Raw genomic sequence first — 72,089 nt, forward strand, 5'->3', positions numbered from 1 at the left:
TTCCTGGCTCCAGGCTCAGAAATTGCTCCTGGCAGGCACGGGGGACCATATGGGACACCAGGATTCGAACCGATGACCTCCTGCATGAAAGGCAAACACCTTACCTCCATGCTATCTCTCCGGCCCCAATCTTCACACTTTTTGTAAATAACTGAATTATATTGTAAGAAATTTATTTTTAAGTGCCATACTTCAATCCTAGGATCAGAATATCTCAAGCCCTCTTCTTCAAAAAACTGAAAAGTGTGTAAGAAAAAAAAAAAGTCAACACAAATAGCTACTGTAAAAAATCAGTCATAAGATCTTCTATAGGGAAAAGAGTAGGAGCCAGAGAGACATATGCAGCGCTTACTCCTGGCTTTGAGCTCTAGGATCACTCCTCATGTTGGGACTCAAGGACTACATGGGATCAAATCAGGGTCAGCCATGCTTCCCACACCCTGTACTCTCTCTGTAGCCAGAAAGAGCTCTTTAAAATTAAGGTTCTAATTGCAACTCTATCAGAAATTACTTGTATGAGGTCGGTTGAGACTCTAAATACTGTAATATGAAATGGTAACTGGGACAGTGATAAAAGAAACTTTCCCAGGGGCGATGGAGAGATAGTATAGCAGGCAGGGTGCTTGTCTTAAATACAATCAGCCCAAGTGTGGTCGGCGCGGTGGCGCTAAATGTAAGGTGTCTGCCTTGCTAGCCTAGGACGGACCCCGGTTCGATCCCCGGTGTCCCATATGGTCCCCTAAGCCAGGAGCGACTTCTGAGTGCATAGCCAGGAGTAACACCTGAGCGTCACCGGGTGTGGCCCAAAAACCAAAAAAAAAAAAAAACAAAACAAAAAAAAAACCCAATCAGCCCAAGTTCCATCCCTGGCATTCTTTATGATTTCACGAGCCCAGCAGGAGTAATTCCTGAGTACAAAATCAGAAGTAACCTGAGCATTACTGGATGTGGCAAAAAAAAAAAAAAAAGAAAAAAAAAATCACTTTAAGGGGGAAACATATAGAATAGTTGGTAAGGCATTTAACTTTCAGGCACCCAACATGATTTGATACCAAGAAGTGTACCTCCAGGAGTGAGTTCTGAGCACAGAGCCAGGAGTAAACCCTGAACACTGCTCTGAGGCCAAACAATTAAAATCACTTGACTTGTATTGGGCCTTTTATGTGTCATTCTAAGTCCCTTAGTATCTAGACATATCTACCCTCACCAAGTTTTGAAGACCATAGAAGGTTTCATATATGTATGTACATAAACACATGTGTGCATAGTTCAGACAAGCAAGGCCGTTTATATTGATCCTAAGAATTTTTTCTACATGAAAAATATTCATCTAGTTTTTCTCAGCTTTTCTCTAATGTGGTACTTTTTTTTGGGGGGGAGGGGGCATCCCCTGTGACACTCAGGAGTTACTCCTGACTACAGGCTCAGAAATCACTCCTGCCTTGGGGGACCATATGGGACGCCGGGGGATCAAACCGCATTATATCCTTGGTTAGCATATGCAAGGCAAATGCCCTACTGCTTGTGCCACTATTCTGGCCCCGGTGGCAAACTTCTGAACTTGTTTCCTTCTTGTGGCCTTCTTTTCCTACTAATTGCTCCTCCCAATCTTTTGCCTTGAATCACTACTTATGTAAAAATCTTAAATGAATAAAGCAAAAGAGAACTAGGAAACAGAAGGCAACATACAAAGACTGCCACTATCATTATTGTTCTAGACCACATATTTACAAAATATTATAAGTCAATAAATAAAAAATATTGAAAAGGAGAAATATAGTCAGTTCCAAAGATGGTCATGTTTGGGTGGGGATGGTGTTTGGTTTGGGAGCCAGACCTGGCTGTGTTCAGTGTTTATGTATGGCTCTGTGCTCAGGAATCTTTCCTGATGGTGCTTGGGGTATGTGATACCAAGCATTGAACCCAGATCAGCCACATGTAAAGCAAGTGTTGAAAACCCAATATAGCTCTGGCTCATGGTCATATTTTCAAGCATAACATCAATGAATCTGACAAGAATTTTATTTTGCACTACAGACCAAACACAATCCAAAAGAATTCATAGCCACTACTACTATGTAAATTCAAAAAAAAAAAAAAACGATATTTGGGAGAAGAATATTAACTCCATTGTCTTTACTATCCAAATATTTCAGAGGCTCATTTCTCATATTAAGATTTTAGATATTACTTGGGTCAGAGTGATAGCACAGTGGTAGGGCCCTTGCCTTACATGCAGCCAAATAAGGTTCAATCTCTGGTATCCCATATAGTTCCCCAAGAATTATTAGGGGTAATTTATAGTATGGATCCAGGAATAAGTCCTGAGCACCTCTGAATGTGGGCCTAAAACCAAATATATATAAGCTATATTATTTTCTAAATTATTATAAATTATTTAGATATATTATTATCAAAAGTATTTATTATTTTATATATATAATTATTAGATAGTACTTTCAGGATCCCTAAAACCTTTGCTATATGCCTTGTGTAGCTATTGTGAGTCCAAAGTCTTGTCAAAGATCCAAACAGTTGGGGCCGGGCGGTGGCGCTGGAGGTAAGGTGCCTGCCTTGCCTGCGCTAGCCTAGGACGGACCGCGGTTCGATCCCCCGGCGTCCCATATGGTCCCCAAGCCAGGAGCGACTTCTGAGCGCATAGCCAGGAGTAACCCCTGAGCGTCACAGGGTGTGGCCCAAAAATCAAAAAAAAAAAAAAAAAGATCCAAACAGTTAGAATTAAATATATATATATAAAATTCATTTGATCAGCATCATGAATTATATTATTAAGCCAACTCAGAGCATAAATGATGGCAGGTCTATAGTAGAAGTAAAATCACTGAAATGTGCCCCAGAGCTAAGAATGGCCACAAAGGACCCAACTGATTATAAGGTTAGAAAGTACATTTTCAAGTTCCCATCTGGAGGCATGTTTGTTTCTTGCTGTGTAAGTTTGCACCTGAGTATGTCAATGGTCTGTTTTGAAAGAACTAGACTGACTGAAACAAATGCCTCTGTCTTAAGGACTTAAAAAAAAAAAGAAGTCATTGAAAACAATGTAGGGATATAAATGTCTGTGCCCACAGCCAAGATAAAAAATGCAAAGTCTGGGCCACCTTGCCTTTAATTTTCTAACTGCTGTTTTGTAAGGCTGTGTCATGCTTCTCAGTTCAAACACGCTTTGGCTCTTTATTATTCATGGACCTTTTTCTCAGTCAGTGGTGTTGAATAATAAAACAGCCCAGGATCAAATGGGCCAATTCTCCACGCCTGACACCAACTGCTACTGTTCGCTGGGCTCTGCCAAGCGTTGCCTCTGATAATGAGTGGGATTTGGTTAAACAGTAAATTAATGAATAATGAAATATCCAGGTTGATCAGTTAGAGAGCACGCTTGCTTTGCCCTGGGCTAAATGCTTGGGGCAGAAATTACTTTCAAACGGCACTTGCCTGGCTGCTGGTTTGGATAACTATTTTACAGCCTATTGCTTGACAGAATGTTGGGGAGGGAGGAACCAGTAGGGGAGAGGAAAGGAAGAAGGACAGAGTTATTAACAGCACAAAAAAAAAAAAAGAAAGAAAAGGAAGAATAACCTAGTTATCACCTTGTAGGTTTTCTAAACGGCATGTGTAAGAACAAAGTCACAAATATGATTTAGTGAAGTCAGAGCTCCAAAATTTCCAACACATGTTTAATATCAAGGAGAAATGATGAATGGAAACAGTCTTCTGTGTGTGTTCATGCCCATATACGATTAAATGTAGATTCAATGTAAACTTGTGTTTCTGTGTACACATAGAAGTGATGACATGTAGGGAAGTCATCTATGTTCAGTTAACAAACCCTACTCTCTACTCTCCTTTTAAGTTTTCATGTTATATACGTGTAATATCCCTTCTACAATTTTGAGAGTACTAAAACAGGGTAGATTTCCCAGCTGAAAAGGTGACTTTTCCAGTTAACTTTATTGCAACTAAGATTTTGGTTGATAGACAAATATATATGTATATAAGCCTCGGTATATATATATGTGTGTGTGTGTTGTGTGTGCGTATAAACTTTTCAACTTTAATTTTACCCAAGAATTTTTTGTTTTTGTTCATTTTTAGTCTAGAGGCCACACAAGTAGTGCACAAGAGTTTACTGCTGGCAGTGCTCAGGTGACCAGATGTGATGTTGGAGATTGAACTTGGGTTGGCAACATTGCTAGGAAAGGGTACTCACTACCTAGCTGTTCACCCAAGAATTTTCAATTAAGCAGTTTTATATGTGCATATGTAATAGATTTGCTCATTTAAAATCAGAAATATGTTCTTTATAAAAAATAAATTTTGGAGATCAGCGAGAACATAGGGTTAAAAGACACTGACCCTGGTTCAAATCACTGGTACCAAGTCCAATGCCAGGGAACACTTTTGAGCACAAAGTCAGAAATACCCCCCAAGTAACCCTGGGAGTAGCCATAAATTAAAAAAAAAATGAGGTTGTGGGGACAGAGAGATAGTACAAGGGTAATGCACCTGCCTTGCATGTGGCCAACTCGAGTTCAATCTAGAACTACATATGATTCCCAAGCCCCACCAGGAGTGACCCTTGAGTGCAGAGCCACGGGTATGCTCTGAGTGTGACCAACCTAGGAAAGGAAAGGGAAAAATGGAAGAAGAAAGAGAGGAAGGGAGAAAAAGGGAAGGGAAGAGAAAACAAGTTTAAAATTATCAGAAATCCAGAGAGTTCCATGAGGACATGTACTGAGAAAACATTCTTTCAGTGTTGACTTCCAGTTAGAAGTACAATTCTCTGATGAATTATCCTAGCCTGCTTTATTCTTCTAGTATCTGAACTCTTACAAATGGCCTCGAGATTGGTGAATTTCACAACTTCTCACACTGGTATCCAAAATATCTTTTAATAAATTAACACATGGTAGGTGTCTTGTTTTATCTAGTTGTCAAAGCTGATTTTAGTTTGTTCTTCAGTAGAATTGCAAGAAATATCCTCACCAAAGGGGTAAGAGACAGAGAATGGAGTTTAGAGCCTTATTTATCAGCCCTCACAGGTAACTTTGGAGAGAAGTGTACAACTTTTCTGATTGAAATGACAACTAATAGGACTGTGGAGGAGGGGGAATGTTCATGAACTGATGAAGGAGCATCTGGCTTATACTAGAAGCCGTATAGTATCATTAAGGTTCCAGTTAGATATTCTGTGTGATCACTGATTGATAGTTACTGTGTTCAATTCTCGAGGATCAAAATAGCAGTGAGTTCTAGTGATCATAATTCCCTAAGTTTCAACCTGCAAAGTTGTGTCATAAAAGCTTTTCCTCTCACCAAAGGAAAAAATAAAGTGCTCTAATTGTCTCTATTACTTTCAGACAGTGGCTTTAAACACAGATGTTCAATACTGAGAATTAAAGAAGGGTAGGAGGTCACAGGCACTGGGATCAGCTTGATCCCGCTTTGGAGTTTTAGTTCACCATTGTCTTGAATGGCCCTTATCTTTGAAGAAGAAAAGACTATGTACACTGAACACAAGGAGTGAATTACTCAGTGCAGCTAGGCCTCCCTCCCACCCAATCTATAAATAACAAAAGGGAAAGTGTGTGAAACAACCTATAAACAGATTAAACTCGGCAATTGTCTCAAATCTTTGTCATTTCCACTCTTTGGGAACTCTCTGGAGAAAAGAATTCTATCTTCGAAAGCAAGTTCTCTAAAAAACCTAAGAAATAAAATAAAATAGTTTTCCTTTCTTCCATATTCGGGGATTCAAGGCAAAGAAAAACAATCACATGAGTAAAAGTTTCTTTGTTATAAAGTTTGCGGTTTAATTCAGGTATTGAGTAATTTCTACATTTGCGTACTGCTTGCCTATATATGCAAAAATGACCCTAAAAATAACAGATAAGCCCACATAGCCCCCCAAAGGGACTATTTTCCTAGTCCAACATTAATGACAAGATTTCAAACCTGTCCTCACTCACTCCTGTGTGTGTTCACACTCACATTGTCTGCACTGGTTTGACTTGATTTTATATCTTTTTTCTTTTCTTGTCCTTTTGTTTGTTTGTTTGTTTGTTTGTTTTTGGGTCAGACCCTGCAGTGCTCAGGAGTTACTCCTGGCTCTGAGCTCAGAAATTGCTCCTGGCAGGCACTGGGGATCATATGGGATGCCTGGGATCGAACCCAGGTCTATCCTGGGTTGGCTGCATGGAGGCAAACACCCTCCCTCTGGCATCTATCCGTTCTGATTTTATTTTATTTTTCTATGCATTAATAGAGATTTTACCATTGGGTCTATATAATGACCGTTTTCCTCTCCTCACCGACTCTTTCCAAACTTTAAATGGTTTTTTTGTTGTTGTTTTGTTTTGATTTTGGTTTTTTGGGTCACACCCGGCAACAATCAGGGGTTACTCCTGACTCTACACTCAGAAATTGCTCCTGGCAGGCTCGGGGGACCAAATGGGATGCCTGGATTCAAACCACCGTCCTTCTGCATGCAAGGCAAATGCCCTACCTTCATGCTTTCTCTCTGGCCCTAAATGTTTTTATTTTTGATTTCAGGGTCACACCCGGCAATGCTCCGGGGTCATTCCTGGCTTTGCACTCAGGAATTAATCCTGATGGTGTTTAGGGGACCATATGGAATGCTGGGACTCAAATGCTGGCTGGCTACATGTAAAGCAAACCCACTACCCTCTATACATTCCTCCAGCCCCTCAAATAAGTGACATTACCACTAAAAGCTACCAGTATGGGGAGCTATAAAATAATCCTCTTTGCTTGGAAGCTTGATGATTCTAATGGACACTTTGTCCACTTTTTTCATTTCAGTTACTTCCCCACTACTATGGTGCTATTGGGTAACAGGTTCTAGCACTCAGGACCAAAGGATCACAGCAATGGTTAACTCCCTCCATATATGTATATATACATATAATTTGACTAGTCTGAGTTGAGTTGTTTCTATCTATAAAGCTTGTCTTCTCATTATTTATCCCAAAGATGTCTCTGACCCCCACAATTCGTATGCCAACTTCTTTGCTCCACATGTTTGATAAATGTCAGTGCAGGTCAGGGCATTGGGCTGTTTCAAAATTCAAATTTTGACCTTCCAAAATTACTCTACACATATACACCTTAGCCATGGCCTCCACCCTGTTTAATGCATTGGCTAATGACATGTGACAGCTACATCCTTGAAATGTTTGCTAATAATATCTTTGGGAACAGACACATCCAGGACGTTAACTGGTGGTTGAGTCACAGATGACTGCCAGAGCTGCCCCCACCCCCGTGAGGTCTGGGCTGGACATGTCACAGTCGGCTAAGTCCACTGACTTATGCTGCTTTAAAAACAAACTTTAGGGGCCAGAGAGATAGATAGTACAGCAGCGATTAGGGAGCTTGCCTTGCAAGTGGCCACTTGGATTCAATCTACCTCATACTATATTGTCTCCGGACCACCTCCAGTTGTAATTCCTCCAGTTGTAATAGCCGGCTGTTCACCACTCCCTCTCCCCCCAAAACCCAAAACTTTGAAAAGCATTAACGTTTTTATGCTTTAAAAGAAACATAAAGGGGAGGTATCTCCTAAAGGCAGGTGTGAACCTTGTTTGTGTCTGGGCACCCCTTACCTAAATCAGTTCCAGAAGCCTACAGCTCCTTGGAGAGAAAAGGCAAAAAAAAAAAAAAAAAAAAAATTAGAAGGAATGGGAACAGGGGTGGAAGGAGAAAAACCCTGGTGGTGGAAATGGCCCTGATTCATGGTCACTATGTACCTTAAATCAGTGTTTTTCAACCTTTTTGTGCAAAGGCACACTTTTTTCATGAAAAAAAAAATCACAAGGTACACCACCATTAGAAAATGTTAAAAAAAAATTTAACTCTGTGCCTATATTGACTATATATAAAGTAATTCTCTTGAATAGGAATCAAATATAAACACAGAGAAATTATTTTATAATTACTTTATTATGAAATTATCTATTGATTGGTCTATCTGTGAGCCAAAGCCGCATGTTACAGGTGAAATTGGAATTTTTTCCCAGGACACATCAAACTGTGTGTCCTGCATGGTTCAGGGCTGGCAGATTCTGGCTTATGCTGGATTCTAACAGCCCCTGCATGCTTGTAAGAAAAATAAACCCTCTGCTATTGCATGAGAGATTGTGGTCTTGGTGTCTTTGATCGGCGCATCGTTCTCCTGGACTTAACAGTCCAAACTGCATATTGTTTGAAAAACACTGCCTTAAATATGGCTGTGAAAGATTCTTTATTCACTTTGGTCACAATAAAAATTATTTCAAAAAACTAAAACCAGAATCTATATCAGATAATTATTGTTAGCTAGATTTGGGATAATCATTTTACAATACATTTACATCTGGTCATTAGGCTGTAAGCTTTCAACTTACAGGGTACTTGTAGGTGGATGATATCTCAATAAAATAAAAATAAATAAAGTTTGATTTGCCAAAAAAAAAAAGGGGGGGGGATAGGAGGAACCATGAAGATCCAAACTAATGGGTAAAAAATATGAGCCAAGAGGATCCAAAAATATTGCCCCTTGATATTGCAGGCCTGTAACACTAACTTGTTTTCCTTAATCTGTGAATAAATGGCAAGTAACAACCAGTTTGTGGGAGTCAGGGGGGATTTGGGGCGATGTGAGGCGACCAGGTCCCCCAAACCCCACAAGTCAGAGTCCAAAGCCTTGACTCTAGGCGCCACTGGAAGTAGCCCAGGAGCGCCAGGGCGCCCCCGCGGATGCGCGCGCTTTCTGCGCGTGCGTGTGAGCGCGCGCGTGCCTCAGCGCGCATGCGTCCGTGCGCTCACTTCCGCCCGGCCACCCGCGCGAACGTGCCTAGTCAGGGCCTGAGGCGCCCTTGACCGTGCGCTGACTGGGCGCAGCTTGGGGTGGAGGAGCAGTCGCGGGGCGAGGGTGTCTCAGCTCGGTTGCTTGGGTCCCCCTCTTCCTTCCTGAGCTAGTTTGCCTTGGAGTTCTGGCAACTCTGGACAAGATGGGGAGGGATTGGGATTGCGCCAACCTGTGAGCTGAGGTGGAAAGGCCCAGGAGAGACCTAGGCCAAAAAATGTGGAGGCCCCAGAAACGTTTTGCCTGACTCCATCCTGAGGGAAACCATGAGATTATTTATGAGGCCCGATTTTTTTTTAAAAGAGTGGCTGCCAGAGAAGTGAAAAAGGAGTTTACCTCAAGCTATGAAGAAAAAGCTATCGATTCCAGAATGCTCTTTATGACGATATAAATCAACATGAAGCTTGGGGTGGGAATGATCATGCATTGAGTTTGGGGGAGACACCAGGCAGCCAAGTCATGAAGGAAAAATGAGCTTTGCTCTCAACTTTCCACCCTGTCCTATGCCCTCACCCCCTATGCACTTCCCTCCTCACCCCAAGAGCCTGTGACTGTGCCTCAGGAAAGTTGCGGAGCAGTGCACACCCTGCAATGGCACAGTGGGGCTACATCTCACCCTATTTATTTTTCCAAATTTTATTAAGTTTATTGAGTAATTTTGTGTTTTTGTTTTTGTTTTTTGTTTTTGTTTGTTTGTTTGTTTGTTTTTTGTATTTTTGAAACCACTCACACTGCATCCTCTCCCTCTACCCATTCCAGTGAAAAAGTAATTTTGATAGGCTTGGGAACTACTACCTTTCTTTAAAAGATCTAAATTATATCCAACTATTAGATATCCCCCTATGTAAAATGTTGAGGAGTGCTAAGGAATAAATAGAAGTAAATAACCACTTAGAAGATTTATGAGCAAGTTCAGTTTTATAGGACTGTGCTTAGAGAGAGACAGCTCTGGTTTCCTTATAGATTAATAGGAAGTTAAAATTAATAGACTTGTAGTCTGCACCGTTTAATTTCGGAGTTTCCGCATGATAGACAACCGCCCTCCAAGCCCCAGCGTGGAAGGCACTTGATGTCAGAAGCCTGAGTGGCTTAAGGAAAGAATGAACGTGTCCCTTGAGGCCAGCGATCCCCCTTAGCTCTAAATTCAAGTTGCCTGGATTCCTTAAGAAAGGACCCTCCAGGGACCGGAGAGATAGCATGGAGGTAAAGTGTTTGCCTTGCATGCAGAAGGTCGATGGTTCGAATCCAGGCATCCCATATGGTCCCCGGAGCCTGCCAGGAGCAACTTCTGAGCATAGAGCCAGGAGTAACCCTTGAGCGAGGCTGGGTATGACCCAAAAACAAAAAATGAAAAAAAGGACCCTGCAGAACTGTTATTTGAAAGTGATGGGAAATAATGTCCTCTCCCCCCCCCCCTTAAATAAGATATGCCTTCCGAGTGTTATTTTTTTGTTTTGTTTAAGGGTCCTTAAGCTGCTCATATGGGAAGGAGTGTGAGTGAATTTTGTAATGTAAAATATAATTGTGTAATGTAAACCAGCACTGACTGCCTTTCTGCCTATGTAGAGAACTTCCTGGAGGGTTACCTGAGGTCCCTTACTGAACCTGCAGTCCAGCTAGAATCTCCCTGTCACAACCCTAGCCATAACAATGGAATTGAAGAGTTGGGACAAGCAGCCTCGGGCCATTTTGTTAGGCCAGACTGTTTACACCTTTCCAGTTTTTCTCTTCTAGGTCTTTTCTCCTCTTCTATCCACAAAGCCCCTCTGGACCTGGGCTTTTACTTAGTAAAGGTGATTTATTCTCTCTCCTTGTCCATAATGGGGTAAAAGAGAGAATGGTCTAGAATTTACCTAAGGATATTAGATGGCAGATATTTGTCCATAGCAGTAGCTAACCCTTCTGTAGGAAATTTTGCCATAGGATATGAAAATTACTCACCTACCTAATCCCAGTGGTTACCAGTCACTCATTCTTTAAAGCAGGTGAACAGGAAATGCAATGTAAAACAGTTGAGCCAGATAGATATACCTGTTTTCTATCTAAATAAATGGGTGGCACACCTCATGGTTTTCTTTCCTTCTATTACTCACTCTTGAGGGTTTAGGACTTTTGGGGGGCACACCCAGCTGAGCTCAGGAGTTACTTCTGGCACTGCACTCAGGAATTATTCTTGATGGCCTCAGGGGACCACATGGGATGCCAGGAATTAAACCCCAGTCAGCTCAGTGCTGACTATTCAGCTGTGTACAAGGCACACACATAGAATACTATTACTCTGGCCACCTATTGGAGACAAAACAGGTTTTTTTAGTTCTACTCTTCCCCCTTTTTAAAAAATTTTTTTTCAAGAAAATCTCACATAAAGCAGATGCCATTATCCCTCTGTCCAACTGGGAATGATTCACCTGAAAAACAGAAAATTGATAAGGAGTCGTATTATTAACTGAGCACCGACTGTGTGCTAAGCACATATAATTTGAAGTTAGAGAGATCTAACTTGGCCAGTTATCCTTAATTATATATATTTTTGATATTGCTGCTTTTTATACGTAATGTAAATGTTGGAAAGGACCTTAGAAGGCCCTATTAGACATATAAAAAGACCTTGAGATCCAAAGAACAGCCACTTTTTTCAAACTGTTTAACATCTTGGATGACTTTTTCTATCCTCAGGGAAGATACTGAAGCTTTGGAATGAAATGCATATTGAGAAGATTTGTGATCACCACACACATTAGGGCTGGGCTGCAGCCTATTAACACAAATAAGTATAGCTCCACTTCTCCAGGCAGCCTTTGTGCCTAAGGTTAAGAACCAGACTCTTAAAACCCCCCTCTGGCCTCCACTGGGTCAAGAAAGCTTTTCCTCATTTGTTTATGGAGGCCCTTGGTCTATGGATGAGGTCAGCTTTGAGTTCCATCCCGAAGAAATAAGCCCTGTAATTCCTACATTCCAAAATTCAGCGGTGTTCTAGAACTTCACTTGTCCCTGCAGGCATCCCTCCTGAACTATCTCTTCAAGGAATGCCATGCCAAACAGATATCCCAGAAATAATTGGGAGAGGGGACTGTAATCTTTGATTTGGACTCTTTAGTTACTGTAACACAAATACTATTAGTTATCTGGAAGTAAATCTAATGACTTGGGCTTTTATTTATTTTTTTTAGGTAAAATAAACCAAAATATTCAGTTAACATGAATTTTTATTGCAAATCTGGTTAGAAATAGGAGAGAAGCATGTCAGTTTGAAATTTAAAAAAAAAAATAAAACATCTACTGAAAACAAGTGTCTGTATTTCCAAGAAGCAAAATTTATTGTATTTGTGCTATAATGAAAATATTGCCTGTATTTTGATGATGGGAGGTAAAGGGAAAAAAAGAAAAAAATATTCCTGGTTATAATTTTTTTTTTGTTTTTGGGGCCACACCTGGCTGTGCTCAGGGGTTACTCCTGGCTGTCTGCTCAGAAATAGCTCCTGGCAGGCACGGGGGACCATATGGGACACTGGGATTTGAACCAACCACCTTTGGTCCTGGATCGGCTGCTTGCAAGGCAAACACCGCTGTGCTATCTCTCCGGGCCCCCTGGTTATAATTTTTACTGTCTGTAAAATTAAACAGTATTCATACTCAAAAAAACTGAAGATGAAAACACAACAAAAACACAACAATCTTTTTATTTATGTAAATCAGATCAACACTGGACAATAAACCAATTTCTACCCATTACCATAACAGCTTGTCTATAAAGAACAGAAAAATTCATATAGGATTCTACCTAGGGTCAAGCGTGTTTTTTTTTAAACCACCCATTCACAGAGGTATAGATTCACAGATAAATAATCCCAAACTACTTGCTCGCCATATTTACACATTCCCATTAAATTAAGCATAAATAAATATATACAAACTTAACATGGATACCCTCCAGAGCTCTTCTTCTGAAGAGACAATATGTCTTGATTGTGTGGCAAAAAAGAAAATAACTGAATTAGAGACCAACTCAAAAGAAGAGTTGATATGGGTATTTAAAGAATAATATTCATTCTACTTTTTGAAAGGAAACAAAACGAATTCTGATTTTTTAACTCCGATAATTTAACATACATCAGCACAGGAGGAAAAACACTGTTTGGGCTCTTGAAGCAACATCAGATGGTTAGTTCCTTTTACATAATGTATTACACACAGGAGATCAAATGTGATGATGACAAATTCTCTATAAACATTCTAAGGAGAAATGAGTTACCCTTGTAAATTGAGTATTGTAACTCTGTAGATAAGTTCGGGGTTCCAAGTTTTCCATTTGACCAAACATTTTATAGAATGTAAAATAAATGCTGCGAGAAAGTGTTTTCCTTGGCCAAAGAAAATAAAAGAGCCTCTTCAGTTCCTAAAATTGGGGTGGAAAAGGTAAGGAAATGGAGCAAAAGCAACGAAATGCAAGAGGGGGAGAGAAATGCACCATCTCAGTTCGGTGGCAAAATTAAAACTCATTTCATGATGGCATCTTGCACAGAACAGCCTTCCAGCTTCCCTTGATCCCCAGGACCCACAATATACATAAGTGGAGGCGGGATGGACAGAAAATAGTCTCCGAACTTCTAAAACTTCCAAAGGAACTTACAAAACACGTTAAGTGTGAAGACAGCGCCTCCACAATCCTGACTCTTTTCTGCATCTCGCTATTCTGGTTTGAGACTGAGCATTTAGGAGAGGGCAGAGAAAATTGAGAGGGTGAGAGAAAATGTTCAAGGAGTGCAGGAGTGAATGGGACCTGAGCGATAGTGAGTGACAGTATAGCTATAGCGGGTAGGACGCTTGTCTTGCACGCAGCCAATCCCGGGTTCGGGTTCAATACCTGGCATCCCACAAGCCCCTCCCCACCCCCAGCACCACCAGGAGCAATTCCTGAGTACTGAGCCAGGAGTAACTCCTGAACGTCACCGGGTGTGGCCAAAAAACAAAACAAAACAAAAAAATTAAATGAGTTCAGGGATGGAAAAACTGCCACTCACCTGTTTTGTTTAAAAACAAAGCTCAAAAGGGTTTGCTCTAAACGTTTCCCTTGACTTAAAAGGCAAACGATTGCGTTAATCCTACTGTTTATTGATTTATGGGCCCACGGAAACCAAATCTTTTAATAACTCAATTATCAGATAAACGTAGTGGGCCCAGCTCAAAGAAGGGGGATAGGTGGGTGGAGTTGGACATGAAAGGAGAAGCAAAAAAGGAAGGAAGAGAGGGCAATGGACTCTCCAAAAGAAGGGTGCGGGGTGTAGGAGGGCAGCCCCAAGGAGTTGGGGCTGGGAAGGAGCGCACGACTGCGGGTGCAAGAGGAGGAAAGGGGCCTAACACAGCCCAGTGAGACCATTCCTATCCACCCACCACCAACCTTCAGGACTGTGAGTGGGGAAGCAGTTCATGTTCTAAAAAGACAGGAAAGCTTCCCTGCACTTGGTTTTAGGACATTCTCTCTCGGGGGAACAGGCACCTGGGGTGGCTATAGGTTAAAAAGGGCCTGTGATCCCTTCCCGCCCCATTACCTACTGGAGAACTGGGGCTTGCTCGATCGCCTGAGCCCTTAGGGTGAGACCGAGAGCCCCAAAAGGGCCCCCGTGGCCCGCGGACCCTGCAGCGGCTGATTCTATGTCCTCAACACGACTGGGCGCGAGTGGCCCACACGCTCTCAGGGCCTGCACAGTAAGAGCAAGGCGCGTCCATCGCGTCTCTCGCACGTCACACGCGTGGGGCGCGTTGCCCTGCAAGGAAAGGAGACGATGGTTTTCAGTGCGAGCTCTCCCAGCCTTGGGCAAGCAGAAATACATCTAATGCAAGTGGCCAGGCCCACACGGACAAAGAAAGGCGGCAGGCTTCTGTGCTGGGAGAGGTGGAGTGACTACACTCACCATACCTAGCTTGTGGTTCCAATAGGGTTGAACCATGCAAACCCATTTCTCCACCCCCCACTCTTACACACACACACACACACACACACACACACACACACACACACACGCACGCACGCACGCATGCACACACACCCCAAAAGCTGGCAATAGATGGGCAGAGGTGGAACCTCAATTCACTTGTCTTGGGGCCACCCTGGTTACCTACAATTAACCCTAATTCCTGCATAAACGCGTCCACGCAAAGCTCTTGTGTGGGTCTAAACACTACCACCACTACCACCCTACAAACTCCTCCTACCACCCCCACACACACCCGCCGTCCACCCGCCCGTGGGGGCGGCAGAACTGAGTCCCCCGCGGATCCTCATTGTAAACATTGCAGCCAAACATCTGGATCTTTGTCTTCAAGGGACGTTGCAAAAGTGCTAACGTCTACTTTGAAGAGGTTGCCTACGTACGGACACTAAATCTAGAAACCTAGCTCACCCACCTCCACCCCGGGGGATTTCCCACCGCGTTTGGGAGGGCGGGGACAAAAGGTTCCAGATCTTATTTCATGATAATGCTCAGAGGGACCTCGCCAAGAGGAGCTTGCGCTGCCAGAAGTCAGAGTTGTTAAATGCCTGAAACTTTATCCACTGGGAATAGGCCCAGGGTACGCAGACGGGAAATTTCAAAGCCAAAATTCATCTCCTTTCACTTTACATTATTGTACCATCATTTGCCAAAACAAGTGCAAAACTGGGAGGAGGTAAAGTGCCTCATTCATAAAGCATCTTGTAAGAAAGCCATCGTTGCGGAAACACGGAAGCTTGTACCATTCTCCTGCTTTTAGCCATGCCCAAAGCTGTATCTTCCACCATTTAAACAACTCTCCAAACACCCAAAGAAAGGGAATCCAAGGTAAAGACGGGGCAATACTGTTCAAATAAAGGGTTCCAATTGCCTTTACTTTCTCCCCTGAAATTCTTGTCTTTGCGGCTCCTCCTCCCCCCAGAATTTCTTGTCGAGGTAACTGTTAGCAACTCCTTTCAAAGTTGCTTCAATCTCTTAGTGGCCTCTTGTTAAATTATTCCCTTTGAGCTTCTTTAAAGAAGTGCACCTGCAGAATTTTGACACACAGGCTTTGATTTAAAAAGGGATCAGATTTTTTTTTTCTCTGTACCTTATAGATTGTGTAGGAAGCCCAAGTCCTCTTTGAAGAAGCTCATAAACCATGCGGGCAAAGCTTTGGAAAACAGAAGAGAATGAAATGGTACATACCCCATTCGAAGGAATTACATACTAATCAACGTATTTATAGTTTTTTTTTTACTATAGTTCTTAAAATTAGTAGATGACACACATATAACAAACGCAAGGTTTTCTGTATGCAGATGCTGGCAAGGAACTAGTGACATTTCGGAAAGGAACTGATGATGAGTATGAAACAACTTATAGGTCCGGATTTGCCTCAGTCTCAGTCGTAGGAGCCTGTGCTTAAGAGGACACTCACCAAAATCTGCAGCCAGCCCGGGCCTGCACCTCTGCGGACACCCGACCCGCCCTCCTTCGCCCTCCCTAATCAGATCAACGCCCTGGAGTTGAGTGCCCTTAAATTAAGAATACTGGGCCCAGTCCGGACGCAAAGGGGCGATGGCGAGGGGGCTGGAACCTAGCGCCAAAGGCCTAACCACACTCAATTTTCATCCCGGATGGTTTCCCATGACAGCTCGAGGAGGACAAGAGGGCAACGTAGAAAAAAGGTGTTTGGGAGAGGGGTGAAGTGAAGTGGAAGGGCAGGGCTGCGAGTTTCCTAAAAAAAATATTCAAAATTAAAAAGTTCGTGCGTTTCAGTCAACCAGCTCTCAAAAGCACTGACACCAACGTCTCTCCGATTTTCTTCAATAAGTTAGCAATTTTATCGGGTTTCGTCTTACGTTTATTTTTCCAAAGAGTGGGGGGGAAATCATGTTTTTTTTTTTTCTTTTATTATCAGGATTACTAAACTCGAAAGAACGGAATTGGAAAATCCAGACGCTTGTCTCCAAGTGTATCTTGAGATAGACACTGAGAACCGGTTTTGTTGCTCCGTTGTACGCATCAGTTTGGTTTTGTTTCTCTTTGTGTGTGTTTGTGTGTGCGTGTGTGTGCGTGTGTGTTGTTATTTAGCCTTTTTTAAAAAAAAATTGATTGCATGTATAGTCTACCTAGTATAATTCTTCCAAAGCCAATCCAATATTTTAAAGCTAAAATGATATTTGCTTTGTTTTCCATTTGGACTTAAAACTTTTTTTTTCCTTTTTTTTTTTTTTTTAAGGTTTCATTTCCTGTGTTTCTCCTCCTTGTCGCCAGTTTTACTACCTGGGCCTTCCCCAGACGTGTGCCTGTTAGTGGTGGTGTTGTTCAAGAACATCTTGTCCATGCCTTTGAGCGCCTCGGTGAGATAGTTCTGCAGGGCCGTGAGTGCGGCGCAAATGGCCGGGGCGCCGAAGCCATGCGTTATGAGGCTGAAGTGGGTGAGGCAGCTTTGGATGCCTGGCTCCAGGATGGGACTGGGCCGGCTGTTCCCGATCGGCGTCCTGTCCTGGGCCAAGAGATCCGTAAATTCTTTACACAGTTGCCTGTGGACGGGACGGGAGAGAGAGGAACAACAAGGACACAATCACTCGGGGTGTCTTGGCTGCTGGCATCAGTAAAGGAGGCGCGCGCACAAGCCCAGGGGCGCCCGGCCACCGTGGAGCTGAAGAGCGAGGCTAATGCGGGCGATTCCGCTCTGTTTCCTTTCCCAGAACTCTACCTTCCTAAACCGCTGAGACTGGAAGGGAAATGGGGAGGGAGCGACTTCCCCCTTCCATCACAAAGGCTCGCCTTTTACCACACCCACCCACCCACCACCTCTTCTAATCGATTCTCCTGCATTCCAAACCCACCGAGACTCAAAATTCTAAATTAAGCGCCCAGGCCTAACAGATTATCCCATAATCTGTTAGGCCTGGGCGCTTAATTTAGAATATTTGGTCATTTTTTTGCCCCACCCCTGCCTGAGAGCTCTTTTCAAAGCTTCCTTTCCCTTCTCTCTCTCCTGAGCCTGTCCAACCTCTCCCAGATCAGGCTCAAAAAAGCCCTGAAAGATTCAGGCCCCTGGGCCACAAGCCTGTCCTTCACACAGAAGCAGATTGCTTGAGTCCTGCATAGCCCAGGGCAAGCAACTGTTTATTCCAGGAGAGAATGCTGATTCCATTCAAAGCAAAAATCTGTTTACCTGCAGTATTTGGGGGAAGAGGTTTCCCCCCTTTCTTTCAAGTGTAGACTACTGAAAAAAAAAAAGAAGAAGAAGAAGAAGCTTTGTACTACAGGATTGCTGTCAATATAAAGGGATTCCCACATTATTTAAATAAAACCTAAAGGTAGATGGTTAAGACACTGGGGAGGGTAGATTTTTATTTGTTGAAGGCTTTTTATTTCCTCGAGGCACCTACAATTTAGAGAAATCTCCCAGCTTCAGAAATCCAGCATGTCTAACTATGAATTGAACTTATTTGAGAATTTTTTTAATATAGAAGGCAGATAGGAAGGTTTTAGCCCTGAAGGCCCATTGGCTTGGCTCTGCTGGCAGTGGAGTGAGGCAAGGCATCCCAGAGGCCACAGACGTCTATCAGCCTGCCTGCACTTGGCCGGTGGGATGGGCAAAAAGGAAATAAGGAGCTTCGATTGCTGCTTCCCACTTCTGCAATCCACTGATCTATCTATAGGCCAGGCCAATAGGTGAACAATGCAGGTACCTAGAGGCAATGGGTTGGATCCTGGAGCATCCTTTCCCAAAAAGTTATGCAGAGGATTTAGGGCACATTCCTTGGAAAATACCTCCTTCCCTAAACTGCATTTCCAGAAAGCTCTTTGGATTCAAGGCTGATAAGTAGAGAATGTTCACATGGCACCCTCTCTCTTGCCTTCCTCCTGGTTACTCTGTTTCAAATGCACAGGCATAGGCTGACCACCAGGAATAAATTGGTTATATAGTTCTGACCTAAATAAACCAAAGGGTCTCTGAATCACCTATGGGATTCAATTGCACTAAACCCAGCTTCCCCACCCTGCGGTGAATCCAACTCAGAGATTGGGGCTAGGTCTATGAATAAAAATGTTATAAACGCTTCCCTTTTCTCCTCCAGATCATTCTTCTACACATGGTGAAAATAAATGCTGATCTAAGAAAAGTCACAAGGTTTTAAGGAGGAACTTACAAGCATTCTTCAGGGAGAACTGACAGTCATTTTTGAAATACTATTATCTATCTAATTCAAGTTGGTTATATTTCCCTCCCCAAAAAATAAGTTAACTTTTATAGTACACCAAGGTCCCTGCCACCAGACAGTAGGGCAAGAGATGATAGAAGGGTGATTAATTAACAAAGATAGATTTTACTGCTAGTTGTTTTAGCAGAAGAGAAAACCTTAAAAAAAAAAGAAATGGAAGAAGAAGTAGGTGGGTGCCAGGTTTTGATCCTTGGAAGAGATGCTTAAAGTCTTTACTTAAGATTGCCTTCGTTACTGAAGTGCCAAAAAGGAAATTCTGAGCTGAGGAGAACAAATGCTGTGAGTCAAACATTTTAAATCTTCAAAGCCCAAACCAGGGTCTGTAAGCAATTAAGGTTCTGGGACATTAATATTTTTTGACCCTGCGGAAAGGGGCAATCAAATTCCAATCACGTCTCAAAAACATCTGGACAAATTTGAGCAAATGATTTTTCAGCCTTCCATATATTTCTTTAAATTACGCTGTCAAAGGAACAAACCGCGTCCTGGCGCACGAAATAAATGAGCGCCGCTGTTTGGGCAGCGCCTCGGAGAGAAACGTGCGGGCGCACGCAGCGCCGCCCACTGCAGGCCTGAGCCGGCCATAAAACACCAACAATATGACACCCAAGTCAAAGACAGGAGTAAATCAAATAAATAGAAAACTCACTGTAAAAGTTCAAATGAGCTCTAAGACTTAAATTTAGCCAGAGATTTACTATTCTCCCCTCTGGAGTTGTAGTAAATTTTAAGTCCTTGCAAGATGCCAAACAGCAACATTGCAGAGGGAGTGATTAGACGTGGACAGGGATGGGTCCACGTGGATGACAGACACCACGACTGGACGACCCTGAGTGGCTTTGTACATTTGCCTCGGACGGTGATCGAGGCTCAGCAGGCAAAATGGATCGGGAAAGCACCCAGAAACTGTCTCCTCCACTTGGGTTGTGGGGAGAGGAGGTTCTGGAGGAACTGTTAAAAATCTAGATCAGATGAATCAAATAACCTTCCTCCTAAGAAACTTGGAAATCCAAGTGTCTGGTAGAGACAACCCATAGCCTGCAATCAACTGTGTGTATGGGGAAGAGGTAGCTGCAAATGCTACCCTGATATGACTGCCAAGTGAGTGCCACCTGCCAAGGAGTGGCCTGGCAAGACAGGAGTTAGTCATGAGGGAGACACTCACTTGGTGGCCAGCAGCATATTCTTTCGGGAGTGCAGGTCGCTGGGGTCCGTGTGCTGCCGGTTCAAATACTCAGAAACAGCTTTGGCTGGAAACTCAGTTTCGCAAATGTACCCAAAGTCCCGAGCTAAGTGAACGGCTTCTCCTGAAAATATAAAGAAGGTAAAAATCAACACGTAGTCCCTGGTCAATGCTGCTGTTATTTACCAAGAGACCAGCTGTTTTTTTTTTTTTGGGGGGGGGGGGGCAAAAGCAAAGGTGAGACAGATGCCCAATATTTAAAGTGAATATCAACTGTAATTAAAGTTGATGTCTCCAGTGTTCTTCTGTTGCTCCTTCCAATCTCTCTGCTGACCATGCTTCAGGTCAAGTTGAAACTAGACTACAGAACAACTTCTAATCTCCCATGCCCCAGTTATAATGTTTTAAGGAAAAAGTGAGATATCTGCAGTTATCAATGTACAACTGCATTTAAGCAGTGGTCTTTATATTCCTGCTTTTTAAAGAGGTTGTCCCACTAACTTTTACTAAAATGTAAAAGTTTCTATCTTTTACGTGAACTTTTGTATTTTCCTAGTGTAGCATTAGAAAAATAACTTAACAGTAAATTATAAAAACAAATTAAGAGTATGTAAATTCATATTTATTAGAGAATATAAAAATTCTTATATGGAATCAACATTTCTATCCAACAATGAAATGTTTACTCCCCTTGTCAGTTTTCCTGCTATTTAGATTGCAGATTACCTTTAAAGGTACCTGTTATTAGTCTCATACTTAAGAATATTATATTGCCTAACATGATACAACTACATAAAACCTGGACATCTCAGAGGTTCCTCAGTTTATAGAGAAAATCCTATCAACAAATAGCCTGTTTATTGCCTTTCAAGAACCATTTTAGGGGTTTCAAAGGAAGACACCAAATATGAAAAAGACATGTTGGTTTACACCAAACCTCGTTATGTTAGTAGCATGGATTATTTTTAATTATCATTATCATACCAACTGCAAAAGCCCTCATGCCTGGTGCTTATAAAATTCATACAATTATAATCTGCCAACCAACTAGCAACATTTCAGCGGGTTTTCCAGTTACCACTCTTCTCCACCCAAACTGATATGAGATTCCTTTCTTCTAGTTGTATCTTTTTTTCCCCCAAAAATAAGAATTGTGGTATTAACAATCCACCAAAGGGCAAAAAGGTAAATTTTCCAGTAAATGTCCAGTAAATGTAGTCTGGAAATTTGGAGATTGCTGCTACTGGGAGGTAAGTTTAGACAAGACACGTTTTCTTTAAATATGGTGCAATTCAATATATAGCTATACATCTAAGGCACAAACTCCACAAGCTAAAACCATGAGATCTAAGCTGCAACTACTAAACTTTTTATAATGTGCTTGCCAAGGTAGTAGGAGGGGGTTTGTGGGTGGAGGATGGCGTACAATGGGGGAATCACGATGATAGGAGTTGACTCTGGTAGAGGACTGGTGTTGAACAATTACATTAAATATTAAAACTTAATAATATATAACTTTATAAATCATGGCTCTTTAGATAAAACAGTTTTTAAAAAAAATATGGCACAATAGGGGCCTGAGTGATAACACAGCAGGGAGGGCATTTGCCTTACATTTGGCCAACCTAGGTTGATCCCAGGCATCCCATATGTTCCTCTGAGCATTGCCAGGAGTTATTTTGGAGTGCAGAGCCAGGAATAATCCTGTAGAATGCTGCCAGGTATGGCCCAAAAACAAACAAGAAGGCACAAGCAATGTCTATAAATATGCTGATATTTTATTTGCTATTTAAATAGTCCAATTTAAGTCCTCCTACAACCAATTCTCCATGAGTGTCATAATTTTACATCCATAAACATGGAAGAAAAAAAAACAGATTTAAATACTAAAACTTAGGGGAAAAAATTCTATACCCTCCTCCATTAGGACCATTTGGCTAGGAGCCAGAGAATAGAAGGGTTAAGGCTCTTACTTTGTACCTAGCCCCTTGTGGTTTTATCCCAAGCACCACCAAGAGTGATTCCTGAACACTTCAGGGTGTGGCCCAAAGGCCAAAAATAAAACATAAAAAGGACCATCTAGCTCTTTCTCCTATCCCTTTCCTAGATCACAAATTCAACTGCTGATCTGCAGATTCATTTGTTGTAGACTGTATTGATGATTCTCTTTAATACATGCTATAAATATCACCCCTAATCCAAACTATGAGCAAATTAGAGTATGCTTATTATAACCTTTACACTTTAGTTCACAACTGATACATCAGTAAGATATACTCCTCATCCTCTTTTTTTCCCCCAGTCATCACTGACCTTATTAAACTTTATTTTTTCAATAACAGTACATGCCAGGAAACAGCAGAAAATAGAAGCCTTAATGCAACAGCAGCTATAAATAACCATTAGGAATCATGAATTCACTTTCTTATATTGATCATGTGTTTGCTAAAGAGTAAGAGGTAAAAAAAAATCCAGAAAAGAGAAATGTAGAATGGATTTCTGCTTACAGAGTCACTCCTATGAGAGATTTCTTATAAGAGGGTGTGTCAGTGTGTCCTGAATTTAGTATCAGAGATCACACACACACACACACACACACACACACACACACACACACACACACACACACACACACACACAGAGACTTGGAGCATGGACCTGAAAGCTAGTGCAATCTTAGGGATCCTTGCACCAGTCCCCTGGCCTCTCCACAGTTGCCAGATTCCTCTAAGTAAAAAGACCTCTGAACTTCTCTTAGGCAGTCGCTTGACATCCAACTCATAAGGGCACAACAATTGCAACGATTTCCAGTTAATCATGAAACGTGTAAAATGTCAGCCTTCAGCTGACAGTTAAGCTCAGCCACTTCGTGAAATGGCCACACATCTTGCTTACCTTCCACCAGGGAGGTGAGTAACGTGACATTTGCTGCTTTGCGTCTGCCCGCGGGTAAATTCAAACCGATTTTTTCTAGCCTTTCTCTCAAAGATCTCCCCCCATTTTTCGATTTGGCTCTGAAATTGCAAGAATTAACATTCTGATTAACCTCAGAGTGTTCCTGAAACAAAGTTTAGACTTAGCAATCTAAAGCCCAGTGGAGCTTGAAGAGGTTTTAACTTGGGGTTATACATTCCTCCCCCCTTTTGGGAGGTTATTTGCCTATAGTTTGCTGAGGTTTGCTTAATTTCTGCAATACAGAGCATAAAAAATTTGAGTCGTTTTCTTTCTTTCTTTCTTTCTATCTTTTTTTTTTATCTTGTGAGAGTGGAAAAAAGTGAAAAGTGTGCCAGATGGGAAGAATTAGGATATAGGTTGTAGGCTTAGAGAAAGTAGCGCTCACAAGCTTTTATCCCCCTTGTGAAAGGAGACAGTGAAAGCACAATCTTTCTTAAAAATGAGGTAATAACCGGTTGCTTTGGAGAGGAGAAGGCACCAGCTGGAACAGGTGTTGGTTTTTTTTTTTTTTAATGAATGAAGAGGTCAAATATCAAAATAAAATGTAGTTGGGTTGAATGAACAAGGAAGGCTGAAACATGAAACTGAAGATGATCATCATAACAGCTGTAAAACTAACACTTTAAGTTTAGTCATATAAGCACTCTATATTGATTATCACATTTAATTTCAGTGCCAGTTTTATACACACATGTGCTCCATGTCCAGGGGGGTGGCTGAAGGAAACTTTCTCACTCTGGGGTACAAAGGGCTCATTTGAAAATTGAAACTAAGGGCCCGGAGATAGCACAGTGGTGTTTGCCTTGCAAGCAGCCGATCCAGGACCAAAGGTGGTTGGTTTGAATCCCGGTGTCCCACATGGTCCCCCGTGCCTGCCAGGAGCTATTTCTGAGCAGACAGCCAGGAGTAACCCCTGAGCAACGCCGGGTGTGGCCCAAAAATCAGAAAAAAAAAAGAAGAAAGAAAGAAAGAAAGAAAGAAAGAAAGAAAGAAAGAAAGAAAGAAAGAAAGAGAAAGAAAAAGAAAGAAAGAAGAAAGAAGAAAGAAAGGAAGAAAGGAAGGAAGAAAAAGAGAAAGAAAAGGAAGGAAGGAAGGAAGGAAGGAAGGAAGGAAGGAAGGAAGGAAGGAAGGAAGGAAGGAAGGAAGGAAGGAAAGAAGGAAGGAAGGAAGGAAGGAAGGAAGGAAGGAAGGAAGGAAGGAAGGAAGAGAGAGAGAGAGAGAAAGAAAGAAAGAAAGAAGAGAAAGAAAGAAAAAAGAAAGAAAGAGAAAAGAAAGAAAGAAAAGAAAGGAAGGAAGGAAGGAAGGAAGAAAGAAGAAAGAAAGAAAGAAAGAAAGAAAGAAGAAAAGAAAGAGAAAGAAAGAAGAAAGAAAGAAAGAAAGAAAAAGAAAGAAAAGGAAAAAAGGAAAGAAGGAGAGAGAAAGAAAGAAAGAGAGAAAAATAAAGAAAGAAAGAGAAAGGAAGGAAGCAAGGAAGGAAGGAGAGAGAAAGTAGAAAGAAAGAAAGAAAGAAAGAAAGAAGAAGAAAGAAAAGAAAGAAAGAAAGAAAGAAGAAAGAAAGAAAGAGAAGAGAAAGAAAGAAAGAAAGAAAGAAAGAAAGAAAGAAAATGAAAGAAGAAAAAAGAAAGAAAGAAAGAAAGAAAGAAAGAAAGAAAGAAAGAAAGAAAGAAAGAAAGAGAAAATTGAAACTAAGTAGAACAGGGCAAGAGGATTCAAAATAGAAAAAAAATATGTTAAAATCCCTTACAATTTCTGAAAGCTCTCCTCTCTCAGTGTAGATGCTAGGGTCTGAGCAAAAAACTGTAAAAAAAAACCTCCAGTTACTTTTTAACCTGTCTTGCTGTACTTCTCAGTCACTTTTAGGAAACAAGATGCCTTTCACTCCTCAAAGTGGGTACATTGAAAAGTTTATCTTATGCAAAGGTAGCTTAAGATAGAGACACTTTCCTTATTTTCCTCAGGATTATAGAAATTGTCTTCTACTAAAGGGAAAATATCTCAAATCGTACTGAGGGATCACTTTTTTTAAATTGCATCGTTGTCCTTATTAATGCTGCTGTTAAAAAAGGATGTGGAACCTCTAAAACCCAGTGTCTCAAACCATAGAAAAGGACGCGGTGTATTGGTGAGGGCTTCTAAGAGAAGCGTTTCAAAGGACAATTAAAGGGTCAAAGATAGTAGAGCAGGTTGAAGGCTTGCCTTGCACTCAGTCAACCAGGGTTCAATCCCCAGCACCCCAGTGAACCCAGAGCATAACTGACTATGCCTTCCCCCCGCCAAAAACAAAAAACAAAAAACAAAAAAACACCCCATATTTTAATAAAGGCCAGGGAGATAATGCAACAGGGCGGGGACTCTTAGGGGAGCCCTGACTTCCATCCACTCCCCGCAGCTCAGCTCAGAGTCCCCCTTCCCTGCACCACAAGGTGCAGATCCCCCTGCAACGAGGGAGAGAGAGAGAGAGAGAGAGAGAGAGAGAGAGAGAGAGAGAGAGAGAGAGAGAGAGAGAGAGAGAGAGAGAGAGAGAGAGAGAGAGAGAGAGAGAGAGAGAGAGAGAGAGAGAGAGAGAGAGAGAGAGAGAGAGAGAGAGAGAGAGAGAGAGAGAGAGAGAGAGAGAGAGAGAGAGAGCAATAATCCAAATCCAAACAAGCCACGTGCATTCTGCGTGTAGTATGTAGTAGGGTTCTGGGAGCTCCTAAAGGCGACAAAGGGGATGGGAAAAGTCAGCTTTTCCCAGGCTAGGAACCTAGGGGAGCAAGCGGGCACTTGGCTGCCTCCACTTTCCATCATGCCGCCTGCCGGTTGCTAAGCAACCGTGTTCTGATGCGACTGGTTCCTCTCCGCAGGCACCAGCTCCCTTTCCACACCTTTCCCCCAAAGAATGGCCGGAATGGGGGCCTGGAATTTACCTTCTGAGAACACCGCCCAGGAGAGATGCGTTGAGGCATTCGGGGGGCGAGAGCCTTCTCTGAACTTCTCCCACTGTCACTTTGTACTTGGAAGTTGAACTGAGCAGAGACAAGCGGCCTGGGACGGAGCAAAACACCTCTCCCGTGTTGACGGACATACCTCCCAGAAAGCCATCTTTATTCATCATCAGAGAAGTCACAGATTTTGGAGGAACAGGAACTAGAGAAGGAAAAAAATAACATGGCATAAAGGTGACCGGGTTTTGGTCCTAACGACCCAGGGACAGAATTCGACTGGGCCTGTGCAGGGCAGGCCACAGGACAGGTGCCAACTGGAACGCTGGAGGGGGAAGTGTTTGTCCCCTTGAGGCTTCGATGCGTTCAGTGCACTGTGTACAACCATGGAAAAGCCATCACTCCTCTGGAAACTTTCCCCATGTGTACAGACAGATGACTGCCACTTGCCATGGCTCTTGCTCATTCCACTGATCTAGAACACCGTGGCACAGAGTTTGGACTTAGGACTCTGACTCCTGGAAAATCCTAGGGCATCGTTTGTGCTAGGTATAGACATCTCTTGTTATTTCTCTAAATCTTATTTACCTTCTCTGCCTTCAGAGAATTATAATATTCAGTGTTGAGCTCAAATCAGTAACTACCACCATTCATGATAGACAAGGATCCTAACACTCACTGCTAAAGATCTTTAAAGAATCCCCTTTTCTCTTCTGCTATTGGTCCCAAATATGTGGACAGGACCCAACACAGAGGGTGTATACCATAAGACTCTGCCTAAGAACAGCCAGAAATTTATTCAGCTGTACGTTTGGGTCCCCAAAGAACTGCTTATTTCTCTAAAGTGGATTCCTGTCTTCCCTACATCCTACAACAGATTCATTTAGAATTAAATCCGAATGCTCCTCTGTAGTGAAAGCAATTGCACAGTGACATGAATTTTGTTTACAAATTAATGTAAAGCACCGGCTGGTGATTGTTTGGAGCAGTTATGATTTACAACAGGTGCCCTGATCAATCAACCAATCACTCTAATTCATATGAGCGGCGGTCTTGCCTTGCCCCAGTTGTTTCATTTCGGCAAGTAATTGATAACAAACCGCACTCAAGGTATGTTTTATGCAGAAGTTAATAAGAGTTGACAGCTGGTTGCCACTGCTACCCAGGCGTATTCAGTCTCTCCAGCCTGTATTTCTGTTTAATTGTATTTTTGTGTCATCTGCACCTCAAGTAGAGGAGGGGCTTAATAGAACCAGAGGCTGAGAATGAGGAACAGTTGAATGAATGGCCAGCCTAGCAATTGGCTGCAGTCTCAGCTGGACTTCTGCCATGCATATTAGCCTCTTCCATTTGATTATGGAGCCCCCAAACCATTTTTGGGTTGAGTTTTTGGACCACACCGGACAGTGCTAAAGGGTTATCCCTGTCTCTACAATAAGGAATTATTCCTGAACATGCAAGGGGCAATATAGGATGCAGAGGATCAAACCTGGGTCAGCCTCTGACAAGATAAACATCCTACCTGCTGTCCTAGTACCCAAACCTTAAAACCATCATTCCCCATCAGTCATTCACCATCGTCCAGGGATGGAGCATATATTTAGCATGAGAAATGAAACTTTTATTTCTTCTTTTAACAGAGTCTCATTCTACAATCTTGGTGGAAGAATTTCTACCACCAAGAGTCTAGAATCTTTAATATTAATCAGGTTATACACCTCACTTGTATGAAAGAGATTAACCAACAAAGCACTTTTACAGCTTACTGTCTTTACTACATATTACAACCTTCAGGTCTCCCTAGTTATTCAGACTCCTAAAGGCCATGCTGACTTCCAATCTTTTATTTAGTAAAAGTTTAATAGACTATTAATGTACCTTGTGGATAGGGCTTTTGTAACAGTAGTTAGTGAACTGGACAAGTTAAGCATACCCATTTTCTACTGCTTACTAGATATTTTAGGATTTATATGTCATCCTATGGAGTCTAAGACCTTTTCCCAAGGCAGATGAATTAAATCTGTTAATAGAGTGTATGCATGTAGTGGGCTTCATTTTTTCTAACTTCCCTCATCCTGATCCTTTGCTCATCTGTGAAGCTGCAGCCCACTTGACAGTGAACCAATGGAAGTCCAAGTATGGGCATTAAAGTTGTGTAAAATATAAAGTTAGGGGCCCGGAGAGATAGCACAGCGGCATTTGCCTTGCAAGCAGCTGATCTAGGACCTAAGGTGGGTGGTTCGAATCCTGGTGTCCCATATGGTCCCCTGTGCCTGCCAGGAGCTATTTCTGAGCAAACAGCCAGGAGTAACTCCTGAGCACTGCCGGGTGTGGCCCAAAAACCAAATATATATAAAGTTAGAGTCAATTAACAGACAGTGATTAGCTTAGGAAACCCTGCCACTGAGTTTTCTTACAAACCTTCCACATCTATTTTATTCTAACTTATTCTTCACAAGCAGTTGTATTTCCCATATATCAGGTTCAAATTCAAGCACTTTGTGAGTATGGAAACTTCACCAGACAACTTTACATAGTTTTGGTTTGGTTTTGTTGTTCTTTGTTTTTGGGGGGACCATTTGTCAATCCTCCCAGGGTTTTTCCTGGCTCTTCAGGAATCACTCCTGGCAATGCTCAGGGGACCACATGGGATGTCAAGGATTGAACCAGTGTCATACCTGCCTTAAGGGCCCACATTGAATAGTCTTGACAAAAATTTTTCTCTAAAATATAGGGTTTTTTGTACTTTAAATTCAGTATACATGGAAAGAAATTTTATATAAATCTCATCTTTGATACACAGCAACATTTTTATATTTTAATACAATTTAAAAAGAATATTTTAACAGAAAAGAACTCTCTAAGATAGCAATAATAAATTCAATTCCTACTACCTCTTCTGGATAACTTAATGTCTCTTAAGGATTGGAATTTTACCTGCTTTTCACAGTCCCAGAAGTCAAATTGCTTGAAAAGTCAGGCCTTTAGGGACACTTTATAACCTGGCCTCTAATTTCACTATTGTTAATTGCCTGATTTACCTGACGAGTTATTTCCTTTGGGGCATGTATATTGCTCCCTCCCAAGAGCTGTACCTTTCTGCATATACATTATCACCTAAATATCACCTGCTTCTGACAGCAGGCGGCTGGGGGAGGAGGGCAAAGTTTTTTGTTATTCTTCTCCCTTACGAGCAGGCAGACGACCATTTGAGCAGACGCTTCAGGTTATATTTTCATTTTCTAATTTAAACCTGAACCATATTTCCAGTTTTTATTCCATCTCCCTGAGGTTCTTAACCTCTCTCCTACTCTAGCATTAGCATTGATCCCCTAGACTAGACTCTCCACATTTCTTGTTCCAACTTAGCTTTAGGTTCTTAGCACAGTTATCATCTACCTTTCTCCCCATTCTCACACCTGCTTAACTCTGCTGATTAGCTCCATATTTTATTCTCTTTGTCTTTTCCCTTCTGCTTTCCCCCAGCTTATCAATAAACCCAGAAAGCAACAGGGCCCGGTTGATTTGTTAGTAATTATGAGCACACTGTTCCTGCTCACGGAACTCCGAGATGACTAAGATAGGTTTAAAGCGACAGCAGGAAATGGTAAGGAAATGGAGCATAGCAAAACTCAGCGTGAAGCTTTCATTTCTTTACATGTTTACAATTTTCTGTGCATACATTAGAACTGTTTTCCCCCTTTCATTTTCTACTGGATGGCATGCTAGAACTCCCACAAAACTTGCTTGCCTTTCTTTTCCTCTACATTAGACTGGGATAAAGAAATAATCAATATTTCGTTTTATATCTGGGGTTTTATTTAAAAAAAGAAAGGGGAAAAAAGCTGATTGTAGAGAATATGTTCAGTATTCTACTACTAGTATTCAGTATTCTACTACTAGTATTCAGTATTCTACTACTATTCAGTAGTGTATTATATTGAGGCAAGTTTTTAATAGGCAAACTCTTCACTACTCTTCTTTGCTTTTTACAATAAGAGTTTATATGAAACAATAGCTTTGAGATCTTTGTGTTTGACTGGGAACAGACTTTCTTTGAATCTAATCTGCTGATGTGAAGAACAAATCAACTCATCTAATAGATTCAAGAGTATAACTCCTCTGAAAGAATTTATATATGTATAATACACTACGAAGTCACAAGAAATTGAGCAATTCCTAAAGTTATTCCTTATCTATTTTATTTTTATCTATCCAAAAGCTAAATTTTATTTTCTGTGTGTGAACATATATAGCACAGAAACATATATAAGCACTGAAATCCTGGAAAGTAAACCAAAAAAAAGTTGGAGCATAAGATAATAATGAAGCCAACATTCTTGTATTGACATCCATTAGAGGCAAAGCCCAAGAGGCTGCTGGACTCTGAGTTTGTGTCTCATTTATTTGGTACTTGGGACCTTAAGAAAATTATTTGACTTCTGTGTTCCAGTTTCTAATGCAGTGAGAAGGGACTCATCAGAGAGAATAACAGGGAGGTCTAACCATTCAAGCATTGAAATCCTACAAACTCTGAACACTTTTGGCTGGAATACATCTTGGAGTTTTAGCTGAACAAACACCTAATGGAATCCAAGTCAGTTTGGGAGGAATATGAACCTCCTCCTCTGAGAAAAGACATACCTCTCAGTGCTTTTCCCCTTCTATGTCAAAAGGACAAATCCCAACAGAACCCAATGTAATTGAAACTGGCAATTTCCTTACAATGCTCTCCAACCCCCATCTCTCCTCAAAAACGAAAACCCACACCAAATTGTTTATGTGGGGCAGGGGCCAGAAGGAACCAACCAAGGGAAATGTGTGAGTGAAGGGATGTTGTACTAAATCTAACCAAACAGGATATCCCTAAGACCAATGAAAATGCCCCACAGTCACAACATTTGAACCTTGGACTCCAGCCACACTGGTCTTTCCAAGAAATCCCAGCGTATTTTCTGCCTTCTAAGGTGTCAAACTGATTGCCTCTGATTGCACCAAAAACTTTTTCGTACATTCTACATGATCCTCTTTTGAGTGAGGCTGTGGGAAGGTGGTAGTGATCATTTATATTGGCTGGGCACCACCCACCTCCTCCCCTGGCCCAGATTCCTAATCTTAATGGAACTGAGAGTTAAGAATGATTTTTTAATGTCTCGTTGGATTTTTAGACTGTTAATGTACCGAATCCTTCTCATTATTACTTTATTGATTGCTCATTGACCAGCCCCCTTCAAATCGTATTAACCACCCTCTGCCGGTTTAGATTAGGAGAGTTTAAAAAGCACCTTTCATTACTCCCCCTCCCCTCCTGCCACGGAGTTGAGACTAGGCAGCTTAATGGGAGCTCTAATGGGGCAGCTAAGAGGAGAGGGGCCACGGTCCCTGCCGATTGCATTAATAGCTCAAAGGGGGCCAATACAGAAAATTAGCCGTAAACGAGCTCTGGAGATCTTCAAATGAAAGAGCCATTTATCACGCTGGCTACCTTCACTCCACTCGTTTGCTCTCTCTACTGGGAACAACTCATTTCCTCTTAACTAAATTACTTCAGAAATGTCAGCTAAGCCCACATAGCAAACATAACAAGAGAGCTAGCCTATAATCTATGAGGTGATATTCAACATGGGTGAAAAATTGGAGTGGTTAAATTTTAGATCTTCCATAAGAAGAGGAAGAAAATAAGAGAGGGGAAGAAAAGAGGAGAGAGAGAAGAGAAGATTGAGAGAAAGAAGGGGAGAGGAAAACAAAAAGGGAGGGAGAGAATATTCTTTACACTGAATCTTAGGGCACAAAGGAATCTCTACATCCAAGTAAGAATGAATTATTTCACTTTAATTATCAAATTAGAATTTATATATATACATTAGCAAATCCAAAATCCTAAAAGAGCCCCTTAGAAAATTAGGCAATTGAGTCTCTGTCAGTTCTGGAAGTTTAGAATATTTGGTTAATAAAACCTTTTTACCCCCTCTTTTATGAGATTAATGTCTTGGAGATATCACTCATAAAAATGGAGTTAAGAACAAAAATGAGAGAACGGAGGTCAGGGCAAGAGCAAATAAATCCATAACCTTACTTAAAGTAATTCATAGTGACTTAGAAAAATAAAGCAACCATTTATTTCTATTTAGCCCTTGACTTTTTAGAGATAAAAGATAATATTAGGAAAATTCTTCTTGAAATAATGCAAATATCTGAAATATTAAATACTGAAGCTGACTTAATGCTTCATTTTCATGCCATGTCCCCTAATTCAACAAAGTGATGAGTTCTTAAAATGTCAATGAAACATTTTTAATATGTACATTATTATTTCTAAAATGCATCTGCAGGTGGTAATAACCAACAACTTTAGTCAATATTCTTTGTTTTCTTATTCCTAGAGATAAGCTTATACATAACTAATCACATTTCTCTGACAAATATATACAAGCCCTGAAACCAAGGTACCCCACATTTAAGCATATTTTCAGCTCCATTTTGTTAGGAAAGTTAAGATCCAAATATTTTTATTGGCCTGTCTGTTAATAACATTTCTGATTGGTCATCTGTTGGGCATTACCCACTGCCAACCCAAATGCTGTTTCTAGGATACAGAACACTGAGCTCAGGGACTCTAACTTTCCATGAAAAAAGAAGATGAATTAAAACAAAATAAGAAGCAAACTAAAAGGCCAATTAACTGGTGCTTCCCCACTACTCCCAGCACCATCACCAAATAGCAATTAACCAAAAAGACTCAAGAGTACATGGAAAAAGCACCGCGTTCTGTTGCAAACCTACACACTGAATCTAAACGCTGAACTCATGTATCCAGAGTGTCCTAAAACTGAAAGGCAGCATCAAAAACAGAACTGATACCATCTAAAGAGAGAGAAGCATGTAGAACAACACTTAAAATAGTTTTCCCACATGCCTTCCTATTCTTTAGGGTGTTATGTTCCAAAGCCATGGAATCAGTTCAAGAACAGCTTTCCCTTCCCAGCCTCCACTTCTTAAAGCTACACTTTGTAGCCTTTGAAAAGGTAAAAGAGACAGAATATCTCACCCAAGTTAGGAATCCTTGCTTTACAACCCCACTACTGTAACTAAATTGACTCTATACTTTCCAAAACATCTTCTTGTAATTGTTTTTGTGAAAGTCACATGGCTCAAATCACATAGGATTGAAGCTGGGGATTGTTGTCACCAACATAAGGACAGATCCTCTCAGCCTCAGTAAGAAAGGGTTAGAGTAGTTAAAACTGTAACTCCAAATACCAGTTATTGTAATAATTAAAGATTGTGCTGTTTACACATTCAAGTTCCTAAATTTGTGGCATGTGAGTGACATTCAGGCCTTTCAGCAGCTACTCTTAATCGTCAGGCATTCTTTCAGTGACTGTCAGAGAAAGAAGGGGGGGGTTAAGCAGCTGCAATACACCCGAAATGAGTTATTGTAATTACATTTAATTAGTTTAATTAGTTAATTATTTTGCTTACAGCTGTACAAGAGACTGCAAACATTTGTTAATATCACATGCCCTTTAACAGTATGGGGTGATTCCACAGTCACACTAAATCATGAATGCACATGTAGGAAGATTTAGAAATGAGCACAGGCTATCTCAGCTTCTCAGAATGCACACATTTAGCAACACGTTTGGAACAATTTAAAAAATAAGTAGAAACGAGTCATAAAATCTCAGAGAACTGGGGAAAAAAAAACACCTTAGAAACCATATCCAAAATACAAGAGAGAAGATCCAGTTCTCAAAGAATTAATTATAACCTTTTTGAAAGAAGTGTTTCTCAGTTTCACTTTTGATATAATTCAATTATTTAAAATGTATTTAGAATGCTGCCAACTGTGCCATGAGAAAGACAGCTCTAGTGTATACCCCATCTATAGTCTCCCGCATTTCCTTTCTCTTCTCCACTGTGCATTCACCCAGTCAAAAAGCCTTGCCCTATGGTTGGGAGCCAACATTTGTGTCTTCACAATAATGGATGCCTTTTAGGTAAAAACTAATCATAAAGACATGAATCTGCAGGTAAACTTTGCTTACTTTGAAGGGAAATAATCCATACCTTTTTTTATGACAGACTGGTCCAATAGATTCATGCCGCTGTTATTGGCATCTTCAACTGACTGTGAATATAAAAACATCACTATTCAAATTGACTGGATATTAGAGAATTGCACACATAAATCATGTCATTCCAAACTGGAGTTTCTGTTATTTCCATTTATATTAATCACAATGGGAGGTTTTATTATTATCATTATTACTTCCAAATCGACATAGAAATGAAATTCAACAAAATTATAAATTCTTCCAGTGGAAGAAGAAGAAAAAAGGAAACTGTGAGAGACATCTGGGATGCAGTATTTGTTTAGTTATTATATTTAACACAGATATTACATGGGCATATAAACAGCTATATTATTTGCTCTTACGAATTGGGAAAATTTGGCAACACTTGAAAGATTTTTTTTTTTATCAATATTAGTAAGTGCAATTTCTGTTTTCTATTCTATCCCAGTGTATCCTAACCCGAGTCATTTTGCAAATACATAATAGTTTACATTATGGGATTTTAATTAAAGTCTGAGCAATTTAAAATGGAATGCAAACAGTAACACATAGAAACACGTTTCAAGCCAGCAGGCTCACACACCCACTGTAGTCCTTACAAGTCCCTGTGCGCCATGAATTTCTTGCTACACAACAAGCCTTGAGAGGGACCTGCAGGATTTGTTCCCACTCATCACCCTGCTGCTGCTCCTTCTCAACAAGGGGTACACCTGTTTTAGAAGACAGTTAACTACCGGAGCACCTACTCTCCCCTCCTTTGTCTGTCTCTCTCCTACACCCGCGCGTGTGAGCACAAACACACACATTCATACATACACAAGCACACACGTGTACACACACACAGCCACACAGTGGGGGTCTTTCTAGTCAACGCAGAAGTGGTGGTAAGGAGCATTCAGTGCTACGTACTTCATCCCAGAGGAGCAAAGTTTCACCACCGAGGATTGGCTGCACTTCTGAGAAAGAACTGTTGGAATGAATTCCTGACTGTCCGGATGTACCCCTAGAACCCAATAGAGTTCTAGCGGTTGCATCTTCGCAGGGTGTCCAAAAGAAGTGGCCTCCCTCCCCAGCTCCCACCCTCCCAGGAAGAGCCTAGTGAGGGAGAACCTTTCTAAAAAGTGCAGCTGCACCCCTGCATCTTTGGGAGCCTCCACGTGTCCAGATGTGCCCCCCCCAACTTTGCAGAAAAGCAGAAAGCAGCCAGCGGGGGTGTGCAAAGCGCAGGCTGCGTTTAGCCCATGGGGCTCTTCCCCACCCACCCCTGCCTGTCCTGCCGCATCCCCAGACAGGGTGTGTGTCCATCACAAGGCTGCGACTTGTGTCTCCTGCAAACAAGCAGCGCCCTAGAGAGAGGGAGATGACCTAATCTGGGAGGGGAAGTGGGGGGAATCATTGGGTTTTTTTTCCGTATTTTTTTTAAATAGTCACTCTTGTGTGCTCCGTAAAATTGGTGAGCAAAATCATTGTCCCCCCTTCAGAGCCACTTGCCAGGTCCCAACACACCCCACATGGTTCTAGAAACAGTGGGGTGTGTAGAGGGGGAGGCTTGCTGTTCAAAGACTGCCAAGGACTCGTTGGAAACTCTCAAGGAACCCCCATCCTTTCCCTACACGCACACACATGCAGACAAGCACACCAGCTCCACGCCCCTTGAGCGCACGTGTCCATCTCCAGGCCGCTGTGTCCTAGCAGGACACCGCTATTCGCCAGGGCGGGTGGGCGGGTCACCTCCAAGATCTCACCGGGCCCGGCCTGGGGGGGCTCCCCACGCCTCGCCCCCCTCACCTTACCCTCCCCTAGGTACGTCAATATGGATATACGCCTCATCAACGACGTGGGGTAGTTGTGGTAGTTAATGAGAAGGGCTCTTGTCTGATTTTCTATCTAATTACGGCCGCCTGCTGGGTTTTTGTACAGGATATTCACGCAGCATGCTGGCGCTTAATCGTCACGGGGAGGGTCGTAAAGATTTAATTAGGACCGCATGCGGAAGCGCAGAAAAACAACTCAGACTCGTAATTACTAGCCTTCTTTAGTTAAAAGTGATACCAGGGGCTGCTTTGAGACACCAGTGTGTGCATGCGTGTGTGTATTGTGTGTCGGTGTGTGTGGAAGAGGGTGACATTATATCCTCTAAAAAAAAAAAAAAAAGCTAGTTCTCTGTATACATGGGTGGTAGAGGTGATGAGAGGCTAAGCACTGGTGATTGGAAGAAGAAGAAGATAAGCGATTTTTATGGCAGCCAAACAAACTCCAGGCTAGGTGGAATCTCAGCCCTCTTTCTTTCTGATTTTTTTTGCTGAAGATTTTTTAACACTGCTTTCCCTCACACACACACACACACACACACACACACACACACACACACACACACACACACACACACAGACACACACACCGGGTGAAATGTAGCATACCCAGAACCCAAACAGCGATTTGCTAGTTTAATAGCCCCTGTGAGTAAATTGAAATAGAAATTGACAGGGTTTTATGGTTTCATTTAAAAAATATTAGAAGCATTTGGTTAATTAGCTACCCTTGTCTTCTCTCACGGTCGGGGCGGTGGCCCGCGTGCTTATGTGGGTGAGTGGTGTGGTGTCAGTGGTGTAAATCTGAGTCCCACGATATTCCTCACCCAGGCAAGGTGGGTACCTCTGTGTGGCCCAAGACTTGGCAGATTACTTGGGAGCTATCTGGTCCTTGGCTGGAAGGGGGTGTAAGGATGGGGATGGGCCAGATACTGACCCTGAATCAACTAGCACTGCTTCTCCCCGACACCTTCTCTGGGCCCTTAAAGGAACATTCGGGCACAGCAGCTTTATTTCCTATTTCAGGAAAGTTAATCCCCTTCTACCTCTTCTTTAGGCCGAGTAACTTTAGGCAGAGCGCTCCAGATACCTAACTTGAAATGGATCCCCTGGATGGAGCAGCTCAGAGGCTCAGCCTCTGAATTTGGAGGTTTTGTCCAAGAACCATTTTTGTCTATCTTTGTCACCTGCCCTCTCCATCAAGTCACACCCCAGCTTCAGAGGCCTTGTCACCTGAAGAAGTGATGTCCCTGCCTCTAGGTTTTCGTCCTGGGACCTGGGTAGAGATTCTTTTCATCCCTGCCTCCCCTTGCACTGAGGGTCCTTCGGAAAAGATCTGACACCTCTCCACCTAACCAGGTGACTGGTTGGGATGTGTCTGGGGGTGGGGAAGAACAGAGCTGAAGCAGGGAGGAGCAGAGAATAAGCAGGGACAGAACTGCACCTTCGCTCCTGTGGGCTCACTTCACCTCTGGTGCATGTCCGTGTTCCTGATCACAAGTTCATCTCAAGGCCAAGCTTTGATTAGAGTAATCTCCCCCAAAGCACACTGACCTGGCCCTGTTTTCTTCGGATCTGACCAAACACTCAAAACATCTCACCGCAATTCTATTTAAAAAAATAAAAAATAAATGAAACCAAAGAAGTATACTTCCTCTTTGGGAGGGAATGCCAGTATTTGGTCTTCTGAGCCACTCAGAACAAGGTAGTGAAAATGTGGCCAGTGTTATCATTGCCAGCAGCAATGAAGATGAGTTGAACCACATTAATTATCTAGCACTCTGAACCATACTCTGAAAGGTTAATATAAAAACTTCTCCCAACCAACACATATCACCCAAATCATTATTAAAAAAAAATCAACAAATATTATTTTCTTCTCTACCTGGTATTTGGAAACAAGCAGTATTTCTAGAATGGGATGGTTAAAACAGCAAAAACTGCCCTTCTCCTTTCCTATGGGTAAATCAGATGATTCCATCATTTGGGGGACCTAGTAAGTAACTCAATTTTCTTTAAGGCAATAAACCATTATATATGCACAGAAAACATTTGATATCACCACCACATTTTAACTGTTCCAAATAATTTTTCCCAGCAGGGTGACATGAACCTTTTTCCCTTTTACATTTCTTTTTTCTCTGCTTCAGAGTTATGTTTAAAAGGATTCATAACACACACAACTATGCCAATAAGATTGAAGTGTCAAATAAATACTTTTCAACCATATTTATCTTTTCTGGAGACTATTGAAATTAGGAAGAAGAGAGAGTGAGAGAGAGAGAGAGAGAGAAAGAGAGAGACCTGTTTAAAATCACCCAGACAGTCTTGAGAAATCATTTCTTTGATGTCTCTTTGTTTAGTTTAACCAAATATTCTCAACCAAATCAGGCTCCATTGTGTTGGTTGCAGATGGAACACAGGATAATTGAGGGAAATGTTTTGAGCCTTTTGTTTTAAGAAGTAAGAATATTCTGGCTCTTTAGATGGAATCCAGGGCATTATCGACAGGATGGTTTTAATAGTAGGAGAGAACGAAAGAGTGACATGGAGAAGATTGCTCCATATTCACTTAACAACCCATAAAAGTGAAACACATTTCCAAATTGGCATCCATCTTCATAGACTCTCAAACGGAATGAAGTCTTTCTGATTCTCTCCTCCATAAAAAAAAAAAGAAAGAAAGAAAGAAAGAAAAGAAAAGAAAAAGAAAGAAAAAGAAAGAAAAAATCCCATATCTTGGGTGAGGAATCTGGAACTCAGTTCTCTTTGGAAAAGGGCACTAAAGTTTATTGGACATTCAAAGTAAGATCAGGCTTGAACAAACAGCCTTTTTCTTGCAAAGTGCATTGTGATGCTTCACAACATCTGCAAATCCTACTGCAACCTCTGGTTCCTTACAGGCCCTGGACCTCCACAGGCTGCTCACCCCAACCCCTAGGCAGCTAGCTGGGTATTCACCTGCCTTGTCAGTGGGCCAGGCCCTCTATTGGAGGAGAGGGAAGGGGGAGCACTGGGGAGGGGATCCAACGTGCTCACACAAAGCACTAGAGAATAGGAAGGGGAACCAGACAAGAACTGTCTTGGTTCTGAGGATTTTAAAGTAGCCAAACGCACAAAGAGCTTTTTCCCCCTTCATGATCTCATTTCTAATGAGTCGAGGTCTTCTCACTGCGCCTCTGCTTCTGCCACTTTAGAGCCACACACACACAATACATACAAACAGTTACCCAAGTGGAAGCCAGCAGAGTCCTTCTGTCCCAAGGGATGGACCCCTTGCAAGGAAGGAGATGCCCATTCCCGACCCCTCTCCCGGGGCACTGATTAGTCACTGTCTTTTCCGTTAGGTTAGGTTACTTGGTGGTGGTTACCTGGACATCTTCCATGCCGGGGTGGCCGAGGCCGTGCAGGGACAGGCTGTCACCCATGCCCGCGTCCAGGCCGTGGTGCGCCGAATGCAAGAGCACATCGGGCCGGCGGACAGAGTGGTAGTCCCTCCGAGGGTCGAGGCCCGAGAGCTGGGGCAAAGCGGCCCGAGGCTGGGGCAGGAGAGAGCCGGCTTCGGAACCCACTTCTTGCCGCTGCCGTTGCCCCCAGGGGTGCTGCTGGGGCTGATGCAGAGGGTTCAGAGAGTAGGGGTCGTTGACGTGGGAGTAGGGGTCTTGGCTCTGGTGGTAGGGGAGCGGCTGGTACGGGGGCGGGAAGTAGGGCGGCTGGAAGTCTGACGACGGGGTGTGGGACAGCGGCGGGGCGCTCGAATAAGGTCCTTGGGACACCGAGCCCAGCTGGGAAAGTCGAGAGCTGTGACTCGGGACGCCATCGTGCCGGTCCTGGGAGCAGAGAGATAGAGAAAGAAGAAAGGAGAGGTATAGAGGAGGAGGAAGAGAGAGGGAGGGAGACAGAAATGGAAAAGAAAGTGGAAGAGAAGAGAGGAGGGGGGAGAGAAAGAGAGAGGAAGAGAGAGAGGAAAGGGAGAGAGAGGGGGGAAAATACAAGGGACAAATGGAGAAGCCCAGTACATTCTTCCCTGGACAGGACAAGCAAAAGGTTGAAACAAACTCCCAAGTTGACTCAGAGGGCACATGATTTCAGCAATTCCAAACCCGAGGCTTTGGGGGGGAATTCAGGGGGGAGAATTACCCACTTAACCCAAATCTAAGCCTTCTGTGGGTAGTGCAAAGCCAGGAAAAAGAATAGGGGAAAAGGAACTGCGCAGGGAGGGCACATTTTAAATCCCTTCATGAAAAATAATATAGGATTCTTACAGACCAGACGGTATTTTCACCTCTGTTTTAGAGTCTTTTCTCCCTCCACCCCCTTCAACTCCTCCATAGGACCAAAACAAAACATATAAAGTCTTCCTACAATGTGCTGTGCTGCCACTCCATTTCAGAACCAACTTGTGTCTCCTAGCTGACAAGCCTACCGGCTAACCAGGAGTTCCCCCCCACAACCTGAAAATTGAGGGAGTTCCGAATCTCTGTGAATCTTCAATCATTCTTCCCTGCCCCCCCAGGAATGAAATAATTTCAGTAGCATTTGATTGTCATGGATCTCATTGAAAAACCGAATGCTATGCCCATGTTAATTTGAGTTGTGATTCGCAGAGGATATATTTCTCTAAGGCTGCTTTTCTCAATATCTAATGCCATTATACACTGGGGTGTGAAAAATAAAAGACTGGATGGGGAGGGGGGAAAGAAAAGCCCAAACAATTTATTGTTGGTCCTATCTGCAGTGGTAAAATAAGTTAGAGAAGGGGGAGGTGTTTAAGTTTCTCTCTCTCCTCCTTCCAAATGCCATGGTAAAATCCTCATGGCTCCTTCGGGTGAAATAGTTACCTAAATTTCCTAACTACAGTGGCAAAAAGTTTTCCTGTTCGGTTCCCCCCCTCCCACCCCCCAGCTGACTCTTGGAGCTCAAACGAAGAACACACAATGCAGAGAGAAGCAGCTGCAAGCCTCGTCCAATTATGGTGCTAAATAACCAAGCCAAAGGCGCTCAAAGGAAGGCAGAGGCAGAGCGAAAATGTGAGACGCGGACACAGAGACGGAGAGACACAGAGAGACAGGAGAGGAGGGAAGCATGCAATTCTGGTACAACGTGAATCCAAACTCACCATGGATGAATAGGTGTGGACTAACATCTGGAAAAAAAAGCCTGGTTACTGCTCAAAAATCAAACAATGATTCAAAAAAAATTAAAAAAAAAAATCAAGGAGTCCGGCAGAGAAACGAGCTGGACACAGGAGCCGAGCTTGAGGTGTTTCCAGGACAAGCCATCAAAAAAAAAAAAAATACAACCCCCCCCCCCAACTCCCAAACAAGATTGGCGATGCCTGTCACACAGACAGAGCTATTTGTTCCACGGTCTCTTGCTGTCTTTGGGGCCTCTTTTCTTCCGCCGCTCTTGGGGCGCTCCAGACACAGTCCTCTTCCACCCGAAGCTGGGCTCAGACTGCTCCGGCGCCCCTTCCTCCCTCCGCTTGCCTACACCGCCTCATAATAATTGATATTCATGACTATTAATATTACACGAGTACTTTAAAGGGAGAATGGAGGACAAATGGAGCGTGAAGCGGCAGCGAGCGCAGAGCTCCCCTACTATTGTAAATGACGTTCATTCAGTGGAGAATTACTAGATGTAATCAGACGAGGGGGCTGGCAATAGCAGGCTGGGGAAAAAGTTGAGCAGGAAAGAGGCAGAACTTCAATGAACCGAGCTGGGGACACCACTGCGGCAGCCCCCAGTTCCCAGGGACAGGACTGCCAGGGATTGCCCTGCTGGGGGGGACTCTGTGCAACGTAGCAGTAGTAATCGTCCTTGTTCCTGGAGAGGGACTTTCCTAATAGGAAGAACTGGTCGCCTTAGGTTCTGGTGTGCAGATTAAAAAATGTAAAAAAAAAAAAAAAAAGAGGGAGAGAGAGACGTTGCCTCATCGTTTGTTGGGGCAAAAAAAGTAAACTTGTGGGTCTGTTTGTTGACAAAGATGTTTTGGAGGGACTTTCACTGCTGCTCGGAGGAGGTTTTCCTTATTTATCAAAGGAAGAGGTGAGAAGGGGGGGTTGGCTGTTCACCTCTAGCTCTACAGTGCTCACTGAGTCTGCCTGCGATTTTCCACCTCAATTTAAAAATATATATGCCACTAATCTTTAGAGACACGAAACTTATCCTTTCCAGGCAAAGCCAGGGGCAACAGAAAAACCTTTTTGGAGGCTCCAGGAACCCGTTCAACTGGCCTGACTGCCATTTCTGTTAAAGTTCAACCTTCTTCCCGACTTAAATAGGCCCCTGGCAGCGAGTTGCAGCTGCTCCTGTTTATTATTTTGTATTATTATTGTGTATTATTATCATCATCATCATCATATCCACTTTGAACAGAAAGTTGAGGCAAGATGCCTATATAGTTTTCTTACAGTTTTCTCTTTTTCTGTCTCCTCCCCTCTCTCTCTCCCTGCCTCCCCCCCTTTATTCTTTCTTCCACTCCACCCCTCTCTCCCCTCCCCTCTTTCTTCTTCTTCCTCCTTTCCCACTCGGCCAGTGGATTTGGCACCCTCCAAGGACGCGTTTTTACCCCTTCTTCTCACTCTGTACTCGGCAGACATTGCAATCCCTCCCTGCAAACCCTGAGCGACCGACGGCCCAGGCCGGCTTCCAGGCCACTTCGGGCGCACCCCCAATTCTTTCTAGACTTAGTTTGAGTGCCTTCCTCCACGTCCCCATTTATCCCGCCTGTTAGGGAAAGAAAGGAGAGGCTGGAGCGCAGCAAACCCCACCAGGCAGAGGCGCGGCTCTCCATGCCAGAGGGTGCACAAGCACAAAACGGGCAGGGAACCCCACAATCGACAGTCTCGTTCTGCAGCGGGGAGACTTGCTTTGGCCCTGCTCCGTCGTCCCCTATGCACCCCAGACATCCACCCACCGGTACACCCTGAGGCCCGGGCGGTCCGGGGTTGGGAGTGCGGAGCGTGCAAGATGGACTGGCCGGGCCGGCTTCGGTGCCCACCGGGACATCCCGGAGGACTGAGCCGGGACAGGGTGCAGAGAGCTGGGTCGGTACCTATCTCTGCCCTGGGCTTTTCCCGGGGCGCTCCCCAGAGCTGCGAGTCGCTTCTTCCCTGCTCGGGCCAAGGGGAGACCGCTCGGTGCGTCCATTCTCCACAGCTTCATCCCAAAACGAGCACTTTGCGCTAGGGGCCCGGAATCCCTTTTTCCCGACTTCACTCTGCTCTTAACTTTTCCTCTAGAAGTCTTAGGGGTTCAGCCCTGAAGCTGCTGCCTTGCACCCCGCTTCCCCGCGCCCTCTCCAAGTTTTAACTATATATATATATTTTAAAATTCTCCCTCGGCGTCTTATTTTCCAGCTTTCGCTCCCTTTTCTCTGTCCTCTTGAGCCCAGTTTGAGGTTTTCTTGGGGGGTCCCACCATTAGAAATCGGGGTGCGCAGGCGGTTCGGCCACTTGGGCCGCCCGGGGACAGTTGCGCTCGGCTTGGGCTGAGCTGGGCGCTCCGGAACTGCAACACCCGGGCAGGACTTTCTATCCAAAAATCACTAAACCGGGACTAGCTGAGATTCCCCGGACTTGGACCCTCCAAGAAGCAAAGCACAAGGGGCTGGGGAGGTGAGAAGGAAATTTAAAAAACAATACAAACAACAACAACAACAAAAACCCTCAAAAAGTCAAATTGCATTCCCTCGACTTGCGCCCGTCTGTCTGTCTCTACCTAGCTGTACCCCAAATCCTGCCTTTTGGTTCTCCGCATGTCCGGACCCCTTTTTGCAATCGATTTCAGAAACGGTATCGAAGACCAAAATGAAAAACCCGAGTCTGTAGAGTTTAGGAACGAAGCTGGAAAACCCAATGAATCCTCTCTCCCCACGAAAGCAAGGAGAGCCTTCGCTTTCTTCCATCTCTTCTTTCTCTGCCCACACCAAAGAAGGAGCACCAAAGTCCCCATTTAAAGCCCCAATTTTGGAGCTGGTGTTGGTGTTGGTGATGGTTGGAAGGTGGGAGACCGGGTGCAGAGGAAGAGAGAACGAAAAAAATCAAAGGGAAAAACGAGAAATCTCCTAAGTTAAAAGCCCGTCCGATTTCCACCTTCAAAAATCCTAGTTCAGAAGAGCGAAGACTCCTTTGCAAAAAAAAAAAAAAAAAGCAGCTCTGCTGAAAAAAGTTCCAGAAAGCTGAGCCAACCGAGCCTTTGGAAACCTAGGAGTAAAGCAGCTTAAAAAATAGAGAGCAGTTGGGGCGTCAAGAAGCTCAAATTCTCTATCTGCAAAGCCCTAAGATGCATCGGGGTGTCAGCTCACCTCATAGATATCTTCGTACTTGACATTCTCCACGAGCTTCCAGAGCATGATGGCAGCCTGGTCTCTAGGAGGTGAGTGCATTCATGTGAGGAGCAGATGTCTGGCTTCTCAGGACTCCGCTGTCTGTAATGATCCATCTATAATTGGAAATGGGGGATACACACCAAATCCGACGCTCCTCTCCCATCGCAACTTATATCTGTTGTCTCAAACAATAGGCTGCAGAAGTAAAGCCTCAGCAGAGAGAAAAACATTATTAGACATGCAGGAGTTAGATGCAACCCTCACACACACACACACACACACACACACACACACACACACACACACACACACACACACACACACATATATATAATAAAAATAATAAATACAAATTTACATCCAGGCTCCCACATTTATTTATACAAGCACCCTTGGGTCCAGCAGAATATACCGGACTCTGAACAGGCATTTAAAGGACAGAGTTGTTCTATGGGATTAATAGAAATATACACATTTTAATACCTCTGTATTGAAAATGATGAATCATTGTGGTCAGTGACAAGAGGCTTTATAATCTATAATGAGAAACCTGGGGGCCAAGAGCCCCCCATTTTCTATGTATATCTTAAGAGGGGGACCATTGCTGAGATATTTTTTTAAAACACAAAAGCTCCAGTTCTTACGTGTTCAGCAGCAGGGTGTTTTGGAAGCTGGATTTGGGGACTTTTGAGGGTTATCTTTATCGCCCTGTGCAGATGGCTATCAACTTTTTTTTTCCTCCTCTTTTTAACTGTACCTCTGTCACTGTTGGACCAAAAAATCTAGCTCACTACTTCTAGACCATTTCTAATATTTTCTGATCATTTTGCCAACACATTTATAAACTTACATGCTCACCCAAACACCTCAGTTTGTGCTGTTTGTCATTTTCAGGAGTTGTTTACGTGTATTTTCAATGGATTTCTCTCTGTCATTCTTCTTCTTCTATTTTTTTTTTTACTAAAATCTCCATTGTAAGAAATTTATTTTTTCTTTTTATTTTATGCAGGAAATAACATTAGCACACATTTACCCACTATTCGTTTTGAGTCTTCTTATTCTCCCCGTCGTACACTGCATTTTTATTTATAACTTTTAAGGGATGGGGTTCAAAACTGAACCACTGAAGGTTTAAGCAGAATGCTTTTAAGTGATGGTGAAAATATTCTAGAATCTATGGGGAGTGGAAAGGGGGGTATGGTTTGAGCGGGGTTTTGCTTAGTAAGATGATTTTTATCTTTTCTTAAGAAAATTTTAAGACAAGAGCAAGGTTAACCACACCTGGAAAATGGGCGCTCCTCACTGAAGGCACAGCATTTCTGAATCATCACCAAACATTCAGTCACCTCATACCCCCTTCTCCCCACCCCTTTGCCTTTTCTCTTCCTGTTCAGGCCATGAAGGATCCCCACAGCCAGAAGGAAAGTCCAGGGGAAGATCTTTGCCCCAGGGGCAGAAAATAAATGACAAGAGGGAATGAGGCAATTTGGGTGGAAGTTATTAAACCTGATAAGAGTGAATCTGCAAAAGGCGATTGTCTTTCAATTCTCAGCAATGCTGAGAGCTCGAGCAGGAACCCAGCAAGCAAAGCAGAGGACTCCGGACAATCAGGGTAGATATCGACTGGATCAAAACCAAGGAGACACGTTTCATACCAAGCAGAATGAGTAATTCTGCCGACTTTTCATTTAATTTTCAAATTGTGACTCAAATGAAAGAATCACAAAGAAGGTTCTTCGGGAGAAACTTTACAAATAAATCTCTTTCATTTCTAGGTTCAATTTTGTTTGTCTTCCTCTTTCTTCTACTCCCTTCTTTACTCATTCTGTCCTTCTCTCTTCCTCCATTTTTTCTTCCTCCTTCTTTTCCCTCTTCTACTTAAATAATAACAGCCTAAACCACCCAAAACCTATATAGATTTTTTTTTTTAGTATGAGCAAAGATTTTCTCTCTGCCTCCAGAATTGGTTTGGACAGGAGAAGACATTAACCCTAATTTTAATGTGTTGTGGGACTTGAAATGGGTTTTATCTTCCATTTTACCCTTTCCAGAACCAAAATCAATCACATACAAATACTTTACAGGATAAATATTACAGATTTTGGAAATCAAGACTCTCTTGACACAAATTTATTAGTGCGGCAAATTGTCTTTTCCCTTTCAAGTCAATAACCCTACTCGCCTTTAAAAATCTATAGATCATTCCAATCCAAATAAAAAGCATTTGGAAAAATCTTTTGCTTTTTTCCTTCTAATACTTTGAAAACCTTTTAAAACCTCTTTTTTTTTTTTTAAGTATCATTATGGATTGGTCTAAAAGAAATTTTAAAGATTAAAATTACCAGAGGGATATTTTTTCTAAATAAAACTTAAAAATATATATTGCCTTGTTCATGTCGCTACTGTATAGTCTTCTTTACCTTATTTAATTTGTTCAACTTATTTTATGCTAATATTAGTAATTAAAAAAATCAAACATTTCAAATATGTGTGATCATTAATATCAATTCTTTAGGAAAACTGAGGTGCGTTAATTATGAAAATACATACACACATAGGTAAAGAGATTCCTAAAGAAATGCACAGAGACCATTAAAGCTGGAGTCAATTTTTCAGCTTGGGCATTATTCAACATATCCTAGAAAATGCGAATGGACTCGTCACTGTCATTGAGCGGCCAACAGCGCCCTCTGTCGAATATTTTGTACAATTAAATCCCAAACAGTTGATTTCTAATTTTCAGCGATTTCTTTCGGTTCTTGAAAACCTGTTGTTACTGTAAGAGCTTTCTAAAAGCTCAGTTATTTTTTTATATCTATACACTTGACCAACTGTATCAGCAACCAAACATTCTAACGCCTCAGAAAATGTACAGATTAAAAAAAAAACTCAATCTTTGTTGAAAACCTTTCCCTTGCTGGAGAAAGTTTCCTTGCTCTTAACTATCTATGATCCTACTCATCTCCTGATGCAGGTAAAGTTTTCCTCAGGCTCTCGATAAATGCACAAGCAAAGACAAAACAAACCGACTGTGAAAGGGATGTTTAGCACTTTTTTTTACCCTGTGCCAAATGTCTTCACCTGGGCACACTTACACTCCATCACCTAGGAAGCGCCCTGCAGACATCCCAACTAGAGCGGACGGGACCTATTAGGAAAATCCATTCTTTTTCTGAACCTCTTGGAAGAAATATAGTTTTTTTGACACAGATTGAGGAGCTGCTAGTCCAAAACGAAAACACCCTAATTTGGAGCCCTCTGCTGGTGATTTCGTAGTTGGTTTATGACTTCTTTTGGAAATACTTTTTTTTTTTTTTTTTTTTTGGTTTTTCGGGCCACACCCGTTTTATGCTCAGGGGTTACTCCTAGTTAAGCACTCAGAAATTGCCCCTGGCTTGGGGGGACCATATGGGACAACGGGGGATCGAACCGCGGGGTCCTTCCTTGGCTAGCACTTGCAAGGCCGACACCTTACCTCTAGCGCCACCTTGCCGGCCCCAATACTATCTTTTTAAAAAGTTATCTTTAGTTAAAGTCTCATTTCTTTTTACTTCTAAAAATAAAATTATGATTCTTTTACGAATTTCTTTGATTTTCTCTCATTCCTCATCTTGATACCTAACCGATGGCAAATTACATCCCATGAAAAGCCCAGATTTTACACATTTTATGGCCTGCCTGGATTTTTCTTTTCATATTTCCCAAATATCAAAGCAATAGTATGGGGACTGGAGAGATAACATGGAGGTAGGGCATTTGCCTTGCATGTAGAAGGATGGTGGTTTGAATCCCGGTATCCCATATGGTAACCTGAGCCTGCCAGGAGCGATTTCTGAGTGTAGAGCCAGGAATAACCCCTGAGCGCTGCCTGGTATGACTCTAAAACAAACAAACAAACAAACAAGAAAACAAAAAAAGCAATCATATGGGAAAAGCAAAGGTTTAGAATTAAGATTATTGGGTCAAAAGGTTGGAGCTATAATACAGAGAGTAGAGTGCTTGTCTTGCCATTGGTTGGCTTGGGATTTGATCACCAGCATCCCATATGGTATACTGAAGCCCCCAGGAGTGACCCCTTAGTGCAGAGAAAGAAATCAGCCCCAATAACTACAAAACAAACAAACAAAAAACCCGAACAAATGGACAAACAAAGAGTATGTGTCAAGACTCTTTTCATTCTAACCGGTCGGGCAAATTATAAAATAGCCTGCATTTTGCTATTCATGACTATGAGATGGGATCATTATAAAATTCATTAAAACTTATTCAAACAGGGGCTGGAGAAATAGCATGGAGGTAAGGCATTTGCCTTGCATGCAGAAGATTGGTGATTCAAATCCCAGCATCCCATATCATCCCCTGAGCCTGCCAGAAGCGGTTTCTGAGTATAGAGCCAGGAGTAACCCCTGAGTGCTGCTGAGTGTGACCCAAAAACCAAAAAAAAAAATAAAATAAAATAAATTATTCAAATAACACATGTGAGTTGGATACCACCCAAATAACAAATTACAGGTATATGCACTAAGGAGGTGTGGTACATATACACAATAGAATATTACTCAACTGTGAGAAAAGATAAAACCTTGCCTTTTGCCACAACATAAGTGAAATGAACAGGGTCATAATTAGCAAAATAATCTAGAATAATCTAGAAGGGGAAGAATGAGATTACCAAGATGGGAGTGTATGTATGAATTTGAAGGGGAGAGAATAAACCGAAAGGATCTCGTGGACAGAATGGAGTAATATTGGTAATGATAAGCTGTGGTAACATTACACCCCTATTTTTTAACATACCTAAAACATTTAAACTCCTGTAACCAATCTTAGCTCAGCCAAAATGCCTTTAAAAACTTTTTTTTTTAAATTGCTTTTGAAGGAGTAAATTTACTATTGCTGCTTTGTGAAACAGTTTAGTTCCTCATCATGGAGGCAAAATAGCTGAGTACTAAGAAAGCAGAAGCTTCCTGATGGGGGCACTAACTTGCATGGGTTTCTAGTAGAAAAGTCGTGGGTGGGAATCCAAGACTAGAGTCTTCTGACTGTGCTTAGCAGTTTCTCATAACACATGATGCAGTCTTCAGCTTTTCTTTCTTCTTTTCCAAATTAGTAAACCCGTATTTTTGGATGATTAAGACTTTCCATACTTATTTTTTCCTAGGCAGAGAAGCCAATGTTGATTTATTTTTTTGGCAGGTCACATGGTTCCCTACCTCTAACTCCTCAAAAAAATTATTGTTCACCTACTTGAGTCTTTTTTTGTTTTTGTTTTTGTTTTTGTTTTTGGGCCACACCCGGTGTTGCTCAGCGGTTACTCCTGGCTGTCTGCTCAGAAATAGCTCCTGGCAGGCACGGGGGACCATATGGGACACCGGGATTCGAACTAACCACCTTTGGTCCTGGATCAGCTGCTTGCCAGGCAAACGCCACTGTGCTATCTCTCTGGGCCCACCTACTTGAGTCTTAAGACTTAACAGCTGCATTTTTTTATTGTTACAGTATTTTTCTACCATGACTATGCATTGTAATGCCCTCATTATCATGATTATATTCCAATTTTTTTTTCTTTTTGGGTCACACCCAGCAGCACTCAGGGGTTCCTCCTGGCTCTACGCTCAGAAATCGCTTCTGGCAGGCACGGGGGACCATATGGGATGCCGGGATTCAAACCAACGACCTTCTGCATGAAAGGCAAACGCCTTACCTTCATGCTATGTCTCCGGCCCCTATATTCCAATTTTTTTTGTGTATTTTAATAAGAATTTGGAAGAATTACTGTCAAATATGTGAGACTAAAATTTAAGTAACTGCCCTGATTTATGGGACACTAATACTAATAGGTTTATGTGATTGAGTATGAAGAAAGAAAACAGCATCGACTAATGTTTGCCTATGTGTTTAAAAATATATATAAGGAGAGGCTGGAGGGATAGTACAATGGATAAGGTATTTTATGTGGGATTCATCTGGTGGTTCTAAACACTTCCAGTTATGCTCTCCTCTCTTCCATAAAATTAAAAACATTATTAATAAAGGGTAAATTATCTTCATGATTGTAGAAATTGGGAAAAACATTGAAAAAATAGAATCTTTTGTTTTGTTATATATTAAACCTGGCTGTACTCAGAGTTTATTCCTGACTCTACACTCAGGGCTTACTTGTGACTTTGCCCTCAAGATTTACCCCTGGAATGAACCTGAAAGGAATCTATAGTTAATCCCATGACAATATTCTTCAAGGATGGAGAAACCCTGTTTCTTTTAGGCTAAGGGAATTCCTTTTCGAATAACCCCAATATTTACTGTACCTGTACAGGTGGGAAGAAAAAAAGAAAAAAAAAGGCAAAAAGCACAAAACAATTTTTTATTTATTTATTTAGTTTTTGCCAATTTATTTGTTTTGGTGTGGTTATTGAAGTTGTTGTCTCCATTCATATTTTTTTTCTTCTTTTCTTTTCTTCCTTTATGTGCTCTGCCATGTTTTTTTTTATCTCAAGACCATGGCCTTTATGTGCTGCTTATCTTTATTGTTGAAGTGTTCACTGGATATTTTATTTGACACTTCTTTTTGTACTGTTGTGGTGTTCCACCTCCTTTTTCCTCTTTATCTCTCAAACTTAGGATGAGAGCTTCCAGAAGGACTCTGCCCATTTTTGGCATATTTGATTGTCCCCCCAGTTTATTACTTTTCTCTTCTTCAAACAAAACCACATAACTTGAACTATCTAGTCCTGCCTCCCAATTAGAGTGGGAAATAAGGGAGGTACCAAGACCAAACAAGTGTAGGGCCACTAAGTTGTTAGCTAGGCACAGAGGGGACCACTTATTCTGGCAGCCCCGGGGGTGAGGGAGGAGGATATGGGAGGTAGGATGGGAACGGAGGTGGAGGGAGCACAATTCGGTGATGGGGATTCCCCTGATTTTATGTTAATATGTACCTAAAATATTATAGTCAATGATATGTAGGCCACTATGATTAAAATAAAAATTTTATTAAAAAATAAGAAATGCGGAAAGGTTGACTGGTGAAAGGGGTTGTTCCTTTTGATCTAAAATCCAATTACAAACATGTTTGTAATCATAGTACTTAAATAAAGAGATTATTTAAAAAATTAGATTTATCCCTGGAAACCTGGGAGACTATATGAGGTGCCAGGGATTGAACACAGGTTGGCTGCTTACAAGGCAAGTGCCTTTTCTGTAGTATTATCACTCCAGCCTGGAAAAAAATAGGGTTTCTTACTTTACCCATAATATATAATCAGGTATGTATTTGTAAATTTATAGTGTAATATTTAGTGAAATGATTTGAGGGAAAAACAGTGATTGTAGAAATTCCTTTCTTTAAACTTTTGAGGAGCAGTAGTTATTTTATTATGTACTATAGCTGTTCTAAAGCCCTTTGGCTTTCTATTTAATTGTAAGGGCATGAAGTTGCCAAGGAAACAGTTTCCACATTTCTATCTCCTGAAGATAAAGAGATTAAAGAAGTATAAGATGGGGGGTGTTTTTAAAATAAATGATGCAAACAGCTACACAACACTTGTTTCCAACACCAATGGATATTTCCCATACACAGTATGATACAGAATATGAGAGTTGCGTGTCGTATCTTCCCTAGTGTGACTAATGCGAGACAGGTATTTCCATCATTGTGGACATGTTCCATATTATTGCTTTAAGACGTAGCAATCTTAAAAGATGAGAACACTAAACAATTTAGTTTCAAAATGCAGCCAACAGACCAATACATATCTGTGAGGAAAAATTTGCAAATAAAGACATAGAAAGATGTAGAGCAGAAATATAACCTTTAAAGCATGAATAAACACACACAACGTATGATATCAGAGCTGGTGTCTTTAAATACAAGGGACATCTGGAAGAAATTAACATTATACTGGAACAACTTCCTAAAATTTGTTTTATATTTTTGATATAAATGAACAAGTCATTCATTTATGGCTCCTTTTAGTACTTTAATATAAAGTGACTCTTTTTCTTACCAGTTATATCACATTGGGCAAGTCCTTTGACCTTCCAAGATTTTTTTGTTTTCTAAAAAATATAGAGACAAATCTCTAAAATAAGGAAACTTTACTGGGAAATAATCAAGTTTCTTCCAGAGAAATAAAACTTTTTGAAATTTATGAAAGCATCAAGTAACTATTAAAGAAAAAATTTAAATCAAAGTATTCTTTTCTGAACATGTTTCAGCAAAATCTCAATTTTCTGGGACCCTCTGGGGGAAGAATTTAAGAGAACTGACCCTAATCTTTTGATTAAATGATAATCACACACAGTTTTTAGGAATATCATCTAAGAAAACAGCAAACAAAGGATAAGAATACAGCTTGAGGGAAGAGGATATCATTTTAATAATACCTAATAGGCACTTTGAAAGAGTTCAAGAATCTAAATCTAAAAGAATCACACCCTAATGCACTAAAAAGAGTTTGTGGTTTTGATCCTGAAATTATGATAAGTAACCTTTGATAAAGTATGCAAAAGGAAAGCAATTTCAAAAAGCAAAGACTGAAAAACGCACCATTTAATTTTTAGAAAGAAGGAAAAAGGATGGATACTGGAAGCTGGGGGGGGGCGGTATCAAGCCCTCATTTTCCTCTAAAAAGTGATAGTTTAATTTGTCAATTTGCAGTGGTCATGCCCTCTAGACAGGGCAGAAGAAAGTTTTAGGAATCAAGAAGAACAGGTCATTTGAGATGTTGTCTTATTTTTGTCACAGATTTATTAAATTCTGTGCTGGGAACATGATGTACCTAGAGCACACAGAGATATTTCATGTATTTCTCATTGGCTTCTCAGTCTGGGTTCATTTAATGTCATGGTATGTGGAAACAGCTTGTCTTTTGACTGACATGAGCTTTGGAGTGCAAGACATTGGGTGTCAATACAGATCTTTCACTTACTCCTTGAGCTGTTAGGATAATTAGTCTTCCTTTCTGAGCCTCCGTTTTCTTAATCTGAAACGTTTAAATCATACTTTCCTATATTGAGACTTTTTTAATTTTTTTCTTTTGACCATATTGGCTTACATATCTTTCACAGTAAAATTTCAAGTGCATATTAACATCGAATCAGGGGGAATTCCCATCACCAAATTTGTCCTCCCTCCACCCCCTTATTGAGACATTTATTATATAAAACAAGTACATAGCAATAACTGTTGCATGATATTATACATATAGTATGCTTTTCTGGCTTTCCAGCATAAGGAAACTACTCAGTACTGTACTTTGTAGTTGTTATTAAAATCACAAATGTATACCTTTTGAATAGCTTTGTTCTGAAGAATTTGATTAATGAAAACCAAATTGAAACCATTGATTGCTTCATAGTTTTCTTTCTTTTTTTGAGGGGCCAAAGGCAGAAATACTCTGGCTACTACCTGAGAAAAAGAAGCAAATACTGCTGGCAAGCAAAGCATGTACTTCAACCGATTGAGCTATCCCTCTGACCCACTTCAATGGGCCTTTGCTGCTAGACTTCTGCATTCTAATATGTTTTTAAAGGATGGTGACACAGGAAGATTAGAGTATGAGTTTGGTCTTCAAGAAAAAAAAAAAAAAAACAACAGCAACTTTTGTAAACAAATCCTGAAAGAAATAATTTAGCAAAAGAATAAGGAATAAATAAATAAAATGAAATAAATAGAGGCCAGAGAAATGGTGCAGCAGAAGATCATTTGCCTTGTACGTGGTTGAACCAAGACGGACTGTGGTTCGATTCCCTGGCATCCCACATGGTCTCCCAAGCCAGGAGTGATTTCTGAGCACACAGCCAGGAGTAATCCCTGAGCATCACTGGGTGTGGCCAAAAAAAAAAAAAGGTCTACTGTTTGGGGCTGGAGCTATCAGGTGCTTGCCTTACATGAAGCGCACCCATGTTAGATCTTCACACCAACACGATTCCTTATCTCCCACTAGCACAGAGTAGGATTAAGTCCTTTGTAGCCCCAAAACAAAAACTACCAAACAAAAGAGATCCACCATTTTCTTTAATTTTTTGTTTTGTTTTGTTTGTTTGTTTTTTGTTTTGGGGGTCACACCCAGCGGCCCTCAGGAGTTACTTCTTGCTCTGCACTCAGAAGTCGCTCCTGGCAGGCTCTAGGGACCATATGGGATGTTGGGATTCGAACCAGAGTCCATTCTGTATTGGCCGCGTGCAAAGCAAATGCCTTACTGCTGAGTTACCGCTCGGGCCCCAGATCCTCCATTTTTTTCTGTTGCTCAGGGTCCTTATTAGTTTCCACATCATACTCAGCTCAGCTCAACAATGTCATTGAGAGAGATAAACAGACGGTATGAAACCCCAGGTTACCTTAATATGGACTTTATTTCTAGCACCAGAGAAATTGTAATTCCACAGTCCTTTATGTGTTAGTCAAATTACATTTCAAACACTGTATTCATTTTGGATGTCCTGCTTTAAGATGATCTTCGAGAGTCTGGAGCTATAGTACAGCTGTAGGGCGCTTGCCTTGCACGCTGCTGACTCCAGGACCAACCTGGGTTAAGTTCCCAGCATCCCATATGGTCCCCAGAGCCTGCCAGGAATGATTTCTGATCAGGGAGCCAGGGGTAACCCCTCAGCGCCCCTGGGTATGGCCCAAATACAAACAAAAACAAATCAACAAAATAATCATCGATAAGACAGAAGATTTCTAAAAGAAAGAAACTAGATGGAAAAATAATCCCATAAGCCAAATCATTGGAGACAAAATTGAAAAAAGTTAACTTAAAATAGGACAAACAGGGATGTGGACTCTGGTGCCCAACATTTGCTGATCATCCTTGGAAAATAAATTGATGGATAAAGAAATAGCCTGTTTAGTGATATTTTGCCCGCAGGAAGCAAAATGGATGGCCCAATTGTGCACAAAAACATTTAAGTGTAAAAATTTTCTTTTGTCAAAAGATATAGAATAAGGCTCAATAGAAAGTTATCACCATGAGGCCAATTTAATTCAAAGTGAGAGAAGCTATTCATAATAATATCTTAAGCACTAGACAAAGCATCTTTGATTGTGGTGAGAAGCTCAGTTCCTGTAGAATACAACCAGGACTGGTCACCTGTTGGGGAGAAGATGCCTCACAATGCCAAGGTATATAGGTAGTTGCTTATATAACCCTGAATAGAAATTCCCTTGCAATGTCAAGATATTATGGTTCCAATACTGGTACTCAGCTTGCCATTGTATTGTGAATTTAACAAATTAATAGTTTCAAAGGACTGGCATTGATAGACAGGTAGATAGATAGAGCCCATTATTTATTTATTTATCTATTATTGTTGATTTATTTCTGCATCTTTGTGAGTATTATATGTTAGGGAAATTGTACATATTCTGAATACATGCTTTCATGTACATTATATGTTATTAGATTTCTACTAGTAGAAATAACATCACAATAATTATGCTCAAAATCATTTTTTTTTTGTTTTTGTTTTTGTTTTTGGGTCACACCCGGTGGTGCTCAGGGGTTACTCCTGGCTGTCTGCTCAGAAATAGCTCCTGGCAGGCACAGGGGACCATATGGGACACCGGGATTTGAACCAACCACCTTTGGTCCAGTATCGGCTGCTTGCAATGCAAAAGCCACTGTGCTATCTCTCCGGGCCCTATGCTCAAAATCTTATTTGTTTGTCAGACTTATTATTTTTCTTTTATCATCATTATTATTATTATTTTTATCTATATATTCAATATAATTTCTGTGAGTGGTTTCACAGAAGAAAAGCAGAATTTTAAAGTTTAGGGTACAGCTAAAGGACTTATAACTTACTTATAACTTTTTCAGGATACTTGCTGATAATAAAAAGAAACTAATCATTTCATAAATATGTATTTAATAATTAATTTATTGATTATAATAATATAAGGTTTATCTAATAATTCATATTAGATGAACAGCTTCTTTATGAGCAAGTTTTATAACTTTTACACTATTTTATGCTTGTTGCTCTAACAATGAACAGTAACACCAATTTCTCAGTTCTCACATTGCTGATAAAATTTATTGCTGAATTGTTTTGCATAAACATGATTTTCTGGCGTTGGAGAGATAGTACACAAAACACTTGCTTTGCATATGGCTAGCTATGGTTCAATCCTAGATACCACATGGTTTTCAGAGCACATTTCCAGTGGTAGCCTGGAAGCCCCCAGGCACAACAGGGATAATCTCTGGCACCAGCTCAGGCCCTATCATTGAACAGTGCACTGGCCTGGTAGGCTGACAATTGCCAAGAAGGGTGCTTCAGACACCCCCACCAAAAGAAAAATCTTTTTTATCTCTATACCACAGTAACAATGTGTCCTCTTAATTCATATTAAAAGATTAAACATTTTCGGTGACTTAATATGCACACAATAGTAAGATAACATTTTCCAAATCTTTCTTTAGTTGCAGGGAAATATGAAGATTTATTATAAAATTATTTATTGTTCAAGACATGAGAAGGTATGTTTTTACTCTGTTGTATTATAAAATATTTTTATGAATTCTACTATTAGAGAAGTGAAAAAGATTTAAGACCCAAGTAAGCATGGATTTAATTCCTTATAAATCCTTAGCTTTCAACTCTTTCCCTCCCTCATCACTTTCATTTAGATTTTTTTGCTAACTAGTTTTAGAACATATGAAATTTTTCAGAGCTTCCACGGAATTAAAATGGCAACTTTAATTCAGTTATATTTGCAGGTCCTGTTGGTCTTCTGGAACTTTTGTGGGAATCTTTCATTCAATAAACATTTAAGTGCCTATATTCTAGTACAGTATACAGATACAAAGATAAAAGAAAGTGCCTTAATAAAGGAAATGAAACATTATAAGGTGAGAAGCAATTGTGATTTTCATTAGGAAACTACAAGAAAATTTATCTTCATTTTCTCTTAATACTGTAACTTACCACAACCTATGCAGTGTTTCGATGCCCTAGTTCTAATACCTTTTTGCCTAGTTTTGTTTTATTTCATTTAAAATATAAATCATAATTGCTGGTTAGCTAACAAAATGTATATGTGGGTCTGGGTCTGGAGAGGGTGTAATCTTTGTAGTGTCCAAGATTCTAGATAACTTTTTCTTTTCTTTCTTTCTTTCTTTCTTTCTTTTTCTTTCTTTCTTTTTCTTTCTTTCTTTTCTTTCTTTCTTTCTTTCTTTCTTTCTTTCTTTCTTTCTTCTTTCTTTCTTTCTTTCTTTCTTTCTTTCTTTCTTTCTTTCTTTCTTTCTTTCTTTCTTTCTTTCTTTCTTTCTTTCTTTCTTTCTTTCTTTCTTTCTTTCTTTCTTTCTTTCTTTCTTTCTTCTTTCTTTCTTTCTTTCTTCTTTCTTTCTTTCTTTCTTTTCTTTCTTTCTTCTTTCTTCTTTCTTCTTTCTTTCTTTCTCTCTTCTTTCTCTTTCTCTCTTTCTTCTTTCCTTCCTTCCCTCCTTCCTTCCTTCCCTCCTTCCTTCCTTCCTTCCTTCCCTCCTTCTTTCTTTCTTTCTTTCTTCTTTCTTTTCTTTCTTTCTTTCTTTCTTCTTTCTTTCTTTCTTTCTATCTCTTTCTTTCTTTCTATTCTTTCTTTCTTTCTCTCTCTCTCTTTCTTTCTTTCTCTCTCTTTCTTTCTTTCTATTCTTTCTTTCTTTCTCTCTCTCTCTTTCTTTCTTTCTTTTTTCTTTCTTTCTTTCTTCTTTCCATTTTTATCTCTCTGATTTTTTGTTTTGTTTAGGAACGACACCCAACAATGCTTAAGATTTACTCCTGGTTCTGTGCTTAATGGACATATGCTGTGTCAGGATAGAATCTGAATTAGCTGCATGCAAGGCAAGTGTCTACTGATAGTACTATCTCTCTGGCCCATGTTCATTTATTCATAGGAGAAATTGTTGGTGGTGACATTTACTCATAAAGTTTAATCTTGAATGAGTGTCTTCAGGTCTTGATTTATGTTTACCAAGTAGGAACTTTATCTCATGATTATATAAATTATTACTTTCTCAGCTTTTGACTCTGTTGGCCTAAGAACACAAAGAGCACACTGGACTATGAACAGATGAAGAGACTTGTGTTGCTCTGGTACCTAAAATTGACTGATCATTTTAATCCCTCTGGTGGTTCAAATCCTGGAGTGGAACTCTTGTGACTGAGTTTTCCTTTGTATTGATGGCAGCACTTCTAAACTCTTCAGTGAAAAGAAAAGTTCAGGGAGAGAAATAAATCAGATAAAAACTTGTCATTTCTGGCAGGGCGGTGGCGCTAAAGGTAAGGTGCCTGCCTTGCCTGCGCTAGCCTTGGACGGACCGCGGTTCGATCCCCGGTGTCCCATATGGTCCCCCAAGCCAGGAGCAACTTCTGAGCACATAGCCAGGAGTAACCCCTGAGCGTTACTGGGTGTGGCCCAAAAACCAAAAAAACAAAACAAAACAAAAACAAAAACAAAAAAACTTGTCATTTGTTGGAGTGGTGGCTCATTGGTAGGGCATTTCCTTAACATGGCTGACCTAGGACAGAGTGAGGTTCAATCCCTGGAGTCCCATAGGATCCCCCAAGCCAGGAGTGATTTCTGAGTGCATAGCCATAGTAACCCCTGAGCATCACTGAGTGTGGCCCAAAAACAAACAAAGCAAAAAACTTGTCATTTAGTAGCAAATGCAAAAAGTAATCTATCCAGCATTTAAGATTTTTCCTTGTAGAAAATTTCCTGATTTTTACATATCAGTAATTCAACTTTGATCATACTTATTTTAAATCTGGTGTAGGGGCAGTGACTCCATTTTTAATTTTCTTCATTTTTTTTATCATGAGTTTTTTAGAAAATGTGTTGTTGGTGTAAATTGTCTTTTTACTCAAGTTACTAGAAAGTGAAAATTATTAAAAGTAAAATTTAAGGGCCCGGAGAGTTAGCACAGAGGCGTTTGCCTTGCAAGCAGCCCATCCAGGACCAAAGGTGGTTGGTTTGAAACCCGGTGTCCCATATGGTCCCCCGTGCCTGCCAGGAGCTATTTAGCCAGGAGTAACCCCTGAGCACTGCTGGGTGTGGCCCAAAAAACAAAACAAAACAAAAATTAAAATGAAAGTAACAATGGTGGTATCTAATGGGTAAAAGCATAATAATCAGAAATATAATAATAATAATAATAATAATAATATAATCAGAAAATCAGAGTGCCTCAAATTATTTTCTACAAATATTCTCCATGGAGTTATATTATTGTTTCTAGCCAACATGAATTTTTCTTTAACAGAAGTATTATTAATTTTGGAATGGTGACTAAATTAGTAAATTTCTGTATACCATCAATTTACATCAGTTGTTCCTATGTAAAATCGCATTAATAACATATAAAATTAGTAATTAGTGGATTTAGCTCAATAGACAGTCTTGAAATATAGCCATTTTTTATAATTATGTTCTCTTAATCTCTCTCTGTCTCTGTCTCTTTGTCTCTGTCTCTGTCTCTGTCTCTGTCACTGTCTGTCTGTCTGTCTGTCTCTCTCTCTCTCTCTCTCTCTCTCTCTCTGGTTTTTGGGCCAAAAGGCCCCGGGGAACCATATGGGATGATGCCAGGAATCAAATTCAAGTCTGTTCCAGGTCAGCTGCATGCAAGGCAAATGCCCTACTGTTGTGCTATCTCTTTGGCCCCTGTTCTCTTCCTTTTTATTTTTCAGGGTGGGAAGAGATGGACCATATATGGAAGTGCTCACTGCTTATCTCTGGCTCTGTGTTCAGAAATCACTTCTGGTGGTAGTTGGGGGGCACCATATATAGGGCTGGGGTCAATCACACTAGAGTTGTCCATATGCAAGGAAAGCACCCTAACTCTTTTACTATGTCTCTGAACCCTCAATATTTATGCTTTTTTTTTGTTTGTTTTTTTGTTTTTTGTTTGTTTTTGGGCCACACCCAGCAGTGCTCCGAGGTTACTCCTGGCTGTCTGCTCAGAAATAGCTCCTGGCTGGCATGGGGGACCATATGGGACACTGGTATTTGAACCAAACACCTTTGGTCCTGGATCGGCTGCTTGCAAGGCAAACACCGCTGTGCTATCTCTCCAGGCCCAATATTTATGCTTTTTAAAATTTAATTCAAAACTGTTTTTGAAAACTAAGTATAATAGTGCCTTACTTTATTTTTACTTTACTTTACTTACTTTAATTTTTTATTTTTGGCTCTTCTACCCCTAAAATATTTTTTAACTCTCAATGAAGTATGACTTTCTTCTTTGTAGTGACCCAATGTTAAATAATAATGCCACCCACAGGAATTTAGCCAGTTCCTACACAGTAAAACTTCATAAAGTCTATGAAAAATATATAAAATGATGAGACCTAGTACCAGAGAGACACACTGCTGTCTCTATAGCCTTATAGCTATTTGAAAGTGTCTGGTAAGGCCAGAGTTTGAGTTTTCTGATTTCCCAGGGCCACTGATGAAACTAAATCTCTTCTAGTGGAAAAATAAAAGAAGAGGAGAAAGAAGAAGGATAAGGAAGAGGAGGAAAGGTGAAGGTGGAGGAAGAAGAAAGTGGAGGAAGTAGAAGGAGGAGAAGGAAATATATAGTCAGGAAAAACAGTGAAGAAAACAATTTAGAATATTTAAAGGGAAGAAAATAGATATAATGTGGTTGCAGTGACTTACCATCTTGAAAATTGTCTTCAGTATAAGAGTGATCTTGATCTTCAGGAGGCATATAGATAGATAGGTCTGAAGATGTGAGTATCGTCATTTGATGTGTAAGGAGTACTACTGGAATTTAATAGGTAGAGACCAGAGATATTGTTAAATATTAAACAATGTATAACAGACATCCCCAAGAATAATTATATATATTAAATGGGGCTGGAGATGTGGGTAGATGGTAGAACATGAGTTTTGCATGTGTGAGCATACTGGGTTTGATCATCAGTACCACACACACAAATACAGAAGCACCAAAATGCCAGCGGTGCACTGTAGGGATGGCTCAAAGAGCTGAAGTGCATGTGTTGGATGGAGAAATCCTGGGGTTGATCTCAGTTGGTCTCTAACCCCACAAGAGAATGATCCTAAGCACAGATTTAGAAGTAACCCTCCAGCACTACTGGTGTGACCCAAGGCCCTCCCCCAAATAAAATTTTAATTTTAAAACTAAAAGATATAAAAAAATTTTGTTGGGGGGCCAGAGAGATAGTATGGAGGTAAGGTGTTAGCCTTTCATGCAGAAGATTGGTAGTTTGAATCCCTGCATCCCATGTGGTTCCCTGAGCCTGCCAGGAGCTATTTCTGAGCATAGAGCCAGGAGTAACCTCTGAGCGCTGCTGGGTGTGACTCAACCCCCCCCCAATTTTTTTTTTGTTGTTGTTGGGTCATACCCTGCATCGCTCAGGGCTACTCCTGGCTCTGCGTTCAGAAATTGCTCCTGGCAGGCACAGAGGACCATATGGGATTCTGGTATTAGAACCATTTGTATCAGCTGTGTGCAAGGCAAACACCCTGCTGCTGTGCTATCTCTCCGGCTCCCATAAAATTACTTAGTTTAAGTTTAAAAAATCATATTCTAAGGCAGTGACTAAGCCAAATCTCGCCAAAACCACGATTGAAATTTATTTTGAGAGCCACACAGGGGCGCACTGACAGAGGCTAGCAGCAGAGTCTTGACTCCTGGAGCGGCCGTCAGGCATACAGAAGAGCTGCATTCGAAAGTGGAAAGAGCCGCATCTGGCTCGCTAGCCGGGGCTTGCCGACCACTGTAATCTAGGGTATGATGCTCTGTTAAAATGCTAAATTTTGGAACAGTTTTGTAACTTTCTAAGAGTTTTTGTATCATAATCTAGGTTATACAGGAGAATGCGTTAAATCTTAATATATTTTCCTTGCAAAATTTGAGAGAAAAATTCCCTATAGTTTTAGTATTATGCATTAATATATTAGTGTAAGTTAAATATATTCATTTCAGTAGGGAATTTGGGTCATGCACGGCAGTACAGTTCCTTTCTCTGTGTAAGGAGTGAACCATGAAAGTGAGGAGGATCATATATGTTGTGTATGTAAACATTTCAATGGGATTATTATGTTACTGACCCTACCCTGATCGGTGATTGTGCCCTACCCTAGGGTGGTACCTGATTCTGCTCCCACCATTGGGTGGTACCTGATCCCACCATTGGGTGGTACCTGATTCTGGGGGAAACAAGCAAGGGTCTGTGGAAGGTGGGGGGCTTTATGGCTGGAACTGATGCTGAGGCTTTGGGCTTCAGTCTTTTCCTCCGAATAAAGCGGATATTTTCACAAGCCTGACAGTCCGCTTCGCCTCAGAACTGCCGGCTGAACAGGGTGGCAGACGCGTGCTCCGAGCTCGAGGGGAAAGACCTCATCCTCCATCCCTCAATCAGTCAACCCCATCAAGGGCTGACTTGCAACAATATATACTACTGGGAATTTGCACCAGGGTCAACAGGAAACAAGGCAAAAATCTTGACTGTCTTTGCTACCTCCCTGACCCCAAATGTATGAAATACTAATTAACAAAACATTACAATTCAACTGTATTTGGGGGGGGTCACACCCAGGAGGGCTCAGGGGTTACTCCTGGCTCTATGCTCAGAAATAGCTCCTGGCAGGCTCAGGGGACTGTATGGGACGCTGGGATTCGAATCATCATCCTTCTGCATGCAAGGCAAACACCCTACCTCCATGCTATCTCTCCAGCCCCACAATTCAATTATGTTAAGCCAACTTTTTTTTTTTTTTTTTTTTTTTTTTTTTTTTTTTTTTGGTTTTTGGGCCACACCCGGTGACGCTCAGGGGTTGCTCCTGGCTATGCGCTCAGAAGTCGCTCCTGGCTTGGGGGACCATATGGGACGCCAGGGGATCGAACCGCGGTCCGTCCTAGGCTAGCGCAGGCAAGGCAGGCACCTTACCTTTAGCGCCACCGCCCGGCCCCATGTTAAGCCAACTTTAAGGAAACAAAACTATGCAGAGTCATAGGTTTGAACTGTTCTGTATGAGGACATGGAAAAGACCAGTAACAAAATTGGAAGAAACATTAAGAACCATAATATTAGGGTCCACACTTTTACAAAGGAGGAAGTTAGAGATCAGAAAGATTAACCATCCTGTCTAACATCATAAGCAAAATAATTAGGACAAAACTTCAATCCTTTTATTCTTTAATTGTTAATTATTCCCCTGAGTCAAATTTGTATCTGCAACTGACCACTAACCTTCAATGTAAAAAAATGACTTAAATGTTTTTCACTAATTCTTTTGGTCTATTATTTATAAGAACCCAAGCATGTGACTATGTGTAGAATACATAGCTTGCCTGTGCGAGCCCCTGGGTTTGATCTCCAGTAACGTAAAAAGCAAATAAAAAAATAAAACCACTCAAAGATACAATCACTTAGGACTCATCAGTTAGGTTTTGTGATGATTGATAAAATAATCTTTTTTGACTGAGTAAAAATTTTAATAATAATAAAATACTGTATTGAATTAAATGGATAGTTTTACCCTGTCAATAAAAATAGTTTATTTCTGGCTCTGTACTCAGGCTTTATTACTGGCAGTGCTTAAGGACTCTCTAGGATGCTAGAATCAAACCCAGCATGGCTCTGTGTGAGAAAAATGCCCTAACTATTGTATTATCATTCTGTTCTCTAATTTCTTTCTTTTCTTTTCTTTCCTTTTCTTTTATTTTCTTATTTTGGTGTTTGGGTCACACCCAGTGACACTCAGGCATTACTCCTGGCTATGCACTCAGAAATTGCTCCTGGCTTGAGGGACCTTATGGGACATGGGGGACAGAATCCTGGTTTGTCCTAGGCTAGTGCCAGCAAGGCAGATGTCTTACCCTTTGCGCCACTGCTCCGGCCCCCTGTTCCCTAATTTCTGAAGTTTTGTGTGGGACCACACCTGGCTGTGCTCAGTGGTTACCTGGTTCTGAGTTCAGAAATCTCTCCTGGCAGGCTCTGGATACTGGGGATCGAACCCTGGTCAGCCACATGCAAGGCAAACACCCTACCTACTGTGCTATCGCTCCAGTCCCCTAATTTCTGAACTTTTAAACCTCACAGTAAATGGTGAAAAACACAGCTGCTCACTGTTTCTCTTTCTTTCATGTAGTTATTAAATTTATTAAATTTAGTCATTTATTAATGTAGTTGTTAAATTTAACTTAACTCTAGGAGAATGCAGTTTGACAATTAAAATCAAATGGACAAATGAGCTCTGCATCAGTATATGCTTGTATTATTTTTTTTATTTTATTTTATTTATTTTTTTGTTTTTTTTGGGTCACACCCGGTGTTGCTCAGGGGTTACTCCTGGCTGTCTGCTCAGAAGTAGCTCCTGGCAGGCACGGGGGACCATATTGGACACCGGGATTCGAACCAACCACCTTTGGTCCTGGATCGGCTGCTTGCAAGGCAAACACCGCTGTGCTATCTCTCAGGGCCCAGCTTGTATTATTTGTATTTAACAAATCTTAGGTTAAAGGAGACTTAAACACAATAGGTGCTTCTTTGTGCTAGGCAAGGTTCTAAGGATTTGTGTAATAAGCATAATCTCATATACATAACCATCCTATGACAGAGCAATGAGAAGAAATCAGAGTGAGATTTTTTTTGTCCCTTGGGAATATGTACTTAATTAGGAGAGCAATGCTTATGAGACTGCAACCCAGTTATATATGGAAATGTCTCACCCAATCTAAAAAAGCAAAACATAGGAGGAAAAGCCAGTATTAGTTAGAGCATGCTTTTAATCAGAGAGAATTTCTTGAAGGTGAATGTACAACTAAAACTTTAGAGCAGCAAAGAGACATGAAGAATGGGTGTTGGAAATTATGAAACTATAATGAAATCCGCTTTCAACTACAACTAGAAATTTCTATGATATTAGAAAGTTAATTTATGAGTTGATCATTTTCTTTGGTTATAGTTGAAAGCAAAGATCTAAAATCAATTAAATAGCTCAAAAGAAAAGTACATTCAATATAATCCTCCTGAAGTTGGGACCTGAAGTCTGTGAGAGAAAGGCAGAAGAAAACTAGGATCTGCTCTTATTGGAGGAACCTGGATCTTTTTCCCACATTTGGAAAGGAATAAAATTTTTCTTTCAGAATGATTCTTGCAAGTCAATTCACCCTTCCAAACTGCATCTTGTAGCTTGCTCTTTTTATGTGTGTGCTTGCTTTGTTTTGTTTTTGGTCACCTTGTGCTCAGGGATTTTATGTAGTACCCAAGATCAAACCAGGGATGGTCATGAGCAATGCAAGTACCCTACCTGCTGTATTATCTTTTTGGCCCTAGTTTAATTCTTTATCCAATCAATAATCTCACTAGTTGGGAAGAAAAAACAAAAGAAACAAACAGAGTTTCCTGGGTAACCAGAAACACGCATAGGATGACATAATTGGCTCACTTGTGTAATCAAATTTTTTTGTTCTGAGAAATGATTCACTCAATTATATACAGTGAGTGAATTTTTAAAAAGTAGCAATAGCCCATCTTTATTTTAAAAACACCATTTATTTAATTTAAGATAATATTTAATAGCAATTATAGCCTAATCCTAAAGCCTAAGTATGAAATTTCATTATTGTGGTTCATAAAATTATGTGAAAATATATTCTACTCAGCATGATGATTTGGGGGGCTACCTCCAGTTGAACTAATGCAAAACAGGCCTAGTTATCATTGCTGTTAGGTTACAAAAACAGGAAGAATAGCTGAGCTGAGGGACAATTTTAAACCCACAGAGTGAGAGGCATCAGTTGTGTCATTAAGGAGTAGACTAAGCTGTTTTGAAAGTAAAGCTGGCTCTATTTTTACTTACTGATTTATGTTTGCTTTTATTGCTTTGATTTTTTCCCAGTGGTTCTCATTTGCCCCATTCCGTGGATCATTACTCAAGTAATCTTTAAAAGGAAGTTATTAGAAGTTGTTGACATTCCTTGTCCACAGGATTTGAAGTTAGGAATAAATTATATTAAAAATCATATTTAAAAAGTTTTGTATAAAGGGCATTTTTAATTAAAATCAGACATTCCAGATTAATTCCTGATACAAAATGAAACAAATAAAATGAATGAAATATGGTGAAGGAAGATAAATAACAAATGTTGATAAAGAAAACATGTTTCTTTTCATTGCCATGTAGCTTGGGTTTCATGAGAAATGAAACTTCATATGGCTCTAAAAATTTGAATTTTGGCATAGCTTGCTCTTAAGACAATGGGAAAAATATAATTTTCATTCTCTATGCAAAAATAGCAATACTATACTTTAGGCATTCATGAGAAAAGAGTCAGAAAATTCACTTTAACAAATAGTTTAAAACATTTTGTTAGGCTTTTTGATCACAGTAAAGAAGTCTAAACCAAATTTAAGAATTTTTTCAAGAATAACACAAAAATAACACAATGAGCAATGTTTTCTTTTTTAAATTCTGGAGCATGGGATGGGAACTAAATTTTTCTATTGACTTTCTAGATTCTAGGTCTACAATATATATATATGTACATATACATGTGTTGTACATGTATAAACATGTAATATATATTATATGCATAGAAACAGCAGGGATATAATTGGTTAGGTACAAGGGCTAAAGGAAAATGTGGAAGACTAGAAATCAGATGTGAACATAAGTTAAAAAAAAGAAGGCAAAAAAAAAAAAAATCCTACACACACACTGTGTTTTCTTTGTAGCACTCACCCCTGTTTCACAAATCATCTGGATCTTGAAATAAATAAGGTGACTAACACCATACTTACAATATAATTGTACATGGTTCATCATGCAATTACAACAAATAGACAAGGGAAGCATGGGGGAAAAGTCATTTTCATGGAATGATTTTAGCATATTACAAGAAATAAAAGAATGAAATTAGATTTAGGTTATGCATGTTTGGCTGTTATAGCACATAAATTGTATGCATCACATCAGAAAGCAAATGATGTCAATTTTTTTTGTCATGGCCAGGGAGCTTACCATTGATCACCAGGTTCAGTGGTGGCTGTTGTCTGTACTATAAAGCTGCCCCTTTTCACTCTGATAAAGAACACTGGGGAAAATGCAACTAAGAGATAGCTTACAAAATGACTGATAATATCACAAAAGACTGAGAAACTGTTCCAAATTAAAGGAGATTAAAATGATATGTCAACAATGCAATCTATAACCTGATAATCTTTGACTTTTGAGGACATTATTGATATACTTGGCAAAATCTACATAAGGTTGTGGATTATAAATAGCACTCTATCAATACTAAGTTCCTGATTTTGAAAACTGTACTGTCACTGTATCAGGGACTGTTTTCCATTTAAACACATACTGAAGTAGTTAGGTGTAAGGTAACATGTGATGCATTTTCTAAGGTTATATACAAAACAAAAGAGCAAGAATGTTAATATTTGAGAGAATTTGACTGAAGTATATATTAACATGCTCTTCAGTAACATATAAGGCAGAAGAAATGACCAAGTTCTGACAACTGGCTCATTGTTTCAATTTTTTGTCTAATCATCAAGAAAACATTAAGATATTTTGTTCTTCACTTTAGCTTTCTCTCTCACCATTTCAACTCTCTTCTATTCCCATTTATAAAAAATTTTATATTCACAATTTTGTTCCACATCCCTGATCTCCCATATGTCACCCACAAGGGCAAGGAGCAAGGGACCCACTGGCAAAATAAGTTCACTATGAATGCTGCTCCTCTAGTATATAGCTGAAGGTCCTGCCAGGGATAATGCGATGCTACCACAGAGATCAGATGGTTTTTCGAATTTTAAAATGCAATTATTTTAAATGCTTTATGGATTCGGTTACACTAGGAATACACTACTGAAAATTTGTGTTTCTTAGACATGACCAGTGAATTTTATACACTCTAGGAAGGTTTTGCAAGGATAGCAAATCCAAGGGAGAAGAGAAGTATACTTTTTGTTTATATGTTTGTGAGTCACACCCAGCCCTGTTCATGACTCTGCACTCAGGAATCACTCCTGACAACTTTGGGAGACCATATGTGATACCTGGACAGAATCCTGGTTGGCTTCAAGCAAGGCTAGTGCCTGAACCCACTGTATTATCTCTTCAGTCCCAGAAATCTACAGTTGTTTATTTTTTCTCTTCCTCATGCCTCTTGCCTACATTGAGGTCCAATGACATCATTTGAACAATGATTTGAATTTTAAATATGTAAGTCAAGGTGCATATAGTGACAGTCAGAAGTAGAAAAACTCATTTATTACTAAAATCACGACATTAACTTTTTTTTTATTTTTTGGTTTTTGTTTTTTGGGTCACACCAGGTAGTGCTCAGGGGTTACTCCTGCTCTGTGCTCAGAAGTCTCTCCTAGCAGGCTCAGGGGACTTAATGGGATGCCGGAATTCAAACCACTGTCCCTCCTGCAAAGCAAACACCCTAATGCTCTGCTATCTCTACAGCTCCTATTTTAACTTAAAAAAAAAAAAAAAACATTCATGGTGCTCAAGGATTTTTCCTGGCTTCTGCACTCAGGAATTGCTTCTGGAAGGACTCAGGAGACTATGAGGATGGTGGGAATTGAACCAGGTTGTTTTCAAGTCAAGTGCCTGCCTGCTATCACTACAGTCTCTGAACTCCCTACTTCTGAATTTCTTTTCTCTTTTTTTTAATTAACTATTTTAAAATTTAAATTTCATTTTATTTTATTGAAACCTTTGTGATTTACAAAGTCCTTCATAGTTGAGTTCCAGACATACAATGAATCAGGACCAATCCCACCACCATTGTTCCCAGAGTGTATCCCAACCACCACCCTCTGTCCCCCAGGCAAAATTAAGGTTTGTCTGTTACTTGCATTATTCATATATTGTTTTTTACTCTGTTAACACCTTCATAACTGATTGAATACTCAAGTTTAAAATAACAAACAGTTTCTTTACTTAAAATATTTCTAATTTTTGTGGTTAGGTGTGTGTGTTTGTGTGTGTGTGTGTGTGTGTGTGTGTGTGTGTGTGTATGAGAGAGAGAGAGAGACAGAGACAGAGACAGACAGAGAGAGACAGAGAGAGAGACAGAGAGAGATACCAGGTGGTGCTCAGAGATAACTCTTCACAGTGCATAGGCAACTATATTAGGCATCAGGGATTGAACTGCATACATTGAGTGCAAGACAAATGTCCTATCTGCTGTATTTTGTTTCCACCCTGTCCCAGTAAGCTAGTTTCTATAGACATTGAATTATATTTATATATCAACCTTTTATTTTTTTTGTTTGTTTGGGGGGCCACACCCAGCTGTGTTTAGGGCTTACTCCCAACTCTGTTTAGGCTTTAGTTTTAACTTTACACTCTGGAATTACTGTTAGCAGTGCTCTGGGGACCATATTGGATGCTGAATATTAAACATGGGTCAGTTGTGGACCAGGCAAACAACCCACTTTACTATTATTCCAGCCTTGGCACCAAACCTGTTTTAATTATATCTTTTTCAGTCCTTTTTTTGTTTTCGCTTTTTTGGGCCACTCTCGTTGATGCTCAGGGGTTATTCCTGGCTATGCTCTCAGAATTCATTCCTGGATTTGGGGACCATATGGGACTCCTGAGTATTGAACCGAGGTCTGTCCTAGGTTAGCACGTGCAAGGCAGAAGCCTTAACATTTGCACCGCCTCTCTGGCCCCTATTTTCTTCAGTCTTTAAATTTTGGATTATCTTTTATTTTCATTATTATTTTTTTGAAACTTCCAGTGATGCTCAGGGGTTACTCAAGGTTGTACATTTATGAATTACTCCTGGTGATACTTATCAGATTATATGGGATGCTGGTGATCTAATACAGGTTGGCCATATGCAAGATAAATAACCTACCTGCTTTACAACTGCTGTGGCCCTTGTTTTAATTTTTCATTTATATTTAATTTTTTGTTTTGTTTTTGGACTACATCCAGTCATAATAATAGGTACTTTTGACTCTGCACTCAGGAATAACTCCTGGAAAGCTCTGGACCATAAGGGCTGCTGGGATTAAGCTTGGGTCAACCATATGAAAAGCAAGAGCCTTCACGAGTCCTATTGCTCTGGCCCTATTTTACTTTTTAGATTTTCCAAAATAGGTACATATGAAGGACTTAAAGGTATAATAATGAGGTTTTAAAAATATTTTTATTTTGCTATATATTAGTACATGTTTTTTCCTTCTTACAAAGCTTTAGAAATTCATTAGCTCAGGACATGGATGTTTCCTTCAGTTTCTGATGTTTTTTTGTTTTGTTTTGGTTTGGTTTGGTTTTGGTTTTGGTTTTTGGATCACACCGGCAGCGCTCAGGGATTACTCCTGGCTCTAGGTTCACAAATCACCCCTGGCAGGAACAGGGGACCATATGGGAAGCTGGGATTCGAACCACCGTCCTTCTGCATGAAAGTCAAACGCATTACCTCCATGCTATCTCTCTGACCCCTTTCTTGTTTCTTTTTTTTTTTTTTTTTTTTTTTTGGTTTTTGGGCCACACCCAGTAACGCTCAGGGGTTACTCCCGCCTATGCGCTCAGAAGTCGCTCCTGGCTTGGGGGACCATATGGGACACCGGGGGATGGAACCGTGGTCCATCCAAGGCTAGCGCAGGCAAGGCAGGCACCTTACCTCTAGCGCCACCGCCCGGCCCCCCCTTTCTTGTTTCTTAATCACTCACAGGGAGAATGTTAGGACATGCCTTTCTTTTTATTTTGACATTTTAAACTTTCTTTTCTTTTCTTTTCTTTTCTTTTCTTTTCTTTTCTTTTCTTTCTTTCTTTCTTTCTTTCTTTCTTTCTTTCTTTCTTTCTTTCTTCTTTCTTTCTTTCTTTCTTTCTTCTTTCTCTCTCTTCCTTCCTTCCTTCATTCTTTCTTTCTTTCTTTCTTCTTTCTTTCTTTCTTTCTTTCTTTCTTTCTTTCTTTCTTTCTTTCTTTCTTTCTTTCTTTCTTCTTTCTTTCTTTCTTTCTTTCTTCTTTCTTTTTCTTTCTTTCTTTCTTTCTTTCTTTCTTTTCTTTCTTCTTTCTTTTTTTTTCTTTCTTTCTTTCTTTCTTTCTTTCTTCTTTCTTTCTTTCTTTCTTTCTTTCTTTCTTTCTTTCTTTCTTTCTTTCTTTTTCTTTCTTTCTTTCTCTTTCTTTCTTTCTTTCTTTCTTTCTTTCTTTCTATTTTTTTTTGTTTTTTTTTTTGGACCACACTCAGTGACACTCAGGGGTTACTCCTGGCTATGTGCTCATGGCTTAGGAGTCCATATGGGATGCTGGGGAATCGAACTGAGGTCTGTTGTGGGTCAGTTGTGTGCAAGGCAAATTCCCTACAATTTGCACCACCACGCTGGGCTTCTTATTTTCCTTTCTATAATTTTAATAACTTATCTGTATCTAGAACCAAACATGATGCATTTCTTTAAATAAAATTAAAAGAGTAGTCACATTCATGGATTGCAGTCCTCAAAAGCAGTAATTTGTTCCTCTAGAATATTTGTTCCAATTTTATTGTCTTCAACTCTTCACTATATTTGAAGAGTTTTAATTCTATAGCCCACTGCAGCTAGAGTAGAAAAACCCCAAACTATGCTGTTTACTTGAAACCTCTGATACAATACTCTAATACTGCATATTAATCTCATAGTCTCAAGCTTTCATGCCAGTAATATGAAAGACTTGACAACAAGTGCAGATTTCTTGGGATTTTTTGACTCATTATCTGTTCAGCTTTTGTTTGT

General features: G+C 40.8%; 1 protein-coding gene across 2 annotated transcripts; it reads right to left on the reverse strand.

Moving 5' to 3' along the window:
• Positions 1-16,697: 16,697 nt before the first annotated feature.
• TFAP2B (transcription factor AP-2 beta) lies at positions 16,698-44,600 on the reverse strand. 2 transcript variants are annotated; one of them, XM_049765184.1, is made up of 7 exons: positions 44,357-44,600; positions 39,417-39,875; positions 34,227-34,287; positions 26,142-26,361; positions 23,176-23,294; positions 20,263-20,404; positions 16,698-17,402 (listed from the first exon to the last, which is right to left on the reverse strand). In XM_049765184.1, exons 1-7 carry the CDS (start codon positions 44,435-44,437, stop codon positions 17,102-17,104), a joined length of 1,383 nt encoding a protein of 460 aa, XP_049621141.1. In that variant the 5' UTR covers positions 44,438-44,600; the 3' UTR covers positions 16,698-17,101. The 2 variants fall into 2 exon arrangements, with proteins under 2 accessions (XP_049621141.1, XP_049621142.1); XM_049765185.1 differs by lacking the exon at positions 44,357-44,600 and adding an exon at positions 41,165-41,258.
• Positions 44,601-72,089: the final 27,489 nt, after the last annotated feature.

Source organism: Suncus etruscus, chromosome 18, assembly GCF_024139225.1.
Source record: "Suncus etruscus isolate mSunEtr1 chromosome 18, mSunEtr1.pri.cur, whole genome shotgun sequence".
In the NCBI taxonomy this organism is placed as follows: domain Eukaryota; kingdom Metazoa; phylum Chordata; class Mammalia; order Eulipotyphla; family Soricidae; genus Suncus; species Suncus etruscus.

Bases quoted from the DNA above. Each gene is read 5' to 3' on its own strand.
- TFAP2B (XM_049765184.1), bottom strand. From the start codon at position 44,437: ATGCACTCACCTCCTAGAGACCAGGCTGCCATCATGCTCTGGAAGCTC. The intron at 39,876-44,356 runs GTGAGCTGACAC...CTCTGCTCCCAG, and splicing joins AGTACGAAGATATCTATGAG to GACCGGCACGATGGCGTCCC. The intron at 20,405-23,175 runs GTAAGCAAGATG...TTATATTTTCAG, and splicing joins ACTCACCTCCCTGGTGGAAG to GAGAAGCCGTTCACTTAGCT.